The sequence below is a fragment of the Cibotium barometz genome, chromosome 21 (assembly GCF_041138505.1).
Source record: "Cibotium barometz isolate CiBa-2024 chromosome 21, ASM4113850v1, whole genome shotgun sequence".
In the NCBI taxonomy this organism is placed as follows: Eukaryota; Viridiplantae; Streptophyta; class Polypodiopsida; order Cyatheales; family Cibotiaceae; genus Cibotium; species Cibotium barometz.
Genome location: NC_141066.1, coordinates 29,838,114 through 29,910,202, shown reverse-complemented (window position 1 = coordinate 29,910,202; position 72,089 = coordinate 29,838,114). Strand labels below are relative to the sequence as shown.

The window sequence follows — 72,089 nt, the reverse complement described above, 5'->3', positions numbered from 1 at the left end:
TAAGGGCTGTTCCCTTCTTCTACATGCACTACATGCTTCTAGAAAGATGCCTGGCATCATTCTAGAGAGTTGCAAACCAAACACTCAGGACACCTGACATCATTCTTAGAGTACGGGCTGGCACTACTTCATGTGGAGGACAATGCACACTTGACCAAGACCATGGGACTTGTACACCTGACCACTTGACCAAGACCATGGGACTTGTACACCTGACCTTGGACGCTTAGAGTGGAACCTTGGTTAATTCGTCCCGGACTGGGGCTCACATGGCGCCACTTTCCACTCTAGGTCCTGTACCTACTGTAGAAATATGTCCATGTGGCATCCACGTGCAGGATGCATGTGACAATTACCTAGGTCATCTCCATTGAAGAAAAAGGTTCAAGCAAATTCAATAGATACTATAGGCTATAGCACATCATTATTTCATCACAAATCATTGTCCAACTCTAAGTCATTGGTCAATATCTCAAAAGCATGATATTCAATACACTTAGTTTGATATGATAGAGTGGGAATAAATAGATGGTGATAACACACTTCATTGATTTTGAAAGATTATTGTGTTTCAAGATATGCTTTCTTACAGGTGTGCAAAAACAATATGTAAAATATATACAAGGAAGATGCTTGAAAAAGGTACACAAAAAGTGCATAGAAAGTACATGGCTCACCAGAAGAATGGGTTCCGAGAAATAGCTATACAACTTTGGTTGTTGCACTGATGATCGTGGGGTCCTTTTGTGGAAACCCAATCTTCCCAAGAAGTAACCTTTGTTCTCATGTCTAGATCTCCCCAATCAAAGTTACTCCAACCTCGAAGACTGACTCGGTCCTTCGTTTCCCCTCGAGTGTTATAAAAGAGTCCAAGATCCTTTGTACCTTGCAAATACCACAAGATCCGTAAACTTGTGTTCCAATGAGTTTTTAAAGGTGTATGCATAAATGAGCTCAACAATCCCACTGGAAAACTCAAGTCCAATCTGGTGATCAGCAACCAAATCAATGAATCGACAAGTTTTTGATACAAGGAGGCATCAACTTGCTCACAAGGATCATGTACAATATGTTTGGTATTCAGGTCCATAGGAGATAAAGTAGGCTTGCAGTTCTCCAACCCAAAGGTCTCTAACAACTCATGAACATATCGTTGTTGAGAAACAAAGAACCCCCTCTGGGTCTGCCAAATCTCCAATCCCAAAAAGAAATGAAGTAAGCCTAAACCCGTCATCTCAAACTCCTATGACAAGGCAGCCTTTATCACAACGATGTGCTCCATATGACCGTTAGTGAGAATGAGATCATCCGCATAGAGAATAATCAAGGTGACCATACCATGTTTCCAAAAGAGATACAAGTTTGGATTTGCAACGGATCTTTGGAAACCCTTTCTAAGAAAGAAAGAATCAATCTTCTGGTTTCAAGCCCTGGGAACTTGTTTAAGACCATATAAGATCTTTCGTAACCTCTAAACCATACCTTTTGATCTTGAAACCTCAAAGCCTGGAAGTTTCTCAACATATACCTCCTCTTACAAGTCACCATTCAGGAACACAGATTTCACATCCATCTGATACACTGGCCACTACTGACAAGAGGAAACGGCAAGAATTGTCCGAATCATAGTCATCCTAGTTGTTGGGGCAAAAGTGTCCATATAGTCAATGCTAGGCCGCTGAGCATAGCCCTTAGCCACAAGTCTGATCACGTGCTTGTCTACAGACCCATCGGATGTATACTTGGTCTTGTAGACCCACTTGACACCAATGACTTACCGTTTTGATGGCCTTGGTACCAACTCCCAAGTTCTATTCTTCTCTATGGCTTCAAGTTCCACTTGCATGGCTTTCCTTCAAGTCTCCTAGGAAAGAGCTTCCTTAATTTAAGTAGACTCTTTGTCCCGAATGATACAAGACATCAATGCATCGTTCACTTGTAAAAGCTCCTCTAACTAACTTTTATCATGAACTCTATGTGATCTCCGAGAGGTCCATCCTCCGTGATGCACTCGGAGGGATACTCTGTAACACTTGACTCCCGAATGGTATCCAACAATCACTTTGGTACCCGAACAGAACGCGAAGCTTCCTGCATGTTGCTGTGGCCAACCTTAGGCTCAACCTCTACAACTGATTGAGAATGGCTAGCTGGAACAATAGCGTGGGAATTATTCTCATACTCATGTAGTTCTCCAAGAAGTGGTGGCTCCTCAACAGTGGAAGTTGGAACATGCTCAGCAAAGACATCTTTGCTGACAACAACCTCATTCTACTACGGGTTGTATAACTTGTAGCCTTTGGAGAGTTATATCTCACAAAAACAAGCTTCTGGGACTTTGAGTCAAGCTTTCCTCTTTGCTTCTTTGCTATGTGAATATAGGCATCACTTCCAAAAACACGAAAATGGGAGGCACTTGGTTTCCTACCAAAATAAGTCTCAAATGGATGCATCGTAGGCACTGAAGTCGTTGGAGATCGGTTGAGGATATGGACAACTGTAGCCACAGTCTCTCCTAAAGTGGACGAGGAAGATCATGATGCTCCAACATCGTTCTCACCATCTCCAGCATAGTCCTGTTCTTACGCTCAACCACTCCAGTCTTTGAAGAAGGCGACCCTGTATTGGCCAACTCCCACTTCATGCCATGCTCCGCACAAAAGCATTAGCAAAAAACCCCCCTCCTTTGTAAGCTCGAATAGTCTTCACTTGCAATCTAGATTCCTTTTCCACCAAAACATACCAATCCTTGAACTGAGCAAAGATTTGGTCCTTTTGTGAAAGAAAATACACCCATGTAAACTTGTTACAATCATCCACAAGCATTATGAAATATAAGGATCCTCCCAAATATGGGGTTTGCATAGGTTTACACAAGTCAGTGTTGTGTACCAACTCCACAAGTTTCAAAGCTAGCCTAGTAGCCTGTTTCGGAAAAGACTCCCTATACTGCTTCCCACGAATGCAAGAACTACAATGTCCCTGCTTGCTATCAACATCTGGCAAGACATCAACCATATGGTTATGGAAAGCCCACCACAGCGCAACCAACAAAAATACAAGTCGGCCACCAACAAAAAAAGTAACGGGCTCCACCTTACCAACCACACCTATAGGTTGACAAGGAAAAATAACACCCCCATAACTAGGAAAATGGACAATGGGAAAAATGGAGAAAACTTCTACATGGGCAGACAGACCCACAACAATGGCCCTCACTTCCTACTGAGTAATATGGTACAAACAAGCGATGACTGCTAACATAACATAGAGGGTAACATACAAAATCTAACATGTGCCAAGAGAATCTATGCATTCATAATATTTTAAAGAGACAGCACCATGTCCAACAATATAAAGCATGGGTTATTAATAGTAGTGTCAAAATTACCAAATAACAAAACTATCAAATATAATACATATGGGGTTTCTTAAGTGGATGATTCAGTCTCATGATAATTAATTCTCCTTGAAAAGATTTTCTAGGTGATATTATGACGACAATCTTTTAATTTTGATTGCTATAGCTCATGCCCTCTGTAGACCTTAGGGACTCCTTTTTTCCGGTTATTATTGAGATTCTGTGCATTGTCAGCAATGCAAGATAATCACGTTATGAATCGTGTCTGTCAAAAAATCACTTACTGCAGAAATCACATTCATAGCCCAACATCGACATCTTTTATAACTAGGAAAAATAGCACCCCCACAACTAGGAAAATGGACAATGGGAGAAATTGATAAAACTCATACAGAGGCGAATGGCCCTCACTCCCTACTGAGTAATATGGTACAGACTGCTAACATAACCATAGACTATATCATACATGGGAAAAATGGACAATGGGAAAAATAGAGAAAACTCATACACGGGTGGGCACACCCACAACAATGGCCTTCACTCCCTGCTGAGTAATATGGTACAGACAGGAGATGACTGCTAACATAACTAGATGGTAACATACAAAATCTAACATGTGCCAAGAGAATCTATGCATTGATATTATTTTAAAGAGACAGCACCATGTCCAGCTATATAAAGCATGTGTTATTAATAGTAGTGTCAAGATTACCAAATAACAAAACTATCAAATATAATACATATAACAAAACTATCAAATATAATACATATGGGGCTTCTTAAGTGGATGATTCAGTCTCATGATAATTAATTCTCCTCGAAAAGATTTTCTAGCTGATAGTATGACGACAATCTTTTAATTTTGATTGCTGTATAGCTCATGCCCTCTGGAGACCCTAGGTCCTTAGGGACTCCTTTTTCCGGTTATTATTGAGATTCTGTGCATGGTCAGCAATGCAAGTTAATCACGTTATGAATCGTGTCTGTCAAAAAATCACAGACTCCAGAAATCACATTCATAGCCCAGTGTCGACATCTTTAATATAAAAACTACTCACCTCCAATTCTTGACCGATGGCCTTTAGCTTTTCCGTGATGTAATTCCCTGCAAGGCAAAACCATATTGATCAAATATTCATCAAGTCCGGCGATATAAGGATGCAAGGTACTAGAATCAGTGGTAGCTATCCACCGTTGTTTCTGGTGATGTTATCTGCTAACTCTGCAACTTCATTTGCGCATCCGAAGGAGAAACTGAAACCTGGCAGCCAAATGTGAGTTAAAAAATGTGATGACCTTAGCATAGGAAATTATGAATCACGCTTTCTTCTTCAAATGCGTGGTTGGGATTTATCCATGGACGTAATTGCCTACAGACCACAGCTACACGGCGGGTTGAGATTGAAATGGCCACTGACTGACCTCGGATCAAATCAGAGAGCCGATTGAAATCGCGGAAGCAACAGACTGTCAGCTTGAATTTTAGGGGCTTTACATGACGAACGTTGAAGGGGCTCGAAATTACGGTATGAGTCACTAATATACACTATCTATTTGACTAATAAATATAATATACCTGAACCACCATGTCCGTAGTTGTGAATAATGCGAGTGCCACCCTCGTGCTCAAGCCGCACGCCACCGCGTCGAGCAGGCCGAAGTCCAACTGCGATTGGGTATAGGTTATCAGGAGGTGTCTTCTCCAGTTTAGGGTAAAACATGACGTTTCTTTCCCACATATCTTTCACAGGAGCATGATTTTTCTGACAATATATTGTAATTAGCTTTAGCGCTCTTCTTCTGCAGTGGTGATTAAATAAATGCACGGCAACACACGCAAACATGGAGTAAGGCAAACCAGTACACTATGACGTAGTACCTCATCTATGTCCAGTGACGTTTGATTTGGCTCCGTGATACCACCCACAATCACGATATTGTCGTTGCGAGGAACGATGAATACCATGTCGGTTGCATCTTTACGTCCAGCCAGGGAGATGCACATCGCCTGAGGAAGGTTGCCGTCCTCTTTCCCTTTGATCTTCTCGTCGAGGACGTCGGCCACACGCCGAAGAACGGCTCCGCGAAGTGCGTAGACACAATCATCCTTTGCCAATTCTCTCGACCCCAGGCCCGTGCAGTTAATTATCAGGTCCGCCTTGTACAGAGATAGCAAGCCTTTTTCCATTTCCCTCAGCTCTTTTCGCAAGGGCTTCAGCAGCTGGAAAAGACGGGCATTCTCATTGTTTGACACATCTTCGGTCAGCCAGCCCATGTACTGATCAGTGTCAATAACAGGCGCCTTGTATTGATACGCGTCCTTAATCCCATATTCTTCCTTGACGCCAAGCTCTTCCACAATATCGAGAGACTTCCTGTACTCCAGCGCGGCATGCTTCTTCATCCCTTCTCGCTTCCTGTTTTCGAGGTCGTTACCATCGATGCTCTCTTGGAAGAAGAAGTTGGCCATGCACATGCGGACGCCGGGAGTGGCGTCCTTCTCCATTTTCTCGAACTCGTGGAAAGATTTCATGCACCAACCTTGCGACCTTTCGAGACTTTGCTGGTCGGTGTTGTGCGAGCCTGCAACAGCGCCATGTAAAGCGTAAAGTTAGAATTGGATTTCTACCAGCGTGATTATTTCAAAACTGGAGGGAGCAGGGGCGTCCTCTGATCTACCGCAAACAGCTGGTGGCCACTCCCAAAGGGCACCTGCTATCTGGGAGGTAATTGGTTTCTTTATGGATGCATATTCATGGCCGATCACGGAGACCTTGTAGCCCTTCTCGAGCAAGACCTTGGCCGTGGTAAGACCACTCACCCCTCCTCCGATTACAAGTGCATGGGGCTTAAACCCCCGCGATATCCCAGACGCAGCTTGATTAGCCATGCCGGCAAATAATAACTGCTTGATGATATTATATAACTAGGCAATGTGCGATGTGTCATAATAACTAGGCAATGTGCGATGTTGAGGAGGCACTGCGCCTGGGGGAGTCGAAGCTAGGCTAGGTACTAGTTCTTATATAGAGAATCGAGATGCCAGTTTCGTTTATTGTGATGAGAGTTGCGCGTTAATGATGATCAAATTGACATCAGTGCAGGCGTTTATTGTGATGAGAGTTGCGAGTTAATTATCAAACTGACAGTGCAGGTGTCGAACCTGGGTCCTTGCCACGGAAGGCGAAGCATCTATCCACTGCACCGCGAGCACACACATGATATGCACACATGTCCATAATATCTTATGGACACATGTCTACAGATGGGCCCGTCATCAGCCACCACTGACCGGGTGATCGGGCCCGCAGGGTGCCACGTATCGTGGCTCCCCGAAATTTAACCTAACCCGTGGGTGTGTTGTGCTGTACTTTCTAATTCTAGCCAATTTAATATATATATATATATATATATATATATATATATTGATTATAACGACTACATGGCAAGGGACTCGTGACCACCAGTTTTCCGTCTCCTGAACTTGGCACGGAGTCCGGACCTCTCCTACACCACATCCACTTTAACTCCTCAACCTATAAAATACCTATATGAGGATAGGGCCTACAATGTTACATCAATCTCCTAGATTATGTAGTATGTCCATTGCCCACTTCAAATCCTTGACCCAAAAGAAAAGTGATCATCTTGTTTACAACTATTCGGTTGAGGAGTTGAAGCCTTGAAGAGACATTTTCAAGAGTCATGGACCATGGGAGTAGTTGATCCATAACCATGGATCAACTACTCCCATGGTCCATTCAACTCCTCAATTGGGAGTAGTTGATCCAATTGCTCCCATCGTCCATTCAACTCCTCAATAGAGTAGTTGTAAATGGTATGGGCGCAGTAGATCCATAACCATGGATCAACTACTCTCGTGGTCCGTGACTCTTGAAAATGTCTCTTCAAGGCTTCAACTCCTCAACCAAGTAGTTGTAAATGCTATGGTTACGGATCAACTAGTCCCATGGTGTGTGAGTCTTGAAAATGTCTCTTCAAGGCTTCAACTCCTCAACCGAGTAGTTGTAAATGCCCCTTGAAGGCTTTAAAGTTTAACTCCTCAACTGAGTCACCGACTACATGTAAATAAGTGCTAGTTGTGGAGTAGTTGTCCTTCGAGGCTTTCACTCCCCAACCGAGTCATCAACCACATGTTCATATTTTGTCCACAGTCCAAGAGGCAGTGGTTTCTCAACCTACCATATGTTATGAATATGGTGTACTCAATCCTCTAAATGCTCCCCCCATTCAATTTTCAATTTTGAACATTGCAGATCTCTTCCGAATAGAACTTGACCTACAATAGATGTGTGTTGACAAGTGGCATACTCCTAGAGAAGTGTTTCAAAGAAAATTTTCCCTTCACATAGAAGGGTGAAAAAAGATGAACCCTACATATGAAGGGCCCTTTTTTAAAAAATATTTTCAATTTATATTTAATAAAATAGATATTTTTTGGTGTACTCATAATTTAAAACAATCGTAATGTGCATTTAGTTAAATAGACAGAATTTGTGTAATTGGATGGTGTTAGACTTTTTTAACTTAAGAAAGCAACTTTGATGTTAGCCCATCTCTAAAAGCAAAAAGAAAAAGAAAAAAACCGTATTGAGTATACTATAAATCCCTTCCCCCACTCGCCAGCCCTAGCCCCACTCACCTCCCTTTTCTCCGTTTTTGAAGGCTTTAACATCTCAACCAAGTGACAAACCACTTTTTAATATGGTGTGCAAGACATTTACTCCTCAACTAACCACATGTTATGTAATTGTTAATGTGGTGCTCAAGAGTCAATATACTATGTCCATACGCATCCGTACAGTGGCACACGATACACCTAGAACTTGAAGGTTGATGGGGGCCCTACGGATACGTCCTTCACTTTTTTTAAAAGAATTACACTTAAAAAAAACATAGAGTTCAAAAAAACAGTAGTATACTTCACAATAAATGGAGTATTATTAAAATTTTGGGGTTGTCTTTCAAATTGTAGGCTCGTGCATGGCTGAAATTCGACGCAAAATGGGACCTCTATGTAGTGTGCGCAAGAAAAAACATTTCACCCTCTTCCAAAAGTTCCAATTCTAAAACCTTTGAATCTACGATGAGATATTTTTTGGATTTCACGTGGAAAATGCACTATACATCTATACTCTGGTTTTTCACACTCTTCCTCGATGTCTATTGTTTTTACTAGTGTTGGCACGGAACTGCTTCTATGATGTTGTATGTGCCGGCCTTCTTCATGATGTTGTACGTGCTTGCCCTATATATATATATATATATATATATATATATCTGAGCCAACAGCGCTGAGATGCAATAGATCACAAAACCATATTATAAGGCATCTGCTGCTCTGTACACACAGAGAAATGGGTGATGCAGAGGCTACTAAGGCGCACATACTCGTTATTGGGGGCGGGGTGAATGGTCTCACCACTGCCCTGCGGTTGCTTCAAGACGGGTTTTCAGTCACCATGATCGCCAAGGATTATTACGCCTCCGAGAACAAGCAGCGAATCTTCTCGCAGTTGGCAGTTCCTTTCTGGCACTACTGCCCAACAGCGGTCCTCTCTCGCGGGGGTGAGGCTTCCAACAAAATTTTTCCATCAATCGTCACCTTGATCCGAGCAGCTATGAATTTTTTTATTTTAAAAAAAGAGTTGTGCAGAGCCATACTTTGGAGTATTTCGACATCACTAATTTTTCATGTTTGGAGTATTTTGACATCACTAATTTTTCATGTTTGGATTCTGAACAAGGCTAGAATTTGAAGGTTACAGATACCCTTCCAAAGGGGTCAAAACCTTCCCAACAAGAAGGGTGAAAACAGGATTAGACTCAAGTTTTTGGATATTTTAGTTATATTATTCTCTTCCAATCTTTTCATAAAGAAAAAAGCAAGTTAAAACAAAGCCTTTCAAAAGGGAAAGAAAAAATATATAGGGGCGCCCTTCAAATTCTATTATAGAGGCTTGGGCTGTTGCCTGTTATGAGCATTCATTCTGTTGTCTTGTGTCATTGCCTACAATCTAGTTGATGTCTTTTTAACCTTGCCATCATGCATCTTTAATTTACATTTGAGCCATTTAATTTCGTTTTTAATGTGAGAGCCTAAGCTGTGTGGAGCTTTTGAAATGGGTACGGTATTCATAATTCATCTTCTACTACAAGTTGCCCATAGTAATTTACAATCATTTCACTTCTCCATTGGTGGATATATGGTTATGTTTAGTACTCACGCACTTAAGGACCCAATTTAATGATGGCATGATGGATGGAGTTGATCTTACATGACATTCGGTCAGAACACAGAATCAATGATTGCCATGCGGTGTAGTCATGGTCCCCCAGGGTCATCCGAGACCGTGACATATTGAGGATGAAGCTGCGCTAGTTATCAAGTAGTTGAGAAAATCCTAAGAGTTTGATTGGGAACAAGCTAAGTTAACCAACCTTGTGTTTTCATGGTGTACTGATAAATAGGCGATGACAAAGAAGAGAAGTGGCGGTTGGATGCTTACGATGAGTTCATGGAGCTGGCGAAAGACGGTTCCACACCAGGAGTGAGGATGTGCAAGGCCACATTTGTGGTAGAGGATAAGTACAGGGATCAGATCATTGAACTACAAAAGGAGTTCAAAAAGAAGAAGAACGAGGTAAAGAGAGTAACGATTGTGGATGATTGGTCGGAGGTAGCAGACGTAGAGATAAAGAAAGAGGAAATAATGAAGATGTGTAAATTCTCAGACCAAGAAAAGACAGTGGCGTATACCCTAAATGTCCCTGTGATCGACGCCGACCAATACCTATGCCATATAACAAACAGAGTGATTGACCATGCCAGGGCATCTGTTCTGCAGGTGCCCAAAGTGCCCACAGGTCCTCTTAAGGCGGACTGGTTATTAAGCAAATACCAAGCTGACGTTATCGTCGACTGTGATAGCGCAGACGCCCCCACAGATGACAAAGATGTCTCGCTAGTACGCCTTGCTCACTTAAGGTACATCAACCGCTTTCCTGCTCCCATTGGAATTGCTGCTCATCATCATCAGCCCCGGAAGTGGACCGAGATCCTCTGTGTTGTCAAGGAGAAGGAAACATTCTACGTAGCACCTCAGAACAGTAACATTCTGAGTGTGGGCATGATGATAAAAGAGATCATGACGCCCAGTGAAATTAAGGATGACATGGACGAGATCGACAAGGTGAGGCAGTAGAATAATAAGAACTTTCATGCCGACGTGCTTGTTAGATGGGTCGTTTGATTCATGCACCGGGTGATCTTATTTGGCGGCAGGACATGATATTAGAGAAACGATGCATCTGGGAGGAGTGTGTCCCATGCTTGCAGAAGGCCTACCTGTGGCGGTAGGGACTCGTCGACTGGAGAGGGCAGGACGTGGTGCTGAGGTGGTGAGCAAGGATCAACACAGACCGTTCATTATCCACAACTATATTGGACATGGCAGATCAGGTATATGCAGATGCATGCTTGAGTTGCTAGCTCTCCTCACGTATTGCCTCCACCTCATCTCTATAAATCTTTTTTTTTTGGTCACCTGCAATTTTTGATTTTCTTTTATACTACTGCTCTAGGCTTTTTTCTTGCTGCAAAAGAAGTTTCAAATCTTGTGAACGAGATTCTTAAAAGCGAAGGTACAAGAAGCTGACGACCTTTCTGAAAGATGATGGTATTACCCTAGCCTAGGGTGGAAGAGTTGTTGAGTGTACACACTTCCTCACTAGGACGAGTGTTTTTCCTTCAAGAACATGTTGTCTAGTCCTGCTAACAATTTTATTTATTTTTGGCCTTGCAGACTATTATACCAAGAAACTCAAGGGGCTAAAAGATTCTTTTGAGGAATTGAACGACACTTGGGCTGATATATGCAAAAGGGACAAAAACAACACTTTAAACAAATTGTTTAACAACGAACCTGACGATGAAGACCAAAAATCAAATGAACAGCAATCAACCGCAGCTCCGTAACATAACAATGCCCAAGAAAATTTATAACCTGGTTAAGTTATGGACAAGTCTTATATTAAAAATATATGTATGTAGCTCTTAATCCTTGCAGATACACATGTACATCTAGATGTACTAGATAGACCTTGTCTATGACCAATGCTTCACATGGGTCGTTTGCTAGTAATATTACATGGTTTTAAATCAGGGGGTTTAGATAGCATGTTTTCACTTGAATACATAATATAATCTATTAGTACACACATGAATACATAATATAATTTATTAGTACACACATCTTTTCTTTTAGTATCTTAGTACATAAGACTTAATTTTCTAAGTTTTGAAACTCATGCTTCATATGTATATATATATGAGGGAATTTAACAAATAGCTGTTTAATTTAATCATATTAGAGACGGTTTTAAATTTGAAATTCAAACATATATGTTACTAGATAAATAACCAATTGTAGGTGAATATAGAAGTTAACAAATATAAGTATATAGGCTTACATACAAAGTACATGGGTTCTTATAGGATGATCCTCTCTCCTATCTTGAGGAAAATGTGTAAAATCCCTGATGGAAAATTGAAAAAAAAATCATACACAAACGTTCTATTGATGTTGTGTATTCTTTCATGTTATGATTGCAAATGGTTATACATATATGTGTGTGTATATTATATATCTCTTAGCTTTTATATTTTGTATCTTGTGATATGTCTTTGTTTTATAGCTACACTATATGTATGTGAAACCTATAGATTGGTTGATTTGAGTACTTATTACACTCCCATATTTGACTTTGAATGAGAATCTATGAGAAAATGAGTCGTGCACAGTGTGAGTTTCTTCTTGTGGATCCTCTATTGCTTCTTCTCTCCCCTCTCTTGCTGCTTTTTGGTTGCATGCATGGATGACAAGCTCTCGTTTCTTCTTTTCTCCCTTTATTACGTCTTCTCTTTCCTCTTTGATTGAAATTATCTTTCTTCTTCTTGGTTGCATGCACGGATGCCAAGCTCCAGTTCTTATTGGTTTTTCTCTCAAGGATCATAGATATAGAATGGTGCGACTCAAGTATATTTAGGTTACGATGAATATGATGAGGGCCACACGTATTTACCAAACAATTGAAGGGTTTATTGACCATATGAGAGACCGATTTTTAAGCCTTCACCTATGATTGATGGTAGGAACCATGGGAAATAGGTTGCTACACATGAGTTGAGGTAAAAGAAGCTACCCACTAGATAATATTAAGTGCTAGGAGCCATGGGAAATAGGTTGCTACACATGAGTTGAGGTAAAAAAAGCTACCCACTAAGTATCTAGCCATATGAAAACATTATTGTGTATTATTGTGGAGAGAGAGAGAGAGAGAGAGAGTTTTATTAAATGAGAATGCTAACACAATTAAAAAAGTACTAGGCCATGAAAAGAATTAAAAATTTCATACAAAAAAAGATTAGATGTATGTCGATTTGATCATCCTCATGAAAAAAACCATTCGATTCTGACCTCAATCCTACGAACACCCTCGAGCTTTCACAATATTAATCTCAACCACACTCAGAATCACAATCAAAATCTATAATCTCTCCTCATACAAGGTTTGACCTAATTACAAGAGCTCCAAATTTGAAATCCCCAATTCAAATGCTACTAATCTTAATTATGAGATATTTCCTAAAAATCTCTATTTTTTTTATAAAGATTCATCATGAATTATGCTATTTTGAGTTCAACTGTGGAGCCCCTCGATCAAGATTTGTGTGCGCACTCTTCAATGCACAATGGCCATGGATGCCACCTGACAAGGGTCTCTAAGACCTCGTGGTCTATAGTACCCCTCCCCCCTCCCCTTTTTCAAGGCTTTAACATCTAATTATGAATGACATGTTAATATGGTATGCAAGGCATTTACTCCTAGCCGCTACATGTCATGTAATATGGTGTACTCAAGAGTAAATACTAACTCCATCTCTCTCTTCTTTTTTGTAAGTGTTAGTTTTTGCTTAAGTTTTCAATCATCATATCTCCATCTCTTTGTTCTCTGTAAGTGTCCCAACAACTTCTCAATATCTCTTCTCTTCACTAGCAGTTGCTCAAATAAAGCCTTGTACGAATTAAAACATATGGCCAAGCTGTTAGCGAGATTTGTGTCTTTGTTGGGAGGGGAGGAGAGCTTGGTTGGTACGTGACCCAATGACTTATTAAAGGGTAACCCATAGTTTGTCACAAAGGATGAGGCACAATTTTTCTTTGCTGTAAACTTGAATTTTTTTGGCTAATTTGAATCCATAGGATTATTCTTCACATTTAAGAAATAATAATAAAAAATTGTGAAAGAAAATTAAAGAAACTCTACCGTGATTTTTTAAGGTGTGCAGGGCCATTAATACAATACATTACTCTCAACCGTCGAGTAGTACTTTGGAAGTATTTTGACATCACTAATTTATCATGATCTCTTGAAAGCCTTCATGTTTGAAAGGGGGCTAAAAGCTTTTTTGTTGCTCTAGAAAATCTTGTGTCATTGCTACAATCTAGTTGATGTCTTTTTAACCTTGTCGTTAATGTTGATGCATCTCTTATTTGCATTCGAACCATTTAATTTTGTTTTTAATGTGAGAGCCTAAGCTGCGGTTTCAAGAATGTGTGGAGCTTTTGAAATGTCGTGTGCATGGGTACACGTCATAATGCATCTTTTACTATATAAGTTGCCCATAATAATTGAGTGCAGGACCTTCTTCACAATCATTTCACTTCTCTATTGGTGCAACTTGTAGTCAATCACATGTTTGGAGGTTGATTTTGGGTTGATGTTTTTGTCTTAAAAGTGTATTGGACCTTTTTCAGTACTTATATATAAATATATACTATTGATAAAAAAAAGAAAAAATTATTCTACTCAATAAATGCTACAAAAAACTCTCATGTACACTTTTGACTAATTCCCACTCTAAACGACTCAAAAGTAGCTCACAAAATGGACAAAATCAAGATAGCGCACAAACTTTTTCTAAAAACTTTTTCTGACAGTATCCCAAAATGTTTCCCTCAACCTCTACTTCCATTCTAGACACAAAATAAAAATACAAGTCTTCATTCAAAACAAAACAAAAAACATAAAAAGTGGAGCCTTGCACCCATCATCCCTTCTTTGAGATCTAATTACTTCTATGCTAGTGGGCCATCTTATGCTTTTGTGAAGACCTTTGACTGGTTGTCCGCAACTCACTAAAGTCCTTGACATATTAATCCATGCAAAGATCTCACCTTTGTGCAAAATATGGTTGTTGGTATCACCACCTTGCCATAAATAATCTCAAAAGTAACTTTTAATAGCCCGGAAGAATGTAGCATGTTATTGTATGAAAACTCCACTAATGGTAAGTAAAACTTCCACAAGGTCTCGTGATTAGGTTTCCATAATGTTTTTTGATCAAACACATAGCAACCATCTTATGTTGTTGTTGATACCTCTGAGTGATTGTCCATACCTTATAAAAAGGGCATCTTGCAAGTCCTTGACATATCCATGTAAATATCTCACCTTTGTGAAAAACATGGGTGGTATCATCACCTTGCTATACATAATCTTAAATAATACTTTTACTAGGGGATGAATTCATCATGTTATTGTATGAAAAATCCAATAATAGTAATTACTTTTTCCATAAGATTTTGTGATTGGTTTTCCACAAGGTTTTGTGATCAGACACATAGCAGCCCTCTTAAGCTTTTGTTGAGACCTTTAAGTGGTTGTTCACACCTTACAAAAGGCATCTTGCAAGTCCTTGACTTATTAACCGATGTAAAGACCTCACCTTTGTGCAAAATATGGTTGGTATCACCACCTTGCCATAAATAATCTCGATAGGTGCTTTTACGAGGGGAAGAATGCATTATGTTATTATATGAATTGTAAATACTTTTTCCACAAGGTTTTGTTATTATACACATGGCATCTAGGCAAGTCCAAAATGCTTGAATTTGTTGCTTTATTTTGCACATACATGAATGGGTGATAAGATGAAGAAAAATCTAGCTTTGTGTCCATATTGTAATACAAAGCTCTGCAAAACAAAGTCATAGGACTTCTTAAGATCTTGACCACCCACAATTGGCAATCCCCTACTAATTAAAAACCTGGGAAAAAACTTGGGAAAGAAAGATATTAACCGTATGATTTGGCTTTATGGTCTTCTTGTGACTAATAGAAAATGAGCATGTTCACCAAAGCTATCCATATTAATGATACTCCTTAAGAAACTCCTTAAAAATCTCATTCACTTATGACATGATCTCTTCCTATTATTTCAGCCAACTTGATACGTTATTGCCTTCTTGGGCTCACTCTCCTCTTTCCAATGGTGCCATTGGCTCGCGGTCAACTTAGTTTGACTTTTTGCTGTTTCTTGCTTTTTGACCAAAACTGGTGATTTTCCCTGTGCCAACTTCATGAACCCTGTTTGCATGCCCTTTGGGATTGCCCAAGTACATATATTGTAAAGATCAGGCAATGAGAAACCTTCATTGATTTATTAATTTTAATGTAAGATACAATAGGCATGTTGTCCCTACCATGGCCTAGTGCCTCCATCAATAACACAAATGACCAAATCTATCCATAATGATACTCCTCAAGAAGAACATCCACTTATAACATGATCTCTTTTTCTTATCTCAGCTACCTTGATAAGTTTTATCTTAGGTGGTGGTCTATGAAGAGGGATTAATTCTATGGTATGATCCTTGGGTCTCTTGTGACATGCTAGTAGGAAAACTACCCACAAAATAATTAGCTTATTCATAAAGAAATTTCAACCTATTAGCATCAAGTATATCCATTTGAACATTATCATGTTCAAGTATATCTTTTGCAAAGATTAGGTACACAAAAACATTATTGTTCATTGCTTTATTAATTTTAATGTAAGATACAGTAGGGATGTTGTCCCTACCATGGCCCAAAGCTTACATCAATAACATGCTCCTTACGTTTAATACATGAATACAATTTTCTTGCTTTGGTAATCCTTTTTAGAATTGAGGTGTATGTGCCATTACATCCTAATTAGTATAACACATCTATGCAATAGAGAAACCAAAATGTCATGATGATCACCTATTGGGAAACACATACCCTTTTAAATATTAAGTTGCATGTAAATAAAAACACACTATTGGGTCCAATTTGCCTAGCACACGCTTTCTCTTAATGTATTCTTATTATATTGCTTGAAATAACTTCTGGGGCTTAAAATAGCTTCTCTTTTACAAACATGTCAGCTTCAGTAAAAATGGTTTGCTTTATTGAACGTGCAAGCTAAACTACTCAAAATAGGTGTAAACCTCAAACCATATATATAATTGTGTATATCCTTTATAAAATCAAATATGCATAAGGGAACACAAATATGTCCAAATAAATATATGTGTTGTCAACGAATATGAACGCCACCTAAAAAGGAATAAATAGTGTGCATTGCACAAAACCAAATAATAATTTACCAATACCTAAAGTTGAGTGTCGCAAAATGTTCCTAACCATCACTAGGTCGCCTCTGTTATCCAATCCAAGGATCTACAATTACATTAACTATTGTAATTAATTAATCAAAAGTACAAATAACCATACGAAACTCAATAGACGATGTAACCCATACTCTTACGCATATATGGTGTCACTTGTGTGCATGCAAAGTAAGCTATGAATGCCCGGATTTAGAAAGGCATCCCAATCTAGTCATGTCTAGGAGAATTCATAAATAGTGAATAACATGGGAATATTAAATTTCATGAATTACTCCTCATGGCATGCCCTGGGAGGGTGAGAAGCAACTGTCCTTAGCTGTCACAAAATTTGAAATAATCATGAGCGACTATTAAAATAAGATACAGCCAAGGGTGGATAGGCATCGAGACTATGATTGTTATGGCTACCACACCTCCAAAGAGAGAACTCTAATATTCACCATTGGATGAAGCAATAGACAATAACCATCATTGGGGACTTACCAATGCTCCAAGCTCACGTTGCTTGAGGTCTCCAAGCTCGCTTTCGAAAGCTCCAATCCTCCACGCTCTCTCTCTCTCTCTCACTCTTCTATAGATACATGCATATAAAAGGTACATGCACTAGAGTACACTCTCACACTCTCTCTCTCTTTCACAAGACAAGGCAAGAGCTCCCATAGCACAAGGGGGATTGTGTCCTTCTATTATGATAAAATGCCTTATATACAATTGGCCCTTATTCACACTTGGGTGTCCAAAACTTACTAACTAAGACCTTGGGTGGCCAATATCTCATAATATATAACTTTTATAGTGCCTTTGCATAACACTTATTAATTATCTCAAATGGAGGAGCATATTTGTTAATCCAAAATGAGATTAATATCCCCCCTACTTGATGTAGGTTCTGTCTTCCGAACCTGTTACCTAGGTTGAAAGATCTAGTTGCCGAACTCATGCCTATAAAAGTTACGGCGTGATTGAAGATTTTTTAGGGTTCTTTTAAAAGCTGCATGTGATGTTCAGAACCTAGTGTCGAAAATATCTTCAAATGTAATGTCCATGTAACCTGGAAGACACCTTAGGCGATGATAGTATAACATCATGCCTCTTTCATCAGGACCTGTGCATGTCGAAGCAAAGTTGGTCAACTACAAATCCATCATAGCGTTCCTTAGATTAATCTATTAGGACTACTATCAGTTTCAGAAATTTGACTACTGCCACAATATGTGGATCTGGAATATGGTTCCAAACTCGTATCCAGGTGAGCATTTTCTACCTTTGACTTGCAATATCTGAAAATGTTGATGGTGCAAACTGCAGAGAATTATAGCAAACATGAGAATCCCGGCGTTTGGCATCATGGAATTGTAACCGTGTCAACCTCCATTTGATAGGCATGTATAGTGGATCAACCCTTTGGGTTGGCAGTAGGGAGCACTGATATTGTTGACTATATTCTGGAATTGTAAGATATTCCTTACGCCATTTTAGTTCTATACCAAAATCCTCCATGTGGGGATTGGTATTATTTGTGATGATGGCCGTGTAACCTCCCTTTGTGTGAAATTGATTTGCTTTGCGCCACCTGCAAAAATAATAACTAATCATGAATGTAACCATTTTGATCTCCAACAGGTCCGTTAAGTGAGAGTTTGCTAGCTTTGTATACTTTGCCACATTTTCCCATAATGTACCTTATGCTGCATTGATAACAACTCCTCCAAATTAGGCATTGGTGCATGCAGCAGATAGGGCACATAAGGTTACTGTCTTGATGTCATTCTAGCATAGGCGTCTAGCAAGATACTACGGGTTGGTTCAAACAGTGTTATTTGCATCAACACATTAGCTTTGGCTTCAATAAGGGGTTGTCTGCCCTGATAAACCCTTCATACTCTGCACAATATTATTATCAGCAAATGGCTCGAGGTCATCTCTTAATTGAATGGGACGTACCTCTTGAAGTGACCTTGGTGGAGATGGGTGGGGTGCCAGCAACTCTTCGAGGGCGAGTGTCAGTGTGGGAAAATCTGTAGGTATAGAAGGAAGACGAGAGAAAATGCACTCAGCCTCAGATTTGTTAGTTGGACTAACACTTGGATAAGGGTTTAGTATTTTGCTGACGACAGAAGAAAACACCGGATAAGTATATGGAGTTGAAGAACCTTGTGTTTCTTCCTGGCCCTCTCTTGAACTAGGGGGTGGGTGGGTGGACTTGTGTATTTTCATAAACTCTTGGAGATGTGATATCTTCTGAAGTTATGTTAGAATATTCAATATGTATTTTATCAAAGTTATATACCATAGTAGTGATCATGGCTTCTAAGTGTTTATGTATATAGCGATAGAGCTTCAAAATGCCATATGGGTGATAAAGGGTGGATTCGGTTAGATTTGCTGGTGTGTATTATAGACTTATACCTACCCATGACTAATGTTCTAGTGGTAGCTTTGTGCTACAACCTCGTAATTGGCCAGTCTATTAGGAATATCATCTGGTATAAACCGGTCAAGTTTGTCAACATTGTTATCTAAGATGTCAGATTGCTGCAACACCCGACACCAACTACGTAGGTATAACACAATTGGATGTGCAAGGGGTAGGGTAATATATCACTTGCATCTCTTAGTACTAAGTCTCCCCAAAAAATGCCCATGATGATAGTTGGGTCTGCATCTCTATCTATATTTTGTTTAATTAGTGTTAAGTCCCCTAGACTAAAGATAAGTTAATTTCATACTGAAGAAGTGAGAGGATTATTGTAATAAAAGAAAAAGTTAGAGTTTGAGGAGGGGCACGAGGAGTCACTGGGGCAAAACGAACCTATTTCTGAGGCTCATTCAATAAGTAGTTGCAATTTGTCTCTGTAGGTTCCTATCTTTCACTTCTTTCTCGGATGGAGCTAGTGCTCCAATTCCTGTATTCTTGAGTCTTTGGTTGATAGAAGATCTGATATGGCTGTTTCACGAACCATTCGAGCCGCATCTAAGTCCTCAAATTTGTGTGTGGTGGCTTCCTGTGCCCTTCTTGCTGAAGCTTCCAAAGCTTGAGCTTCTTCAATCTACTTGAGCCTTTCTACTGCTAATACTTGGCTGGCCTAGAGTTGTTGAGCGACCCGTTTCACTTCCTGTTTGTGGGTGGCCAATGGACATCTGTTCGATCTACAAGGATTTGGCAGTGATCATCTCATTCAATTCTTTAACTTTCTCTTCATGTGGCCAGTTGTTGCTTAATGCTTTTATATCTGTTCAAGTGTGTGATTAAAGGTTCACTTTCCTTCATGTCCAATTTGTAGAATTGCATTAACAGATTTATCTTTGAATTTTTAGCTTGTGTGCCAAATAATTTATTCAATTCATCCCATTCATCTTTTGCCCATTGTATCCCTGTGATGTGATGAATGATTTCATCATTTAAACTGAGTGCAATAAGTCCCAATGCTTTTTCATTCCTGCTCTTCCACTCATTTTCCCCTCTCTCTGGACATTCATCTCTTCCCTCAACTAGCCCCCACAGATTTTTCCTCATGAGCAAATACATGGTTTTTGTCTGCCATGTGTAAAATTGCTCCCCATTAAATTTGGCTATTTTTTGTGCGGCTGTACTCATGATGATGTGAAGGGGGTCTTACCTCTTAATCCGATTTCAAGATTCAAGGGCAGTGTCTACCCTTTTACAACTCAATTTGGTGTTTAAGAGATGATTACAATAAATTTATTTGCATAAAATCACCAGAAATTATATTAAGTCAAGGGTAACCAATTTGTACGGAATGGTTGGAGTATCAAACCAACTCCGAATTGTAATCTGAAGTTATAGGGATCTGTATCAGATACCTAATGGTTAATTTGAACCCTCAATTGTACCAAAATAATCACTAATTAGCAAATTAATCCACTATTTTGTGTGCAAAAAATAGAGTATGCGAGGAGTCCAGATCTGGTGCCTTAGAGTTCAAATGAGCTCAAATGCTTTCAAAGACATCAATAGCAATGAGTCTAGTAGAGGATTAAGCCAATAAACACAAGATTTGACCAAATATTGAAAGCTTAATCTCTGTTAAGTCACCTGCAAATTTGACGAAGAGCTTGGATCTCAATGTAGACTTGATGAAATTGAATTCTGTCTCTTCACCAGCTTGTAGAGCATGCTTGAAAACCCCCGGGGCTAAGAGGAATTAGACCCATTGTAGCTGAGCAAGACAACATCTCCATTCTTCTCCAGAAAAACGACGCTAGCAAATCAGCAAAAATCGGCAGCTATACTCGGCGTTTTGCACTTCTGTGTTGATGGGCTGAATCGTGGGGATCATGGCTATGTTGGGCTAGAGAGGTTTGGCCTAATGTTATGTGTGCAAGGAGCTAGAGCTCCTCCACAACTCGGGGTACAGAGGCTAGTTGAAAAAAGAGGAAAATTTATAATTTTCTACTAATCTTAATTAGCAAAATAATTAGCAAGATAATGAGCTCACAAAATGATGGATTCTAGGCATGGCTCTGATACCATGTTGAAATTAGAGCAATGTGATGAGCTATGGTGGATCAAACACTAGAATCAACATCATTAACAAAGTGATTAGCAAATAATTAAGATGTAATTAGTGAGTAGTTAGCAAATAGCTTAATGTAGGCATGGATAATCAAAAACCAGCAAATTCTCATTAGGCCAATGCCTCAATTTATAGAGTTTACATCCAAGCATCAAATCCCATTGATTTCTCCTTGATTCACTCCCAGAATATCTCCACCTCTTGCTTGATTCTCTCCACCTCTTCACTTTTCCCAGAATATCTCCACACTTCCTAAATCTTCTCATGCTACCCTTTATTCTCTCCCAGTAGATTCTTCTCACCTTTTCACAGGTTCTTTCACATTTACACATTCTCTTTTACAGCCTCTAACCAAGGGCTTGTTCCTGCACACACCCTATTCACTTGTATATTTCAACAGTCCTTCCCAAAATAGAGGGTCTACAATTGAGCCATGAATATTAAATAGATTATGAAAAACAATAATGCCTATATCAAGCAACCGTCGAGAAAAATACCTTCAATATCTTGTCCATCACCATAAACAAATGAAAATGATCTTCTTGCCACATGCATCCTAAGTAAGATACCTGTGATATCAAATATGACACTCACTACACTAATCATTTACATAAGACTTTAAAGTCTCTCTCTCTCTCTCTCTCTCTCTCTCTCTCTCTCTCTCTCTCTAGACGTTGAGTATTTTGAGCCAAGCAAGATAAATAAATAATGCCATTGTATATAAAAGCAAGTCAAAAGAAAAACATTTGCTTTTAACATTTGCTTATCCAAATGTTCAAAAAAAACAAACAGGAATTCACCGAGCCCCTTCAATAATTTAAATCACCCCTTGAGCAATGATGGGGCACTCCATATTATATTTGCATGGTGGCTTTACCTCAATGTCAACCATAAAATCCACACAATGTAAGTAGATTTATACATATCAATTCAATATTACCGGTAAGGGTAGCATCAATGTGAGAGATAAATAGAAAGAATTTTCCATCCAACTCCTATTTAGCTTCATGTCTTTGCATCACAATCACATAATTGTCATTCTAAAAGAAACATCAATCAACTTCAAAGCATGCACACTTACTGAAAGACAACATAGATTGCACATACCACATCTTTGCAAACATTCTCCTTTCAAATGCTTACTTCATTGATACAGAGATATCTATGAATGTAGTCTCTAGTATTTGTAGGCTGCTATATCAATAGCTCTTTCTCTACCTTTTTGGGCATAGATTACTTTACATTCTTCTGTGTGCTATTTGCAATACCTCTTTGTACACAACATTGGTTTTGTGAAGACTGATGTATTAATAACTCGTTCTCTACCTTTTAGGCATAGATTACATTTACATTCTTATGTATGCCATTTGCAATACCTCTTTGTAGACAACATTGGTTGTAAACACTTTGTTTGGACCTTCTATGTTGCTTTCGTGTTCCACAATATGCTTTACATACACTTTTAATGCATCAGATGATCTAACATGTGACATAGCAACGTACAATTATCCATGTGTGAATACTTGTGTGGCCAAATAAAGTCTCAACACACTCAATGTTTATCCTTGGGACTTATTTAGAGCTTATTTATTGACATACCAAAAGTGAGACTCACAGGAAATTGTCTCCTTCTCATGTCAAAAGGCAATTGAAGCATAGTTTGTATGGATGTTATCCTAGGAATAAAGACCATGTCTCCAATGTTTGTACCTGTAGTGATTTCTACTTCTAGCACCTTTGAGTGAAATTTCTTGCATATCAATCTAGTACCATTACAAAGTCCCTGTCTCGAGGATCTAAATTGCGGAGTAGCATGATAAGAGTGTTAATATTTAGAAGCAAGCAGTGAGGAGGGTGGCCACCACCTAAGTTCAAACAGTTCAAGTACTCAATTGGATACAATATTATATCATTCTCAGAAGAAACAACCAAATCTGCACTGAGGTATTCTCTTTCAAGACCGGGTAATGCACTCAAGGCCAGTTTATTGGTCTTATCAACCTCTAGATATAGTGGTGCAAGAATAGCACGGTCTTTAAAGAAGCATGCATAATCCTCCACTCTTTGAAGATCTTGATTGTATGATGGCCTATAGAGCCCTCTCCAATTTGTAAAGTCCATTTGACAAATTCCAGTTCTGTACAATCATAAGCACTTTGTCTAACCCATATGTTTTGGGTGAGCTTTAAAACATTCACACATCTCCAAATATGCGATTGGCAGAATGTTGCATCAATAATATCCTCACGCGATCCCTTTGCCACAACAGGTAAGATTTGCCTGAAGTCACCACTAAAGAGCATAACTTTCTCACCAAACACTATATCACTTTGTATAATGTCTTTCAATGTCATGTCCAATGCTTCATATGTGTACTGATGCATCATTGGAGCCTCATCCCAAATGATTAACCTTGCAAGCTTCAACACCTCAGCCAATGGGCTATTAGCTTTGATACCACATGTGCTAGAAGCATTGATAACCAATGGGATTTTGAAATGTGAGTGTTGTATGACCATTTCAAAGTAACAATGGACTATTCCAGTTGATAAACATGCATGCCAATGTAGCTTGATTCTCTCCATATAATCAAGATAGCAAGGCATTATAAAGATATGTTTTACCTGATCCACATGTTCCTTCAAGAAAAAATACAACATCCTGGTTCTAAGAAACGGCCTCAAGGAGGATAGTATCAAATACGCTTGATTGATAGCTATTTAGACTCCTTTCCATGGAAATAGCTGGACTGATGGATCCCTAAAATGAGACTAAATTTCTGTTGGTACGATAGATGAAGTAAATCCGGGATAAAAATTGTTCTATGGAAAAGAATCAACGGCTGTGCCTCAATGAGGAAAAAAGCGTTGGTCTCTATGATCCAAGTGCAATCTTTCCCTTGATCTGATTATGGGACTTACGGGTTTGTTCAGTTAGTTAAGGCTTTTGACTACGTTAGAGAAAAGTTATCCTAGAGGAATCGCACGTGCTTTCCAGGCAAGGGAAGTTTTTCCAAGTTTAGTTTTGGAAGAACCGATGGATTAGTCTCTTGTCATCTGTTGGGCGAGGCCCCGAGTGTGGGACCCTGCCCCGCGCAAGAAGTGCTACTTTCTCTACTAGCACCCCAAAACTCATTGCACACTCGGGTCAGGGATCCTCTAGATGGTATCAGAGCAGTTTGGCCAAAGTGGATCAACTGAGAAGCCAAGAATGTCATAAATTTATGAAGTAGTAGTAAAAGGTTGGAATTATGTGATGAAACTCATACAAATTGATATCCAGAATTAAATTCCTAATTTGATAATTGGGTCTTCAGATAGAAGTACTACAATTGTATGGAATCCCTGACTTGCTTGAGGCCTAGACATGATGGTATTTACCTTATAATTCCAAGGACCGTGACTACCCGTATTATATACCGAGGGTATAACAGCTCTTTACTGGCAGTATATACGAGTAAATCTAAGATCTTGAAATTATAAGCTAAAATACTATCCAGATGATGAATTCGAATGTGGTTGATATGATTTTAAAATTCTGGTTGAGAACTAATGAGTTGAATTGGATTCTGATTGAAAAAAATGATGATTCCCGAATTTTAGGTTGAAAAGTGATAAAACTGAGCAAAACCACAATGAGGATGAATGGGACGAGTCCCTGTGTTGATATTCGTAACTGGAATAACGATAATGATAACTGGAATGACGATAATGACTTCAGGAAATCACTATGAGATTAGTGGATTGTGCTGGCAGATTGCCGCTGTTAATTCTTGACCCAGTGGAACAAGTTAAGGGATGGCAAATCAAAAATCTATAAAATTGAAATCTCCCATGGAGTACTGTTCAGATGGAAATTTTGGTCTAATAGACCATTATTGTGTTAAAAATATGAATGATATGTTCTGAATGAACTGTTATCTGATAATGCGAGTATCTTTATCCCACGATTCTGTGGGGAGCCGACCTATCTAAAGAACCCCAGAATCAGATGAATCAAAAATCGGATTTGAATCATAAATAAAGGGAACTTAACAAGATTTTTCGTATTGATAGGAACATGGATCGAGGTCGTCGTGATAGAAATGATAACTCCCAACTCGATGAGGAAGAGCTTGACCTGGATGTTCATAAAACTCTGCTTAGCTTGCAGCCTAGACCTTTCAAGGGTGAAGGTAAAAACTTGGGAGAGGCTGTGGAGACGTGGATCGAAGCAATGGAAGAATACTTCGATGTCACCGGGTACAATGAGAAGAGCAAAATGTCTCTTGCAAGGCTGAAGATTGTAAAAATAGCCAAAGTGGCCTGGAGAAACCACTGCGAGACAAACCGTCTGGATCAGAATACCCAGACATGGAATGATCTCAAAATTTACCTAAGGACGAGGTTATGTCCTCTCGGCTTTTTTGGAAACAAAGATGAACGAATTCTTAGAGTTAACCCAGGGGACCAGAACTATTGAAGTATATCACCAAGCGGTCGCTCTCCTCCTCAAATACTCGTCACCGCTGAATGAAGAACAGCCGATGGCCAGGTTCATTCAAGAACTGAACGAACCTTTGAATATTTTGGTGAAGAACGCCAAGTCAGTTTCCATGGCCGAAGCAGTGCGGATGGCAAAGGATTTCTCGAAGGCCTTTGATGTCAAGGTCCCACCAAAGCCAGCACCATCACCTTTCAAAAGATTATTAGTTCTAGAAGGTGATTCCAACCTTCCACCGCCTAAGAGATATCAATGTCAATCCCAGGATAAGGGAAGTTCCAGAATGGAAGAAATGTCCTTTTCCCGAAACTCAATCCCCTGGAATTTAACTTCAAAAGTTCTACCCTTGAACAAGGGAGAGTGAAATACTATAACGGTCAAGGATTTGGACATCGCAGTATGGATTTCCCAACTCCTTTTGGATCAAGGTTTTCAAGGCAGGGAAATCAGGGATCAAGATTCCAGACTTCAGCTTCTTCCTTCCAAAGTAATCAGGTTTCTATCCGCCAAATTCAAGGAAATCCCAGAGGTAGACCCTCTAACCATCCCGCAGTCTCAAACCAAAGTAATGCAAGACCTCTACCTCAGAATAGGGGAAGTCAAAGAGAGTTGTTTCCAAATCGGCTGTCCACTTCCAAGGCAGTAACGCAGGAAGTGATTGAAGAAGAAGGAGAAGATGAAAGAGATCATACTCCACCTGCGAGATGAGGACATCTCGCATTTTTTAAGTGGGGTAAGATGTAAGATTCCTCCCCCAGCCCCTCAAGATATCCAATCTCTCCCCCTGTAATCATTTCCCTTATTGTCAGAATATTAACAGATCTTGTTTCTACCTATTTTACTTAGAGAGAGAAAATGTTCTAGAGAGAGGTTATTCAATTTTTAGATATTTTTGGATGGAAAAATATCTCTTCTTATTAAAATAAATTCCCCCAAAATAGAAGTTCAAAAAGAAATTTAGAATGTGCATTAGAAATAAATTATAATCTGTTCAAAAGGCCTTAGCCTAAGAGTCCAGATTTTCTAAAAATTTTAGATTAGGGTTCTGAGGGGCCAATTAGATTAATCCAAATGTAGGGAGGAGATAAATTAAAGAAATAAAGAAAATCCCCTGAACAATGAGTAAATACTCACATAAGATGAAGAGTTGACTAAGGACAAGGTTATTAGTTAAAAAAGAAGAGATATTTAGAGGAAATGATGCATTTTTGACACCTCGGTGTGGGCAAATTCCTCTCATGAAGGAGGTGCCTATTTCACATGTGTGGTGGAGTTTTAAACTCTCAAATAATGAGATATTACATCTCTCCTCTCTCCTGTTTCAACTAAAACAAAAAGTAAGCTAAACTGACCTAAAAATGGTCAAAAGTAACCAAACTGATCTGGAAAATTTTAGAATCAGTTTGCTTGGTTAGAGGCTCACTTTTTCCTATAAATAGAAGCCTTCCCCTTTGTAAAAGCTTAATAGTGTTTTATGCACTGTTACTCTACTCCTCCCCAGAGCCAAAAACATTGAATTCTTTGATAATTCACTTGTTTTTTGACTATTTCCTCTACAAAGAATTGGTGGCTACTCTTGATCCAAGCAAGAGAGTAGAACCCTCAATCCATCAAGCCAAAGGATAGCTCACAAAACTCCATGTAAGTTAGAAATTCTATTTTTTTCTAATTCTATTCTATGGTTTTATGATTTCTTGCTTCTTTTAAATTAAAATTGGATGTTATGCCTTGATGGAAAGGCTTCCCCCTTCTCTTCATTGAATTCAGCCCTTCTTTATCTAAGATGTGTAATCAATTAAATAGAGTTAAACTTTTCGTATTGTTTTCTCTTTTAAAAAATGAGAATTGATTAGATTAGAGTGCTAATTTCATCTTGAGTTTCTCTTACGCCAGAATGCTGAGCATTTGGCATATATGTTTATCTAAGGGAAGTTCGGTTGCAACAGCTGGCGGGGAGTGTTCGAGGGACAGCTCACGCGGCAAAAACCTGCCCAGGTCTTGACCAGCCTGGGTATGGTGAAAAATGATATGCTTCCGGTACGATGGGCGAGGTTGACAAAGCGGTCCCTGAGTGAAGTACTAGGACACCTAAGGAGGATCCTGGAGGGTTCTGACCAGGCGATGCATGGGCTCACGGTGCTTAGGACACCCATACATATGTCGAGGAAGATATATATATGTATGTTGATGAAGTGATTATTATAATCTATTACTGGCCCTCTCCTTGCTGACCAGCTAGTCCCAACGGAGAGTCTAGAGTGGTACTGTTTTTGTGAAACAAGGGATTGAATGGAAATTTTGAATTATAAAATCTATGATCATATCTATTTTGTCAATGGATTATTTTTATATTAAAGTTTTAAAGAGGAGTGTGTGCGTATCTGTTTTCTAAAGCTAAAGTTAAGAAAGGCATTTCAATTATGGGTGGGTGAGTACTTGTTTGGTTCCACCGATTCCAGTGGTAGGGTAGTGGCTAACCCATGGGCCGGATGGGGTTAGGCTGGAATCAGTGGAGCTTTAATAATCAAACTGAAAAATTTTAGAATTACGCTAGGATTCGAGTAGCTAGTTAATTCCCTGATAAATTTCTCAATTGAGTGGATCAACGACTGTGCCTGATCTTGATTAGGAAAAAAGCGTTGAAATTACTCAGATGATCAAATTATATCAGTGATAGTTTCCTTCTATCTGGTTTATTCACGTGAAGGATAGTTTAGAATTGATCTCGTTAGGAAAATTCATTAAGAAAATTCAAAATGGTGGAATCGTCCCCGCTTTTCGAGCATGGAAAATTTTCTCGGTTTCGGTTTTCGGAGTGACCACCAGCCGTCTCGTGCCCGGACATTCGTGGGTGAGGCCCCAAGTGAGAAACCCTGCCCCACGCTTGAGGGGGCTGCTTCCGTTGTCAGCTACCGGGAGTCCGGTGCATGGAGGGGGCAGAGGGATCTCACAGTTGGTATCAGAGCGAAGTTGAAAGCTAATAAGGATAAACAAATTCTTATCAGAAATTGATAATAAAAACTCAGAAAAAGCATTTTTCATAATGTATTTTCATTCCGTAAGCTTCTTTAATGAAGAATTTTTAATCAAAGAAATTGTTTTTATAGATGGAAGTTCCCTATTTATCTTGTATTCCTGACCTCACCCAGTCTCAAGATATGATTGCGTTCACCTTCGAGCATCTCATTTCTTCCGCTTCAACTCAAACAAGCCGAGCTAGACTCGCACGCCATTTCGAGGATTTATATTTTCCTAACCCAGTGGAGAAACTATAGCATTAGTGGTTTGCAGGGCAGTATGTCCACGCCTCTTGCTATCGCCGTGCAATGCTGTGGCAGAACCTCTCATTGGCTATGATTCTGTTAAAACTGAAAATGGTGCGTGACGTCATTCTATATCATTCGACGCCTCGGAATTTCACACTTTCATGCCAAGTCTATAGACTCCTTAGTTGTTTTATTCCTAAGGAGAAAATAATAGCTCCCTTGTTAGTAAGTGAAAGCTTGTATCAGGGCATGGCTATGGCCCAGTACCGTCGTCTTATATGACTCCCAAGGAGATTTTGAATTTTGGAGCCGAGCTGCTCTATGTACATATTGCAACTTTTATATAAATAAAGAAATATTTTTCGGAGAAAAATTCCCTGTTGTATAAGTGATTGTTTATGGACGATCTGATAAAGAAAAATCTGTTACATATGTCATAGATCTCTAATAAGATCATTGTCTTGTTTAAGAAATTGTTTTCCAAACTTCTTAAGTCTTAGGATCTCGTGAATGATATCAAAATAAAAATTCAATAATATATAAATTTTTGGCAGAATCATGAGACGAGGAAATTGTGGCCGTTAGTCAGGCCCTCTCTCTAAAGATGACGAGCTTGACCCTGATGTTCGCAAGGCTCTTCATAGGACTCAGCCAGGACTCAGCCAGGACCCTTCAAAGGAGAAGGGGAGAACCTGGGGGCGAGGCTATGGAGAAATGGGTGAAAGCCATGGAAGAATATTTTGATGTCACAGGCTACAATGAGCGAAGCAAAATGGCTCTTGCTCGGCTGAAAATAGTGGAAACAGCCAGGGTAGCATGGAGGAACCACTGTGACACCAACCATCTGGACAGAAATACTCAATCCTAGAATGACCTAAAAACCTATCTAAGAAAGAGATTTTGTCCCCCTGGATTTTCGGAAATCAAAATGAACGAATTCTTAGAGATAAAGCAAGAGAGCAAAACCATCGAGGAATATCACGAGGCCTTTGCTCTTCTACTCAAATATTCACCATCTCTAGATGAAGAACAACTCATGGCCAGGTTCATTTGGGGAATGAACGAACCCTTGGACACACTGGTCAAAAATGCCAAGCCAGTGTCCATGGCTGAAGCAGTAAGAATGGCAAAGGATTTTGCCAAAGCCTTTGTAGTAAAGGTCCCACCAAAGCATGCACCCTTTAACTTTAAAAGATTCCAAGCCCAGGGAAGTACTTCAAACTTTCCACCCCGAAGAGGCAGCAAGGCCCGAATTAGAATCAGGATGCAGAAAGATTCTGAAGTAAAGGAAGACCCTTCTCCCAGAATACTTTCTCAGGAGCCCCCCTCTTTCAAGAAATGAGAAGGATGAACTCAAAAGTGAAAACCGATGTTTTGGATGCCAAGGTTTTGGTCACCAACTGAAAGACTGCCCAACTTCTGCCATGTTAAGGGGACATGGAAGTCAAGGATCCCAAATTCAGAGACCAACCCCTTCATACCAGTCCAATCAAGGTCCGTCTCGCCCAAGCCAGGGTAACCCCAGAAGAACTCCAGCTCTGCCATTTACCTCTGTCCAGAGTAACCTCAGAACTCCTTCCCAGAACTAGGGCAACCAAAGAGAAAGAGTTCCACCTCAGACACCGTCAGTTCTCAGTCATCCATACTCCAGTAGAATATCAGGGTAAGCCTTTTAAGCTTTTGATTGATTCGGGCAGTTCTCATTCATTCATTTCCCCTGGATGCTTGCGTAAGCTAGTCTTAGAACAGAAATCAGGGAAACCTATGCAAGTTGAATTGGCCAGTGGGAAGACTCTTTTCACTCACCATGAGACAGATCTTATCCAGTTCAATCTAGATGGTAATGTAACCGGCTGCTACTGTCAGTTCAAAGTCTTACCTCTGGGAGTTTTTGAAACAGGATCCTTGGAATGGATTGGCTCTACAAAAATCTAGTTGACATACACTGTCACAATGGAACCATTTCCTTCCATGACCTTCATGGGAACAAAGTTCAAGAAACTAGAGTTTTCGGATCCCCAGACCTTCAATTAGTAAAAGCTTCTAGGTTGCTGAAAGGACTTAGAAAGAAGCAGCAAATTTATGTTGTCAAAATGAACCCAGTAGACTCAAAGCTTAAGGCTAAAGAACCAGAATGATTAAATGAATTTGATGCTTTATTCCCAGCAGAATTAACAGAGATGCCTCCAATTCGGGAAGTAGATCATGCGATAGAATTAACCCCCGGAGCTCAGCCAATAGCCCTACACACGTACAAAATGCCAGTTCCTGAAGCCATCGAACTCAAGGATTAGCTTAGATAGCTGTTAGAACAAGGGTTTGTAAGACCTAGTGTTTCACCTTGGGGTGCGCCAGTTCTCTTTCAGAAAAAGAAAGATGGAACGCTTAGACTCTGTGTGGACTACAGAGGTCTAAATCAGCTGACAGTTAAGAATAAGTATCCTATCCCAAGGATTGATGAGCTTCTGGATAGGCTAAATGGAGCCCAGATCTTCACAAAGATAGATCTCAAATCCGGGTATTACCAGATCAGGATCAATGATCAAGATATACCGAAAACAACCATCAATACTCGCTATGGGCATTATGAATTTACTGTCATGCCGTTCGGATTAACTAATGCCCCAGCTACATTCAATCGCCTAATGTAGGACATCCTCAGAGAATACTTGGATGATTTTGTTCTAGTTTTCTTTGATGACATTCTGATTTACTCAAAGAATGCAGCTGACCATGAGACTCATGTCAGAAAAGTTCTTGAGATTCTAAGGAAGCACCAACTCTTTGCAAAAAAGAGCAAATGCACTTTCTCTGCCGACCATGTTGAATACTTGGGCTTTCTAGTATCCAAAGATGGAATTTCTCCAAATTCTGCAAAAGTCCAAGCAGTCATAGATTGGCCTGAACCAAAGACAGTGAAAGAAGTCAGAGGATTCTTGGGATTGACTGGTTGGTATAAGATTTTTATACCAAAGTATGCTCTCATAGCTTCCCCCCTGACTAACCTTCTCAAAAAGAATACCCCATTTCAATGGTCTGCCAGGTGCCAGAGTGCTTTTGATAAGCTGAAGACCGCCTTGGTAACCTGTCCCATTCTGAAGCTACCAGATTTCTCTCCACCCTTTGAGGTAGTAATAACTGATGCAAGTGGTTTTGCCCTGGGAGGTGCACTCATGCAGGAAGGTCATGCAGTGGCCTATGAATCCCGAAAGCTCAGAACGCATGAGAGGAATTATGCTGTCCAACCACGACCTGGAATTACTTTCAGTAGTCTATGCCTTAAAGTTGTGGAGACATTACCTACTGGGAAAAAGATTCACTCTGATGACAAATCATCAGAGCTTAAAGTGGATCTTTACTTAGAAGGACCTCAACATGCGCCAAAGAAGGTGGATGCAGACCTTACAGGAGTTTGATTTTGAAATCAAGTACCGCCCAAGCAAAGAAAATGTGGTAGCAAATGCCCTCAGCAAAAAACCCTCCTTGCTTGCAATTATTGTAGTATCAAATCCTTTGATTATTGAAGCAAGAGAGAAGATCATGCAGGATAGATTCTTTGGCCCTATTGCTACCCTACTTATGCAGGAAAGCAAAACTCCATAGGAGTTGAACAGAGTTCAAGGGTACAGCCAGGATGATGGCATTATGTATTATAATCGCAGGCTATGCATTCCCAACAATGATGAGGGAACCAAGGATCAAACGATGTGCTCTATGTTGTCAAGATTACCAACACGGTGTCAAGATTGCCAACAAGATGAGGGCTAGACTCTCTTACTTTTCTTGCATCATGACTAGAAAATCCTCATGTGTGGAGGTTGGGGACCCTTCAACGTTAACCCAAAGCGATAGTAGAGAGTGAAGAAGGTGTTGGCGTCTGCTTGATCTTGCTAAAGCATGTATCCAAATAAGCACCCAAAGCATTTTTTTGAATGGTTATTAATTAAATAAACTTCGAAATCCTTAGAATAATTCTTTTAAGCTTATAAAGTTTAAGGTTCAGAAATAGTATGTTTTAATTATAGTATATTTCTAGAAAAGAAAAATACCACAATTAAACAGCTACTAAATTAAAAACATACTATAATTAGGTAACTCTTGTTTCTTATAAATTCAAGGGGAGAGGGGAGATCTTCGATGGTAGGCACGTGGGGGGGGAGGGGGGTTCCTAGTGACTTGGGAGAGGTGCCCATGTTTGCAGGCGAGTGTGGGGAGTGCAGGGAGGGGGGTTCTTGGTGACTCGGGAGAGGTGCCCGTGTTTGCAGGCGAGTGTGGGGAGTGCAGGGAGGGACTCAGCCACAGGGTCTCAGCTACACTGAGGGAGGTGGGCGAGATCAAGCAGAGTAGGAGGGCGGGGGGTAAGGTTCATACATGTATTAATTAATGCGCATGCATAAAACACTTGAATATACAATACCAATCAGCAATGGTATGGCTTTTGGTACCCAAACCATCTCATTTTGGCATTCATGGGAGATTTTGTTTGGGTTGTTATAGTTTTTTATGAGGGTGGGATCCCAAATGTGAGGGTTTCTCTCATAGAAGCCTTGGGCGTCAAGCACTTTGACAAGGAATCTAGTAGAGCATGGGTTTTGGAATGAGCTTGGAGGTCCATGGCATTTACAAGGCTCACCTTTCTAGGTGTGGCTCTACCCACTTGGATTTGAGAACCCAAATGGGCAAGTTCCCTATGTAAAATCCTTGTGTGTCGAGGAGCTTAGTGGAGATTGAGTAGGGTTCACCATGTGAATGGGACTTTATAGCCGTATGCTCCCACTCTAAGGGATTTGATTTGCTTGTGGATGCCTGATGGAAGGGTGGATGCCAAGTCTTTGTTTGTGCATCATAGGTCACTTCGGCTTGCCAAGCTACTCTTTGGTACCCATTCTTATTAATAAATCTCCGTGTGGGATTATTGGGCTTGGTGCTTGGACCTTGGCCTTCTTCTTTGCCCTGACAAGGTGTTATTACTTCGATTTGGCTTGAGGAGGTGGTCAACACCAAGGATCAAAGTATGTTGGATTTTTTGAGATTCTAAATCAAGAGCCCTTGCTTTAAGCATGAGGCCTAGCCCCTAAAGTCAATTGGAAACTCTTCATTTATCAACCAAAGACAACTATGCTGCCTGTGGGGAATTCTAACATTGTGGACCACTTTTGGCAATTGACTTTATAATTAGTGTCCCTAAGCCAAAGACAACTATGGTGCGTGTGGGGGATTCTAACATTGTGGACCACTTTTGGCAATTGACTTTATAACTAGTGTCCCTAATCCATCTACATCTGAGGTTGATGTTTTCTTACATTACTTGCCGAGGTTACAAAGAACTTGCATAGGGTTACAGGCAATGAAGCATTCCATATCAAAGTATCCCATTGTTAAGGTTTGATATTTGTCCACGACGGTAAGGATGACAATTGATGAGATCAAGGATGGGTGGACTAATGAGGTCCATGTTTCCCAGGACATGAGATTATGGCTAGTCCCAATGTCAACCAATGAAGGCCATACAAATAGGGGAAACTCAAGCTTGAGGCTAGTTGATTTTGCAATTATTCTTGTTTTTGCCACACCACAAGGGTTGATGGTGCTTAGTATGTATAGGAAGGTGATTTCAATCCTATCCAATCTTGTAAATCATGTTTCATGCTTCTGTGGAAGAGTGTCCATGGTGACTAGGACATGAATCTAGTTCTCAGAGTTGTCAGGCTCTGGAAGTTTTTCATATTATTGGTTCTCACCTTCACTATCTAAACACTTCCAAAAAGTTGTTACAACATTTATATATATTGATTGAAGCAGTCCTCCGAATAGTACCAGACTCATCGATAAGAATACATTGGCTTAATAGACGAGTCTTCCCTATTTTCCAAGTTTATCTTCAAGGTTTTGTCCTTTTTGCAAATGCAAATGTGATTGGTTTCCCAATTGTGTACCTTTCTTGCATCACACATGTATGGTCTTTTGAGGATCATCATGTAGGACCTTCTTCTCTAGAAATCCATCACCATGAAGGAACGATGGAAGCTCAGCCCAAAGGTCTTGGTCTTTACGTCTTGCAAGACTCCTAAGGGTTTGGGAGTATTACCATTGGCAAGCTTCACCACAAAGATTGGTATCTACAAGTGGCAAGATCCCCAGGCCTCCGAACAATCCTTGGTGATTATGTTGACACCATCTAAGATTGTAGTTCCCTTCTTTCCTTTGTACACGATTGGCATTATGGTGTTCTCACTTGTGCCGGTTGGGGTGAGGTTGGTAGAGCTGATAAGACCAAAAGTTGCCTTGGTGCTAGGAGTAATGGTCATGGTGCTTGGGATTCCCATGAGGGTATTTCCCTAGTAATAGCAATAAGATGTGTCTGGTTCCCATAGTGCTGGCAATGAGCACAGAGTTGATGTGATCTTAGTCTAAGCTATGGATACTCTGTGCTTGCATAGTTTTGGTGGTAGATTGTGCACTAAACCATATCTCTATAGAAATAGGTGAGGTTGTCCATCTTTAGGAACAAGATGAGGTTGTCCATCTTTAGGAACAAGATGGGGTTGGCCTTGAGCCTAGGTTGCCTTTGAGGTTGAATCTGCCAATGTTGGCCTAATCAATTAAGCATATTCTTTGCCAACTTATCCATGCTTATGTCCTTGATTAAAGCCTTCTTATGTGGTTTTGAGGACCCCTATAATGTAGAGTGGTGGATGATGTTCCCTTTATCGCGCTTGGTTTGAGTGGACAACTTCTACATCTTGGTCTTGCAGGTTATTAACTAAGTTGATGGCCTCTCTGCAACACTCATTGAATGTATAGTTCTTAGAGTACGGGCTGGAACTGCTTCATGTGGAGGACAATGCACACCTAACCAAGACCATGGGACTTGTACACCTGACCTTGTGGCCTAAGGCCTACCCTTGCCTACTCAAGGAATACACATCCCTTCGTAGGGTACCCTTAAGGGCTGTTCCCTTCTTCTACATGCACTACATGCTTCTAGAAAGATGCCTGGCATCATTCTAGAGAGTTGCAAACCAAACACTCAGGACACCTGACATCATTCTTAGAGTACGGGCTGGCACTACTTCATGTGGAGGACAATGCACACTTGACCAAGACCATGGGACTTGTACACCTGACCACTTGACCAAGACCATGGGACTTGTACACCTGACCTTGGACGCTTAGAGTGGAACCTTGGTTAATTCGTCCCCCCGGACTGGGGCTCACATGGCACCACTTTCCACTCTAGGTCCTGTACCTACTACTGGAGAAATATGTCCACGTGGCATCCAAGTGCAGGATGCATGTGACAATTACCTAGGTCATCTCCATTGAAGAAAAAGGTTCAAGCAAATTCAATAGATACTATAGGCTATAGCACATCATTATTCCATCACAAATCATTGTCCAACTCTAAGTCATTGGTCAATATCTCAAAAGCATGATATTCAATACACTTAGTTTGATATGATAGAGTGGGAATAAATAGATGGTGATAACACACTTCATTGATTTTGAAAGATTGTTGTGTTTCAAGATATGCTTTCTTACAGGTGTGCAAAAACAATATGTAAAATATATACAAGGAAGATGCTTGAAAAAGGTACATAAAAAGTGCATAGAAAGTACATGGCTCACCAAAGATCGAACAAAAATACAATAAGAGGAAGAGACTTGAAGCATGAGAAACTAACTCACACACTATCAAACACAAAAAATATAAATAAATAAATAAATAAATAAATAAAGAATACCTATAAATTTTCTTTCTAGAAATAAGATTGATTGTTAGAATAGCATAAGTAATAGTGAATTGAAACATACTAATCATAAATAATGCATATGACCTTTCAAAGCGTATCTATGGAGGCTACAAGCCTTAAATGTTATTTCTTAATCTCCTTTGCTAAGAACTCGTTCGCCTTCAACTTTATGAATACGTTTTTACCTATTAATAATGTAATGTAGATTCTTCTCTTAGAGAAAAACAAGTAGATAATATAAATCACATCTTCAAAGCCGAACAATGCTGGAGAAGGAATAACATGTCAAAATGAGTAGAGGAAATGAGACAAAATATTGAGAGTAGAAAGTACAGAAATGCAAGAGAGGAGAAGGCTGTATAAACTCTGTTATACACACCTGAATTTGGTACAAAAACAAGTGGAGGAACAAGGCCCACATATATATGGGTTGGGGTTGTTGGTCGGCCAATACAAAAACAGGTCGAAAGTCCTTGAAGAGTCCACGATTGGAGAATATCTAGTCTACTAGCAAAAATAAAAGTCGGCTAATAGAAAATACAAGTCAGCCAACAAAAAAAGTAATTGGCTCGACCTGACTAGCCACACCTACAGACTGAGAGGGAAAAATAGCACCCTAACAACTAGGAAAATGGACACTGAAAAAAATGGAGAAAACTCATACACAGGCGGGCACACCCACAACAATGGCCCACTCCCTACATAGTAATATGGTACAGACAAGAGATGAATGCTAACATCCCCTCTCAGCTCTTGGATGTGGAGCCAACCCCAGTGAGTTGGAGTGCTGACGGAGCATCTGCTAAGGTAAAGGCTTTGTGAAGAGGTCCGTTGCATTGACTAGCAAGATGTCACCAGCCAAAATCTTCGTATGAACAAAGTGATATTGTATCTCTATGTGCTTGTTTTGGGCATGGAAGAACGGGTTCCGAGAAATAGCTATACAACTCTGGTTGTTGCACTGGATGATCGTGGGGTCCTTTTGTGGAAACCCAATCTTCCCAAGAAGTAACCTTTGTTCTCATGTCTAGATCTCCCCAATCAGAGTTACTCCAACCTCGAAGACTGACTCGGTCCTTCGTTTCCCCTCGAGTGTTATAAAAGAGTCCAAGATCCTTTGTACCTTGCAAATACCGCAAGATCCGTAAACTTGTGTTCCAATGAGTCTTTAAAGGTGTATGCATAAATGAGCTCAACAATCCCACTGGAAAACTCAAGTCCAATCTGGTGATCAGCAACCAAATCAATGAATCGACAAGTTTTTGATACAAGGAGGCATCAACTTGCTCACAAGGATCATGTACAATATGTTTGGTATTCAGGTCCATAGGAGATAAAGTAGGCTTGCAGTTCTCCAACCCAAAGGTCTCTAACAACTCATGAACATATCGTTGTTGAGAAACAAAGAACCCCCTCTGGGTCTGCCAAATCTCCAATCCCAAAAAGAAATGAAGTAAGCCTAAACCCGTCATCTCAAACTCCTATGACAAGGCAGCCTTTATCACAACGATGTGCTCCATATGATCGTTAGTGAGAATGAGATCATCCGCATAGAGAATAATCAAGGTGACCATACCACGTTTCCAAAAGAGATACAAGTTTGGATTTGCAACGGATCTTTGGAAACCCTTTCTAAGAAAGAAAGAATCAATCTTCTGGTTTCAAGCCCTGGGAACTTGTTTAAGACCATATAAGATCTTTCGTAACCTCTAAACCATACCTTTTGATCTTGAAACCTCAAAGCCTGGAAGTTTCTCAACATATACCTCCTCTTACAAGTCACCATTCAGGAACACAAATTTCACATCCATCTGATACACCGGCCACTACTGACAAGAGGAAACGACAAGAATTGTCCGAATCATAGTCATCCTAGTTGTTGGGACAAAAGTGTCCATATAGTCAATGCTAGGCCGCTGAGCATAGCCCTTAGCCACAAGTCTGATCATGTGCTTGTCTACGGACCCATCGGATGTATACTTGGTCTTGTAGACCCACTTGACACCAATGACTTACCGTTTTGATGGCCTTGGTACCAACTCCCAAGTTCTATTCTTCTCTATGGCTTCAAGTTCCACTTGCATGGCTTTCCTTCAAGTCTCCTAGGAAAGAGCTTCCTTAATTTAAGTAGACTCTTTGTCCCGAATGATACAAGACATCAATGCATCGTTCACTTGTAAAAGCTCCTCTAACTAACTTTTATCATGAACTCTATGTGATCTCCGAGGTCCATCCTCCATGATGCTCTCGGAGGGATACTCTGTAACACTTGACTCCCGAATGGTATCCAACAATCACTTTGGTACCCGAACAGAACGCGAAGCTTCCTGCATGTTGCTGTGGCCAACCTTAGGCTCAACCTCTACAACTGATTGAGAATGGCTAGCTGGAACAATAGCGTGGGAATTATTCTCATACTCATCTAGTTCTCCAAGAAGTGGTGGCTCCTCAACAGTGGAAGTTGGAACATGCTCATCAAAGACATCTTTGCTGACAATGGGAAAAATGGAGAAAACTTCTACATGGGCGGACAGACCCACAACAATGGCCCTCACTTCCTACTGAGTAATATGGTACAAACAAGCGATGACTGCTAACATAACATAGAGGGTAACATACAAAATCTAACATGTGCCAAGAGAATCTATGCATTCATAATATTTTAAAGAGATAGCACCATGTCCAACAATATAAAGCATGGGTTATTAATAGTAGTGTCAAAATTACCAAATAACAAAACTATCAAATATAATACATATGGGGTTTCTTAAGTGGATGATTCATTCTCATGATAATTAATTCTCCTTGAAAAGATTTTCTAGCTGATATTATGACGACAATCTTTTAATTTTGATTGCTATAGCTCATGCCCTCTGTAGACCTTAGGGACTCCTTTTTTCCGGTTATTATTGAGATTCTGTGCATTGTCAGCAATGCAAGATAATCACGTTATCAATCGTGTCTGTCAAAAAATCACTTACTGCAGAAATCACATTCATAGCCCAACATCGACATCTTTTATAACTAGGAATAATAGCACCCCCACAACTAGGAAAATGGACAATGGGAGAAATTGATAAAACTCATACACTGGCGAATGGCCCTCACTCCCTACTGAGTAATATGGTACAGACTGCTAACATAACCATAGACTATATCATACATGGGAAAAATGGACAATGGGAAAAATAGAGAAAACTCATACACGGGTGGGCACACCCACAACAATGGCCTTCACTCCCTGCTGAGTAATATGGTACAGACAGGAGATGACAGGAGATGACTGCTAACATAACTAGATGGTAACATACAAAATCTAACATGTGCCAAGAGAATCTATGCATTGATATTATTTTAAAGAGACAGCACCATGTCCAGCTATATAAAGCATGTGTTATTAATAGTAGTGTCAAGATTACCAAATAACAAAACTATCAAATATAATACATATAACAAAACTATCAAATATAATACATATGGGGCTTCTTAAGTGGATGATTCAGTCTCAGGATAATTAATTCTCCTCGAAAAGATTTTCTAGCTGATAGTATGACGACAATCTTTTAATTTTGATTGCTGTATAGCTCATGCCCTCTGGAGACCCTAGGTCCTTAGGGACTCCTTTTTCCGGTTATTATTGAGATTCTGTGCATGGTCAGCAATGCAAGTTAATCACGTTATGAATCGTGTCTGTCAAAAAATCACAGACTCCAGAAATCACATTCATAGCCCAGTGTCGACATCTTTAATATAAAAACTACTCACCTCCAATTCTTGACCGATGGCCTTTAGCTTTTCCGTGATGTAATTCCCTGCAAGGCAAAACCATATTGATCAAATATTCATCAAGTCCGGCGATATAAGGATGCAAGGTACTAGAATGAATGGTAGCTATCCACCGTTGTTGCTGGTGATGTTATCTGCTAACTCTGCAACTTCATTTGCACATCCGAAGGAGAAACTGAAACCTGGCAGCCAAATGTGAGTTAAAAAATGTGATGACCTTAGCATAGGAAATTATGAATCACGCTTTCTTCTTCAAATGCATCCGAAAATATGGTTGGGATTTATCCATGGACGTAATTGCCTACAGACCACAGCTACACGGCGGGTTGAGATTGAAATGGCCACTGACTGACCTCGGAAATCAGAGAACCGATTGAAATCGCGGAAGCAACAGACTGTCAGCTTGAATCTTAGGGGCTTTACATGACGAACGTTGAAGGGGCTCGAAATTACGGTATGAATCACTAATATACACTATATTTGACTAATAAATATAATATACCTGAACCACCATGTCCGTAGTTGTGAATAATGCGAGTGCCACCCTCGTGCTCAAGCCGCACGCCACCGCGTCGAGCAGGCCGAAGTCCAACTGCGATTGGGTATAGGTTATCAGGAGGTGTCTTCTCCAGTTTAGGGTAAAACATGACGTTTCTTTCCCACATATCTTTCACAGGAGCATGATTTTTCTGACAATATATTGTAATTAGCGCTCGTCTTCTGCAGTAGTGATTATATAAATGCACGGCTGCAACACACGCAAACATGGAGCTTATAAGGCAAACCATTACACTATGACGTAGTACCTCATCTATGTCCAGTGACGTTTGATTTGGCTCCGTGATACCACCCACAATCACGATATTGTCGTTGCGAGGAACGATGAATACCATGTCGGTTGCATCTTTACGTCCAGCCAGGGAGATGCACATCGCCTGAGGAAGGTTGCCGTCCTCTTTCCCTTTGATCTTCTCGTCGAGGACGTCGGCCACACGCCGAAGAACGGCTCCGCGAAGTGCGTAGACACAATCATCCTTTGCCAATTCTCTCGACCCCAGGCCCGTGCAGTTAATTATCAGGTCCGCCTTGTACAGAGATAGCAAGCCTTTTTCCATTTCCCTCAGCTCTTTTCGCAAGGGCTTCAGCAGCTGGAAAAGACGGGCATTCTCATTGTTTGACACATCTTCGGTCAGCCAGCCCATGTACTGATCAGTGTCAATAACAGGCGCCTTGTATTGATACGCGTCCTTAATCCCATATTCTTCCTTGACGCCAAGCTCTTCCACAATATCGAGAGACTTCCTGTACTCCAGCACGGCATGCTTCTTCATCCCTTCTCGCTTCCTGTTTTCGAGGTCGTTACCATCGATGCTCTCTTGGAAGAAGAAGTTGGCCATGCACATGCGGACGCCGGGAGTGGCGTCCTTCTCCATTTTCTCGAACTCGTGGAAAGATTTCATGCACCAACCTTGCGACCTTTCGAGACTTTGCTGGTCGGTGTTGTGCGAGCCTGCAACAGCGCCATGTAAAGCGTAAAGTTAGAATTGGATTTCTACCAGCGTGATTATTTCAAAACTGGAGGGAGCAGGGGCGTCCTCTGATCTACCGCAAACAGCTGGTGGCCACTCCCAAAGGGCACCTGCTATCTGGGAGGTAATTGGTTTCTTTATGGATGCATATTCATGGCCGATCACGGAGACCTTGTAGCCCTTCTCGAGCAAGACCTTGGCCGTGGTAAGACCACTCACCCCTCCTCCGATTACAAGTGCATGGGGCTTAAACCCCCGCGATATCCCAGACGCAGCTTGATTAGCCATGCCGGCAAATAATAACTGCTTGATGATATTATATAACTAGGCAATGTGCGATGTGTCATAATAACTAGGCAATGTGCGATGTTGAGGAGGCACTGCGCCTGGGGGAGTCGAAGCTAGGCTAGGTACTAGTTCTTATATAGAGAATCGAGATGCCAGTTTCGTTTATTGTGATGAGAGTTGCGCGTTAATGATGATCAAATTGACATCAGTGCAGGCGTTTATTGTGATGAGAGTTGCGAGTTAATTATCAAACTGACAGTGCAGGTGTCGTGCGGGATCGGATCTCCTCGGACGAAACAGTGAGGCACCGAGTTGTTGTTCAATTCAAGTTATCTCAAACAAAAAAAAACAAAGAATCGTACTGATTGATTAAGGACCGGAGGTAGTCCTGACCTCGGACGAAACCGTGAGGCAGCGAGTTGTTGTTCAATTCAAGTTATCTCAAACAAAAAACAAACAAAGAATCGTACTGATTGATTAAGGACCGGAGGTTGTGGGTTCAAGCCCTCCCTCTCCAAGGGGTGGCACGCATGGGTGTGGGTGGGTTTATGTTAAATTCGTGGCCCCAGCACGGGTGGTCACCTACCCGGTGACCGCCTTGGTCTAGACGATGGTGCAAAAGAGGTATAGACACATGTCCGTATATTTTTTGGATTCGAACCTGGGTCCTTGCCACGGAAGGCGAAGCATCTATCCACTGCACTGCGAGCACACACATGATATGCACACATGTCCATAATATCTTATGGACACATGTCTACAGATGGGCCCGTCATCAGCCACCACTGACCGGGTGATCGGGCCCGCAGGGTGCCACGTATCGTGGCTCCCCGAAATTTAACCTAACCCGTGGGTGTGTTGTGCTGTACTTTCTAATTCTAGCCAATTTAATATATATATATATATATATATATTGATTATAACGACTACATGGCAAGGGACTCGTGACCACCAGTTTTCCGTCTCCTGAACTTGGCACGGAGTCCGGACCTCTCCTACACCACATCCACTTTAACTCCTCAACCTATAAAATACCTATATGAGGATAGGGCCTACAATGTTACATCAACCTATAAAATACCTATATGAGGATAGGGCCTACAATGTTACATCAATCTCCTAGATTATGTAGTATGTCCATTGCCCACTTCAAATCCTTGACCCAAAAGAAAAGTGATCATCTTGTTTACAACTATTCGGTTGAGGAGTTGAAGCCTTGAAGAGACATTTTCAAGAGTCATGGACCATGGGAGTAGTTGATCCATAACCATGGATCAACTACTCCCATGGTCCATTCAACTCCTCAATTGGGAGTAGTTGATCCAATTGCTCCCATCGTCCATTCAACTCCTCAATAGAGTAGTTGTAAATGGTATGGGCGCAGTAGATCCATAACCATGGATCAACTACTCCCGTGGTCCGTGACTCTTGAAAATGTCTCTTCAAGGCTTCAACTCCTCAACCAAGTAGTTGTAAATGCTATGGTTACGGATCAACTAGTCCCATGGTGTGTGAGTCTTGAAAATGTCTCTTCAAGGCTTCAACTCCTCAACCGAGTAGTTGTAAATGCCCCTTCAAGGCTTTAAAGTTTAACTCCTCAACTGAGTCACCGATTACATGTAAATATGTGCTAGTTGTGGAGTAGTTGTCCTTCAAGGCTTTCACTCCCCAACCGAGTCATCAACCACATGTTCATATTTTGTCCACAGTCCAAGAGGCAGTGGTTTCTCAACCTACCATATGTTATGAATATGGTGTACTCAATCCTCTAAATGCTCCCCCCATTCAATTTTCAATTTTGAACATTGCAGATCTCTTCCGAATAGAACTTGACCTACAATAGATGTGTGTTGACAAGTGGCATACTCCTAGAGAAGTGTTTCAAAGAAAATTTTCCCTTCACATAGAAGGGTGAAAAAAGATGAACCCTACATATGAAGGGCCCTTTTTTAAAAAATATTTTCAATTTATATTTAATAAAATAGATATTTTTGGTGTACTCATAATTTAAAACAATCGTAATGTGCATTTAGTTAAATAGACAGAATTTGTGTAATTGGATGGTGTTAGACTTTTTTAACTTAAGAAAGCAACTTTGATGTTAGCCCATCTCTAAAAGCAAAAAGAAAAAGAAAAAAACCGGTATTGAGTATACTATAAATCCCTTCCCCCACTCGCCAGCCCTAGCCCCACTCACCTCCCTTTTCTCCGTTTTTGAAGGCTTTAACATCTCAACCAAGTGACAAACCACTTTTTAATATGGTGTGCAAGACATTTACTCCTCAACTAACCACATGTTATGTAATTGTTAATGTGGTGCTCAAGAGTCAATATACTATGTCCATACGCATCCGTACAGTGGCACACGATACACCTAGAACTTGAAGGTTGATGGGGGCCCTACGGATACGTCCTTCACTTTTTTTAAAAGAATTACACTTAAAAAAAACATAGAGTTCAAAAAAACAGTAGTATACTTCACAATAAATGGAGTATTATTAAAATTTTGGGGTTGTCTTTCAAATTGTAGGCTCGTGCATGGCTGAAATTCGACGCAAAATGGGACCTCTATGTAGTGTGCGCAAGAAAAAACATTTCACCCTCTTCCAAAAGTTCCAATTCTAAAACCTTTGAATCTACGATGAGATATTTTTTGGATTTCACGTGGAAAATGCACTATACATCTATACTCTGGTTTTTCACACTCTTCCTCGATGTCTATTGTTTTTACTAGTGTTGGCACGGAACTGCTTCTATGATGTTGTATGTGCCGGCCTTCTTCATGATGTTGTACGTGCTTGCCCTATATATATATATATATATATATATATATATATCTGAGCCAACAGCGCTGAGATGCAATAGATCACAAAACCATATTATAAGGCATCTGCTGCTCTGTACACACAGAGAAATGGGTGATGCAGAGGCTACTAAGGCGCACATACTCGTTATTGGGGGCGGGGTGAATGGTCTCACCACTGCCCTGCGGTTGCTTCAAGACGGGTTTTCAGTCACCATGATCGCCAAGGATTATTACGCCTCCGAGAACAAGCAGCGAATCTTCTCGCAGTTGGCAGTTCCTTTCTGGCACTACTGCCCAACAGCGGTCCTCTCTCGCGGGGGTGAGGCTTCCAACAAAATTTTTCCATCAATCGTCACCTTGATCCGAGCAGCTATGAATTTTTTTATTTTAAAAAAAGAGTTGTGCAGAGCCATACTTTGGAGTATTTCGACATCACTAATTTTTCATGTTTGGAGTATTTTGACATCACTAATTTTTCATGTTTGGATTCTGAACAAGGCTAGAATTTGAAGGTTACAGATACCCTTCCAAAGGGGTCAAAACCTTCCCAACAAGAAGGGTGAAAACAGGATTAGACTCAAGTTTTTGGATATTTTAGTTATATTATTCTCTTCCAATCTTTTCATAAAGAAAAAAGCAAGTTAAAACAAAGCCTTTCAAAAGGGAAAGAAAAAATATATAGGGGCGCCCTTCAAATTCTATTATAGAGGCTTGGGCTGTTGCCTGTTATGAGCATTCATTCTGTTGTCTTGTGTCATTGCCTACAATCTAGTTGATGTCTTTTTAACCTTGCCATCATGCATCTTTAATTTACATTTGAGCCATTTAATTTCGTTTTTAATGTGAGAGCCTAAGCTGTGTGGAGCTTTTGAAATGGGTACGGTATTCATAATTCATCTTCTACTACAAGTTGCCCATAGTAATTTACAATCATTTCACTTCTCCATTGGTGGATATATGGTTATGTTTAGTACTCACGCACTTAAGGACCCAATTTAATGATGGCATGATGGATGGAGTTGATCTTACATGACATTCGGTCAGAACACAGAATCAATGATTGCCATGCGGTGTAGTCATGGTCCCCCAGGGTCATCCGAGACCGTGACATATTGAGGATGAAGCTGCGCTAGTTATCAAGTAGTTGAGAAAATCCTAAGAGTTTGATTGGGAACAAGCTAAGTTAACCAACCTTGTGTTTTCATGGTGTACTGATAAATAGGCGATGACAAAGAAGAGAAGTGGCGGTTGGATGCTTACGATGAGTTCATGGAGCTGGCGAAAGACGGTTCCACACCAGGAGTGAGGATGTGCAAGGCCACATTTGTGGTAGAGGATAAGTACAGGGATCAGATCATTGAACTACAAAAGGAGTTCAAAAAGAAGAAGAACGAGGTAAAGAGAGTAACGATTGTGGATGATTGGTCGGAGGTAGCAGACGTAGAGATAAAGAAAGAGGAAATAATGAAGATGTGTAAATTCTCAGACCAAGAAAAGACAGTGGCGTATACCCTAAATGTCCCTGTGATCGACGCCGACCAATACCTATGCCATATAACAAACAGAGTGATTGACCATGCCAGGGCATCTGTTCTGCAGGTGCCCAAAGTGCCCACAGGTCCTCTTAAGGCGGACTGGTTATTAAGCAAATACCAAGCTGACGTTATCGTCGACTGTGATAGCGCAGACGCCCCCACAGATGACAAAGATGTCTCGCTAGTACGCCTTGCTCACTTAAGGTACATCAACCGCTTTCCTGCTCCCATTGGAATTGCTGCTCATCATCATCAGCCCCGGAAGTGGACCGAGATCCTCTGTGTTGTCAAGGAGAAGGAAACATTCTACGTAGCACCTCAGAACAGTAACATTCTGAGTGTGGGCATGATGATAAAAGAGATCATGACGCCCAGTGAAATTAAGGATGACATGGACGAGATCGACAAGGTGAGGCAGTAGAATAATAAGAACTTTCATGCCGACGTGCTTGTTAGATGGGTCGTTTGATTCATGCAGCAGGACATGATAGAGAAACGATGCATCTGGGAGGAGTGTGTCCCATGCTTGCAGAAGGCCTGCCTAGATTCTCTTTATCCTGTGGCGGTAGGGACTCGTCGACTGGAGAGGGCAGGACGTGGTGCTGAGCTGGTGAGCAAGGATCAACACAGACCGTTCATTATCCACAACAACTATATTGGTGCAGATGCATGCTTGAGTTGCTCTCCTCACGTATTGCCTCCAGCTGATCTATAAATCTTTCTTTTGTGTCACCTGCAATTTTTGATTTTCTTTTATACTACTGCTCTAGGCTTTTTTCTTGCTGCTGGTGCTGCAAAAGAAGTTTCAAATCTTGTGAACGAGATTCTTAAAAGCGAAGGTAGAAGAAGCTGACGACCTTTCTGAAAGATGATGGTATTACCCTAGGGCGGAAGAGTTGAGTGTACACACTTCCTCACTCTAGGACGAGTGTTTTTCCTTAAGAACATGTTGTCTAGTCTTGCTAACATTCATTTTTATTTTTTTTTTATTTTTTTTTGGCCTTGCAGACTATTATACCAAGAAACTCAAGGGGCTAAAAGATTCTTTTGAGGAATTGAACAACACTTGGGCTGATATATGCAAAAGGGACAAAAAGAACACTTTAAACAAATTGTTTAACAACGAACCTGACGATGAAGACCAAAAATCAAATGAACAGCAATCAACCGCAGCTCCGTAACATAACAATGCCCAAGAAAATTTATAACCTGGTTAAGTTATGGACAAGTCTTATATTAAAAATATATGTATGTAGCTCTTAATCCTTGCAGATACACATGTACATCTAGATGTATTAGATAGACCTTGTCTATGACCAATTTTTCACATAAGACTTAATTTTCTAAGTTTTGAAACTCATGCTTCATATGTATATATATATATATATATATGAGGGAATTTAACAAATAGCTGTTTAATCTAATCATATTAGAGACGGTTTTAAATTTGAAATTCAAACATATATGTTACTAGATAAATAACCAATTGTAGGTGAATATAGAAGTCAACAAATATAAGTATATAGGCTTACATGGGTTCTTATAGGATGATCCTCTCTCCTATCTTGAGGAAAATGTGTAAAATCCCTGATGGAAAATTGAAAAAAAAATCATACACAAACATTCTATTGATGTTGTGTATTCTTTCATGTTATGATTGCAAATGGTTATACATATATGTGTGTTTTATTGAAAATGAGTCCTGCATAGTGTGAGTTTCTTCTTGTGGATCCTCTATTGCTTCTTATCTCCCCTCTCTTGCTGCTTTCTGGTTGCATGCATGGATGACAAGCTCTCGTTTCTTCTTTTCTACCTTTATTACTTCTTCTCTTTCCTCTTTGATTGAAATTATCTTTCTTCTTCTTGGTTGCATGCACGGATGCCAAGCTCCAGTTCTTACTCGTTTTTCTCTCAAGGATCATGATATAGAATGGTGCAACTCAAGTATATTTAGGTTACGATGAATATGATGAGGGCCACACGTATTTACCAAACAATTGAAGGGTTTATTGATCATATGAGAGATCGATTTTTAAGCCTTCACCTATGATTGATGGTAGGAACCATGGAAAATAGGTTGCTACACATGAGTTGAGGTAAAAGAAGCTACCCACTAGATAATATTAAGTGGTAGGAGCCATGGGAAATAGGTTGCTACACATGAGTTGAGGTAAAAAAAGCTACCCACTAAGTATCTAGCCATATGAAAACATTATTGTGTATTATTGTGGAGAGAGAGAGAGAGAGAGAGAGAGAGAGAGAGAGAGAGAGAGAGAGTGTTTTATTAAATGAGAATGCTAACACAATTAAAAAAATACTAGGCCATGAAAAGAATTAAAAATTTAATACAAAAAAATATTAGATGTATGTCGATTTGCTCATCCTCATGAAAAAAAGCATTCGATTCTGACCTCAATCCTATGAACACCCTCGAGCTTTCACAATATTAATCTCAACCACACTTAGAATCACAATCAAAATCTATAATCTCTCCTCATACAGGATTTGACCTAATTACAAGCTCCAAATTTGAAATCCCCAATTCAAATGCTACTAATCTTAATTATGAGATATTTCCTAAAAATCTCTATTTTTTTATAAAGATTCATCATGAATTATGCTATTTTGAGTTCAACTGTGGAGCCCCTCGATCAAGATTTGTGTGCGCACTCTTCAATGCACGATGGCTATGGATGCCACCTGACAAGGGTCTCTAAGACCTCGTGGTCTATAGTACCTCTCCCCCCTCCCCTTTTTCAAGAACACTATATTCGTGAGTTTGGGAATTTCCCAACTCCCATTTTTTGAATACTAAAAAGGTGGGACCTGGATAACATGCCTATAAGTTTTTCAAAATGAAACCGGAATCTTATTCTAGGAATTGATTGTGGAAAAGTAGAGAATTAATTCAATCATAAAAACCATTGCTTGTAAGCTTCAACTAAATCAAATCAATTGAAAAATTAAACACTTAAACAAAAATACTTAGCTCCAAAAAGACCATATTGGGTGCAGTCTTTCCCCCTCTTGTACGTGGCCTCTCCCCACACAAGAGTATTTCTTTATTAGCTTTCTTTTTCACCAAAATTAGGCCATAGCTCCCAAAATATACAAGATGTGCTTTTTAGAGAGCACGGCACTCTTCTTTAACAAAAATAGAGTGTCAAATTGGGACTAGGGTAAAGCCATAGGCTTTAATAAATTCCACATAAATAAATGTATCTTTCCTAAAGTTCAAAATGGAAAAATCATTTGATAAAGTTACAAGCTACTATGCTTGCCAAAATGAAATGTGATGAACCAAGACATTTCTTCCAAAGTAAACTCTTCAATTCCCATAGTCTTCATCACCTGAAAATATAAGCCCAATTAATTATTAAATTAATCTCACAAATATTAAACAGGCACAAATCATCACCAACTCATGACTACCAGGCGTAAGTACCCTAGGAATCACACTGCCATACAAACCTAGCTGAAATAATCATAGGTGGCCTCAAACATACGTCATATACCGCACGTATTAATATTTATAGTGGTATCACCCACGATATTAACCTAGCCGGCATGACGCAAGAGTAATCTAGGCGTCCCCAAATTACTCAAGAGGGGATAAATAGTATTTTTCTAGAGGACTTAAAATATATTCTCATGATATCCCTCTTGCTTGAGTTTGCAATTGTCCTCAATTGCGGATTTGCTGGGTTTGAAAAGAATGAAGAATTTTAGGGTAAACTCGGAAAAATTTCTCAGGCATCCATTTAGCATCTTCTTATGGATGATTCTTAAAAGTCAAAAGATAGTTGAAGTATTGATTACCTGTCCTTGTTGTTGTTATCTCTTGGTCAATGATAGCATCAGAAACTAGTACTTCTTCCTCTCCTTCAATAAGAGGTGGTTCCTCATATGTTGGATGAGTAGGAAGTGTTCCTCGAAAAGGTTTCAAGAGATGGATATGAAAAGAATTGTGGATATTCCGATTAGATGGAAGCTCTAGTCTATAGGCCACATTATTAATCTTTTGAAGGATTTTAAATGGCCCATAATATCTAGGCGCTAGCTTCACTGCAGGGAATTTTTTCACACTCTTTAATCGACGTTTTTCAATTCTCAAAAGTACATAATCACCTTCTTGAAATGAAAAATCTTTACGTTTCCTATTTGCTTAAGATGTATACTTCTCTTGAGCTCTTGCAATACAATCACGCACTTCAGATAGAATGCGATCAAAGTCTCTAACATATTGGTCGGCTGCTTCAATCTTATGAGAGAGTCTAGTAGCCGGAATAGGCAATGCTCTTCCATAGATAATCTCAAATGGTGCTCGACCAGTAGCAGTATGAGGAGTATTATTATAAGAAAATTGGAGTAGGTGTATGTACTTATCCCATGCACTAGGTTGCTGGGAAACATAGGCTCTAAGCATATCTAAGATAGTGCCATTTGTAACTTCGGTCCAATCAGCCTATCACTTGGAATAACGATTTGGATATGGCCTTCAGACTTTTGAAAGATAAAGTCAAGGAAGCATCTATCTTAGCATTGCCTGATCCTAGTCGGCCTTATGTTCTTGAAACTGATGCCAGTGACTATGCTATCGGGGCTGCTTTATTTCAAGATGGTAGACCGGTTGCTTTTGAAAGTAAAAAGCTAGACGACACTCAATCTCGTTGGCCAACCCTTGAGAAGGAGCTTTATGCTGTGATTCATGCTCTCAAGGTTTGGAGACATTATTTATATGGCTCCAAGTTTGTGGTATTGACTGATCATCAGTCAATCAAGTATGTGTGTGATGCGGATGATTTGAGAGGCAGGAAAGCTCGTTGGGCAGAGTTAATGCAAGATTTTGATTTTGAGATCCGTTATCGGAAAGGGTCCATGAATAATATTGCAGATGCGCTTAGTCGGATTAGAGAGGTGAATACTTTGTCGTTCACCGGGATTTCTACTGACTTATTTCAGTCATTGAGAGGGCTTTGCAGGACTGATAGTTATTTTGGTCCATTTTGGCAAAAGATCCAGGACGGGAGCTCATTGATTGACCAAGACTCGGTGACTGAGCAGTCTACTATTCAGGCTGCAGGAGGTCAGTGGATGATTCGGAATGGTTTGCTATTCCGTAATGACAAAATTTGTGTACCACAGATCCCGGACATTAGGTCCAAGATTCTGAGGGAGTGTCACGACGCCCCTTCTGCTGGACACCCTGGGGTACACAGGACGCTATCTTTAGTGAAACACACTTTTTATTGGCCGAAAATGAAAGGGTATGTAGAAGATTATGTTCTCAAGTGTCAGATTTGTCAGGCAAATAAAGCTGAACGCTTTAGACAGGCTGGATTGTTGCATCCTTTGCAAATCCCAGGTAATAAATGGGAAAGTATTTCCATGGATTTTATTACCGGATTGCCAAGAACACATCAAGGCCACGATTCTATTTGGGTTGTGGTAGATCGCTTGACAAAAATGGCTAGATTTTTACCGACCCGGAAGACTATTACAGCTACGCAATTAGCTCGACAGTTTATCGAGCAATTGTTTAGACTGTACGGGTTACCGCAGGACATAGTCAGTGATATGGACTCTAAGTTTACGAGTGATTTTTGGAAACTTGTTTTTGAGAAGTTGGAAACAACTTTGAATTTGAGTTCCTCAGATCATCCTCAATCTGATGGCCAGACTGAAAGAGTGAATTAGATTTTGGAGAATATTCTTCGAGCATATGTATCCAAAAGACAGAGTTCATGGGAGGATTATCTTCCTATGTTAGAATTTGCATATAACAGTACTAAGCATACGAGTACAGGGTTTAGTCCTTTCTTGCTTATGTACGGTTTTCAACCAAGATCACCTGTTACAGTAGGATTCTCAGGACTTCAGTATGATGCAGCACGTAATTTTTTGCAAGATATGCAGGAAATGTTACAAGTTGCGAAGGAATCTATTAGAAGTGCTCAAGACCGAGACAGGTTTTATTCTAATAGACATCGTTCACCCAGAGAGTTCTTTGAAGGAACGATGGTGCCCCTAGATACTGTGGACCATTTCGTGTTACACGACGGATTGGTTCAGTTGCATATGAATTGGATTTGCCTTCTCATGTGAAAGTTCATCCTGTATTTCATGTCAGTAGACTTAAGGAAGTACTGGGTGGAGCAGATCAGTTAGTTACTCCTCAAGAAATCATAGATGTCTAGGACTTATCACGGAATACAAGATCAAGTGGAAGGATCGTGTTGAGAAGGACGCTACATGGGAGACATTGACTTCTCTTCAGAGAGATTACCCTGGCTTTTTAGTGAGCTCAGGAGTGAGCTCTGAGAGGAAGGGGAGTATGTCATGTGCACAGTGGGTATCTACCGTGTGCTATACGCATGCAAGACTAGTTTCGAGGCTTGGGGAAGCTTGGAACTAGGCAGGCTGATTGACGAGTTGAGTTAGGAATATACTAACGGGCGGGCACCCAAGTATGGACGAGCGGGCGGCCAAGTGTGGACGCCCGATGACTGGCCAAGAGCCTATAAAAAGGGTGGCCAAGGTTAGTTATTGTATATAGAGAGTCTCGTGAGTTTGTGAGAGCTCTATGGTCTTGGAGCCTGGATCTAGTGCAGACGTGCACCTGCTTTATGCAGCCGAGGTCGACAGCAGTCTCGAGGCCCGCGAGGGCAGCTTCGTGGCGGTATGGGACGTCGCGAGGAGGAGATTGGTCGGTACGTCAACCTAGTTAGCTCAGCTCGTGGCTCGGTGGGGACAGCCAAGACTGTGGGCTCGCCCACAGCTGTCATGGTTGGGAGGTGAGTCAGGCCTGCACCCCCTTGCTTGTTTGTTGTTCGTTTGTTGCAGGATTCGAGTTTCAAACCAAGATTGATCACGAGGGGATCCGTGGGGATTTGACAACCTGGGAGAGAGAGTGCTGAAAGCTTGTAAACTCCATTCTCCACTCCGCCTTCCCAAACCACTTGGCCTATTGCTTTGTCCCGGAGAGCAACAAAATGCTCATCAAACTCCACCCGTATGCCAGTCTTGCAAACCTGATGCACTGACAACAGATGAAAACCAAGTGATGGAACACACAACACCTGGGAGGAATGCTTCCCCCCTTTGCCATCGGGAACTATCTCCATCCTGCCCTCACTGTGAACTGGGATAGTGGATGTATCCCCAGTAAGAATGTGACCAGAATACTTGCAGAGATCCTGGAAACCAGAGCGGGAAGGAGTCGTGTGCCTGGAAGCACCACTATCTAGAATCCACTCCCGAGTATCCGTTGTTGCGGAGAGTCCTCCAATCTCCTCCCTGCCTGAAGAAAATGAAACATCGGTGTCCACCACCTCCAGGTGCACAAAAGCCGGAGTCTTCATGATTGCTGTTGAGGAATCTTCACCCTTCTCGGTCTTCCGCTTGGGACACTGCCTCCAATAGTGGCCTTTCTCGCCACAATCATTACAGGTCCTCTCTGCCTTTAGTTTCTCGCGGTCAGTAAAACGGACTTCTTCTCAGAAGACTTCGCCGACGAAGCCTTCCCTTTGCCCGTGTTACGGCCTTTCAACCGTTGGCCAGTTAAGGCCTCCGAACCTCCACCGTGAGGAGGGTTCGTGAATTGTTCCTCCTGGTCCAGGACCATGGGCACAAGCTCCTCCCACGTAATGGTGCTGAGCCTGCCACTGGTAATCAAAGATGAGTAAAATGCTGAGTACTGAGAGGGCAAGTGCGACAGCAACATTATGGCCATGTCCTCTGATGATATCTCCTTCCCAGCGTGAAGAACTTCCTGCTGAAGAGCCTGCAGCTTGTTAATAGTGAAGGGTGATCGTTAGGGTAGGTAAAGGTTATGGCGGTTAAGGGTGGATCACATGGAGTGCACGCACATGGGCTAACACCTAGCACACCCAGTGGGTCGGATTCCCAATCCAACGACTCGTGCCCACAAGTATAGGGCCATGCCAGTGTCATGCACATAACATGTATCTAGTGCAAGTATAGTGCAACCATTTTATGGCAACATGCTAGGGCTGGGAACCCATCGAATACAATGCCATCCACCCATGATAATATAAAATGAAAACATAAAACATGTCTTCACAAGTATGTCAACACTCCACTAGCACAAAGTAGACGCGGGGTAGAACACTGCCCATCAAAAAGATATGTCGATGAAGCTCTAACATCTGCTACATGCTGATGTACCCTTAAAAGCATGACACCTTGAGCTCAAATCCATGAACATGGCACATCATCTCTGAAGAACTCTGCTAAATAGAATAAGAGTGTGTGCATAAGCATCAAAGTAAGCATAAATGCCGATCCTCCCGCCGGCACGCAGGGGGGAGGGGGAGGGGGAGCGGGGGAGCGGACCACCCTTGCGGCACCTCGCCACGCGGTACCATCGATGCATTTCAGCCGATCGCGACACGGTCGCCCCGCCGTCGCCCCGTGGGACGGGAGGGGGACGTGCGTACGGATGGCTAGCTCCGCCGTGGGCCCCCCGCTCCCAGGAGGAGGCAGGGGGCGGGGGCGTGGGGGTCGTGAGGACGCTCAGGCAAGCATGCCCTTGGACGAGCCGCGGGCGCAAGTTGCGTTCAAAGACTCGATGATTCGCGGAATTCTGCAATTCACACGACATATCGCATTTCGTTGCATTCTTCATCGTTGCAAGAGCCAAGATATCCGTTGCTGAGAGTCGTTGCTACATAAGTTGATCCTCCCGTAGGGAGGGGTCTCAGTGATGCCCCCACTGAGGATCAAAAGGCTCATGTTAAAGGCTTTGTTTAGCAAGTTAGAATTTACTTGTTGACTGACTCAGGACCTATGGCTGGTTTTGGATATGATGTGTTCAAAGGTGAGAAGAATGAGAATGTTGCTTAGTTTCTTAGAAGGATTGAATTGGTGGCTTTGGGCAATGGCAGAGATGATGATGCCTATAAGTTGAGGATGGTAGACTTGTTGTTAGAAGATGAAGCTAGGGAATGGTTTGAATTTGAGGCCATGGATGTTGACAGGGAAAGCTAGGACAGGTTGAAGAGAGCTTTGAAGAGGAAGTATGGGAGAACTGACAGCCCAGAAGAGTTATGGAGAGAGCTTCATAAGCCGAATCAGGGAGGGGATGAAGACATGTTTGATTTGGTTGGCAGGTTTGAGGCTGTTTGGAGAAATCTTCTGAAAGCTTTGGGTGAGAATTAGGTGCCACCTGATTTTCTAAAAAAAGACAGGTTCATTGGTGTGTTGCATGAGAGCATTAGGGTGAAAGTGGAGCTGAAAGATCCTGACAAATATGATAGGGCAGTCAGGATCACCAACTGAGCAGTGGAGAAAGAGAGTGAGGAAGGAGTAGCTGGCAAGAAAGGAGAGGAAAGCAAGCAGGTCTGAGGTGAAAGCCTTGCCCATGGTTATGCATGTACAGAGTGAAAGTTGTGTGGAAACTCCCAGGTTTGTCGAGTCATGTAGAAGGCAGGAGGGTCTGCATCAAGAGGTACAAAGGCTGACTGATCAGGTAGGGAATTTGAATATGATTGTGCTGGGGATTCTAGGAGTTGATTGGAATTAAGAGCAACCCCTGAGTCGGTTTGAAGATGTGAATATGGCTGGAGCTATTATGGAAGTGATAGAGTCTTTGAATGGATTAGATGAGGAGATAGATTTGGATCAAAGTCTATTTGAGTTAGTAACGGAGGATGCATGTGTTGATGCTCCTGGAGTCTTTGGGGTGACTATTGATGTTCATATGCGGGAAGCAGGCATAGGTTTGAAGGATTCTGACTTTGTGTTTTCAGAGAAGGAGCTAGAGGAAGATGGTGATATGAAGTAGGCATCTGAATGTATTTTAGAAGTGGCAAGGGGTTCTGTGGATATTGTGGGTGCTGAATGTGATCAAGGTGAGCTGCAAGATGCTCCTTTGTGCTTTGTTGATACTTTTGTAGATGATATTGATGCTACTTATTTTAAAGTGGATTGATGGGGATGATGCTGCAGATGCTACTAAGACCATGCATGTGTCCTATGTGAATGACCAGTCAAGCGACTGTGATGAGGTGGATGAGAGTGATTGCATAGAGGCAGCTGTGGGTCACTCAACTACTGTGAGTAGAGGGCTTGTAGTGTGATAACCTTTCTGCAGATTTTGTGTCAAATTTTTGAGGCAGAAATCAGTCTACTTCATCTAGTAAGAGGTCATAAGGTGGTCAACATAGTGTTCAGGAAGGCCCTGGGGTTGGGATATAAGGTCAGCTCTGCTAATATTGGAGGACACTCTGGAGGTTTGGAGGATAGACTTTTGAATAGGATCTAGAGGTGGATTTCGGAGGTAGAATCATACTGTTCTTTGTCAGCTGAGAGTGAATTTGGTTAGTAGATGGGGTTAGGAGAGGATTTTAGGTGGACGGTGAGAGGTGTTGGAGGTGAGGACTAACCTGAGAGAATAGTTGGAGGAGGCAACTGGACTTGATAGGGAGGTTGGGAGGGTGTTGAAGTGTCCGGAGTTGTTAGCTAGAGGGTTGAGGACAGTTGCCAGGTTGGTTGGTGCCCTTGGAGTTGGGATTCTGGTGTCCCCCATTTCTGATCCCACTATGTCTTCTTCTTGTTTGCCTACTAGTGGTGTAGTAGAGGCCATCACTCAGTCACCACACGTCTTCAGAAGTGGCCAGGTAAAGAAGGCTGGTATCCTAAGCTTTCAAACAAGTATTATGGGACATTACAGATCTTGCAGAAGATAAATGAAGTGGCTTATAGATTAGTATTACCTGATCACTGGAAAATACGTAATGTATTTCATGTTAGCTTGCGGAGGCCTTATGTGGGGCCACCTCCTATGGAACTAGTTTTGGAAGATCGACCAGAGGTGGATGAGCTTGAGGAGGTATTGCAACCTGAGCAGATAGTTTTTCATAAGGAGCGTAAGCATGTAGGTGGCAAGCTAGTACGCATGTATTTTGTGAAGTTTAAAACTATTCGGCTATGGATGCAAAATGGATGGACAAGGATTATTTTCAAGATTATCCAAAACTTCTGAAGGCCTATCTAGAAGCTTTTCGGTTGCGATCAATTGCTTAGAATTCGAGGGGAATGTCAAAAAATTACTCATTGCTTCTTATTGCTAGTATTTATGTGGCATATGGCGCCTCACATGACATACATGTATGGATTGTGGAGCCTCACATGGTGTGTTTGTATGGCATATGGATCCTGACATGACAGTACATATATGGTTCATGGAGCCTGACATGATAGTACATGCATGGCTTGTGAGGTCTGACATGGTGTACATGTGTGGCTCATGGAGCCTGACATGATATGATTTCCCGAGACTAGCTATCCTGGTAATCTTCTATATTTATGTTCTCGGAAGATTCTGGAAGGATCATGAAACCCTCAACATTTTACTTGATACAATTGAGTAGATGGGTGTTTCTTCTAGTCTAACTATACTCATGTGTATGCATGACTTTGATTTTATATTTGGATGACTTGTCTTGTTTGTCTGGACAATGCTTGAGATTACTGCATGTGTTCTCCATGAGGCCGGGGACACCTGGGCACCCTATGGACATGTATATGCACACCTGTTTGGGGGACTGACAAGTGGTCTACATATGTTTTGTAGGTGGTAAGTGTCCCTAAAAACCCAATTTATAGCTTTATGATTTCACATACTAATAATTATGGGTGCAGGTCCACACTCACTTATAGCTTTATGATTTCACATACTAATAATTATGGGTGCAGGTCCACACTCACTTATAAGTGACCGGACAACTTATAAGATATTCACACTGCAGGACTATTTTAATACATGTGGTACCCAAAAGGCGAGCACCGGACTTGTTTTGAGCCAACTAATAGTAGGTGCCTCCTTCTGGACCAAAAAAGCACACGATTGGGTTATTTTTGGCAGAGGAGCTCTATTATTGAAGGAACTCCAGTTTTGGCTCATGCGCATGCTTTCTGGGTGCATGGGAGAGCTGGTCGACCAGTTTTACGGCCATCCAGTGTGACAAAAACCAACTAGGTGTATGGGGGAATTTGGTCTACTTCTTCTGGAAGCTTCTCTGTTGGCTAGATGTTTAAAAAGTTGCTGGTCAAGGCATTGGAAAGAGAAGAAGAGTTGGCCAATTTGTGTGAAAGGGAATTCCTACTGATCGGAGACCTTCTAGCTTGTGAACTGCTACTGGTCGACTTCTCTTGTGGCTTTTGAGAGCTGGTCGACTGTTGTAAATAGCCCTTCAAGGTTGGTCGACTTGCTCTGTGAGCTAGATAGGAAGATGAAGATGCAGGGTTGTCTCGCGGGATGATGTGGGAGTGCTCTGGGTTGTCCATGGTTGTCCTACATGTGCTTTATGCCGGGAATGCTCTCTTGTGCTGAGGAGTGACACCAAATTTAGCATATGCTTTATTTTGTTTTCATATTGTACTAGAAGAAATAGGTGCTAACTAGTGGAGAATCCTTGGGCACCCGCAAAGTTGTATTTGAAGCAGACTCCTTTTTGGTAATCTAACCATAGGGGGGGGGGGTTCAGCCCATCTTCTGGCCCCTAGTGTGGTGTACTGTGCAAAACTGTTATCTTTTTTCTTATCTAGCATTCTTATGTGTTTAATTAGTTTTCATGATTGATAAGATTGCCGTGTAGCTACCCTTTCATTATATTCGCTCCTCTCGATATAAAATAATGAAATCAAAATTTTCAAAGTTAAGACCTTGTTACTATGGTTCTTTTCGGATTATTAAGAAGAATTCTCCTTTGACTTATCACCTTCATGGGGAAAAATTCATCCAACTTTTCACACATCATGGATCAAGAACTTTGTATAAGGAGATTTTACTATTCTGGAGGTTTCAAATTATCTTATTTCTCAAAGAAGATTCTTGATGTTCAACAGAAGAAACTCAATAAAAGATTATTATAGAATTCTTGGTATAATGGAAATATTTGGATGATTTAGATTTAACTCGGAAAAGTGATAAAGATCTGCAATAGTACCTAGAATTACTTCAAGAGTTCTTTAGTCAACAATAATTACTTATATAACCCTGGATCTTTTTTCAACTAGGAGGGAATGTCACGATTGTGACTTAATCTCTCTCATTATTATTAATTACTCTTAATCATTAAAAGGACACCAGTGAAGGGTCACAACTTGTCATATGGGAAATCATCGAATGACATGTCTATTTAAAGAGACACATCTATTGATCCAAGGACACATCTTTACGTCACACCCTGTCACATGGGTCATCACCAAAGGACACATCTATTCAATTAGACACATCTATTGATCAAAGGACACATCTTTTTTTTTTTTTTGGAGAAAAGATCCTTTCATTAGTTATGTAAAAAATGCCCGTAGGGCTACAAAAGATATCTCCTGCTCATAAGAGAAACAGAGCAGTGAATACATCAGGCAGTCCGGGAGACTCTCCCTAGGTGCTGCAAAATACAAGCATCAGTACAAAGGACTGAGAGGCTAAATCATACAATAGGAGGGGGGAAAAGCCAGACAGGTGGCCTGTAGTGCCAACGGGGGGATCCCGTGTGTAAGGTGTAGAAGGGGCCACGGCGCCAAGTGGTGTGAAAGGCCTGGCGCCGCAAGATCGCCTCATCCGCCGAGTCTCCCCGGATGCAGTCATACCGTCCTCGCAGGGTGTGGATCAGCTCCTGCCAAATCCCCCGTACAGTCTCTGCTGGTGGCTCCAATCTCCCCTCAAAGGCCGTGAAGCACCGGGCTCTCCAGGTGAACCAGATGGTGAGGTTGCTGAGGAGCTCCCATCGTAAATCCCTCTCCTGTGTCTAGCTGGCGGATGAGAAATCCAGTGCCGGAACCAGGCGAGGCTGGCCCCTAATGAATCTGATGGCCTGACTGCCATGCTCCATCTCATAGCCCATAGCAGGCCCTGACGAAGTCGACCAAGCAGCGGCACCCCACGTAAACATACCCTCTGGAGAGAGGGAGCCAGAATACGCAGCATCCGCAACCAAATCTGCTGTGCCTGAGGGCAATCCCAAAGGCAATGTCTCTGTGTCTCCATAGGGTGGCCGCATCGGACGCAGGCCGCCGGAAGACCGCTGTAAACAAGCCAAGTGCCAACTGCTGAGCCCCTGTGGTGGTGGGCGACCAGCCACAGTGGAAAGTCGAGATCCTGCGGGCCTGTCGACTAGCCCACCAGAGCCGAGCCCAAAAATCCTCCAGGAACTCCTGTGAGAGTCCCTGTAGCCGCCAATGCCCCGCTGCCGCTGGAGAGACCGTCCTCCTCGCCGTCAAAATATGCCACCCCAGCCGAACAGTAGATTGGAAAAAGGTAATCTCTGTGGCCTCAAGGGATGCATAAGGATCATGCCACTCGTGCTCCCCGGGGTCCCACTGTAGTCGGGCCAAGGGGCGCGCTGCATATGCCCATATGCGCCAATCTGGGAGCACATCAGTAGGGTCGGGGTCAATATGCCACTTCCGAGAAGCGGCGGCCACTACCCGTATCCTCTGAAAGGTGCACTCTGCAACCAAAGGCGACTCCACCTCCACTCTCTGAAGTCGGCCCTCATCCTGAATCTCATAGTAGAGACATCTGCCATCCTCAGTGCAAGCTCTGACAGCAATCAGGCTCTCCAACTGTGTAAAGGCTCCCAACCACCGTGGGGCCACTGACTCGAGAGGTGTGAATCACTCCTCTGTGAGTTCCTCCTGAATATCATCCCTCATAATCAACCCCCCTCTGAAGTGACTCAGCCTCTCCACCTGGATCTCCTCTGGGAGACTGCAGAAGGCCTGCCAGTCTCCAAAACTACGTGCTGGGCCTGCCGCCGCTAAAGGCCCCTAGGCTAGACGAGGCCGAGAACCCAGCATATGACCCTGCTCTGTGCGAACCGTTGGGCTCCAGATGAGCGGCTGTCTGGCCCGCTCCTAAACACAAGAAGGAGGTCGCTGAGAGAGCCCCGGTCTCAGCACCTCCCAAGCTCTCAGGATACTCAAAGCAGATCTGTCCTCCCATCCTCTACTGAGGCCTGTCCTCCTCATCTCTATGAAGATCCAGCGAATCTCTGGTGCCCAAGTGCCCCCTGCTGGGGGCGCCTGAGCCTGCAGACCGCTGCAAGAGGAGCTCTTTCCAAGGCTCAGCGCCTAGAAGTAGCCCCCGAACAATAACCTTCCCCAATAAGGCTCTACTCTGATCGACTAGATCTATAATGCCCAAACCTCCCTGAGCCAACGGAAGTGTAATAACTGCCCATGCAACCTTTGCACGGGCTGGCTGACCGTCCCGCCCAGACCACAGAAAGTTCCTGATCAACCTCTGTACCTGGCTGATGCAAGAGCTCGAGAAGATCCAGCAAGACGTAATGTACCACATGGTCGCTAACAGCACCTGATTTGCCACCACCACCCTCCCAGCCAAGGATAGTCGAGCTGTACTCCAATACAAAAGCTTCTTCCGAATGCTCAGACGAAGCGGGGCAATCTGCTGCTCAGGTGACAAATCTAGTCCAATCTGGCATCCCAAATACCGCACTGCTGTGCCTGGAGGAATCCATCTAAAACCGGGGCCCGGGCTCCATGCCGGAGTGGGAGCACTACTGATCCAAAAGGCCACTGTCTTGCGCCAATTGATCAATGCTCTCGAAGCTTTACTAAAAACCTGGAGCGACTGCTCTGCTCGAAGAAGATTGGCCTCTTGGCCATGCAAAAATAAGCCTGTGTCGTCTGCAAACTCAGCATCGAGCAGGTCCTCCCCCCAGACTGGGAGCTGGAGTCCTCTCAAACCAACCTCCTCTGCCGTCAAATACATGCTCATAGCCTCCGCAAAAAGAAGAGAAAAAGAAAAGGGGCGAGAGGACACCCCTGTGAGACGGACTGATCTGGTCAGCTCAAAACTCGGCCCCTGTCCTCCTGCAATCAACACCTGGCTGCGAGCTGTGGAATACAGAGCCACCACCCCTCTGATCCATCCTGGCTCAAAACCCAGGCAAAGCATAGTGCCCTCTAAGAAACCCCAATCAACTCTATCGTATGCCTTCTCAAAATCGAGAAGCATCACGACCAAGTCCTCGCCAAGAAATCTAGCTCGGGCCGTCGCCTCCCAGAAAGTAAAGATGTTGTCAAGGATACTGCGCTCCTTGACAAATCCTGTCTGAGTAGCATGAATCAACTCCCCCAGGAAGGGCTGGATCCTCAAACTCAAGGCCTTTGCTAAGACCTTGTAGATAGTATTGAGGATCGTAATAGGCCTCCAATGCTGAATATCATCTGATACTCCCTCCCCCTTGGGGATAAGATAGATCAAGCCCTCTGAAAAGCTCTGTGGCATCACCCCAGTGTCCAAAACATACTGAAAGCCCCTGCGGAGGCCTGGCCCCAAAAGGTCCCAATAGCACATAAAAAAGGCCGGCGTCAGTCCGTCCTCCCCTGGGCAACTATGTCGCGGCAGGACCCTCAAGGCCTCGGCAAGCTCAATCTCTGACAGAGGCACTCCTAGAACTGTACGCATACGGTCTGTGACCCTCCTCTGCACATGGGCCCACACAGTCTGTCTGCAAGCATCTCGATCCTCAGTGGCTGGCTCCGCTGAAAGCAGGTCTCTATAGAATGCAGTGGCAATGGCTCTGATCTCCCCGAGCTCAGTAGCTACCGATCCATCCGGTCTACCAAGTTGACGGACTCCTGCTCGCGCATGGCGGGGTCCAGTGATCTCAAAAAACTCTCCAGTCACTCTATCACCAAGCTGCGTCCACTGAGAGGCCTGACGACGATAGTAAAACTCATGTCTCTGCTCCTCTGCCTCTCTAACCTCCTGGTGTGCCTGGCTCACCACCCACTCACATGCAGGTTGCTGCTCCTGAAGGCGCTGTAGCGAAGCAAGGCTGCGTCTCAGCTGATGCTCCCGCTCGCGAATCTCTCCCAGCCGTGTCAAAGCTGTAGCGTGCAGAAAAGAGCTAATCTCGATGAGTCCCTGGGCACACTGGCCCGCTGCATCCTGGTCAGAACACTGACTATCCTGCCAGATCCTCTCAATGTCCTCAACGAGACTGGGATCTGTAAGTACCCTCTCTGGGATCCTCAACTGCAAGCTAGGCTCCTGTGTCCTCTCCTCCAATGTCAAGATAACTGGCGCATGATCTGAAAATGAGGTGCCAGCAAGAATGCCGACGGAGCCCCCTCGCTCCCCTAACCAGTCGCCCACATAGAAGCGATCAATCCGTGATAGATTAGTCCCTCCTTGTGCCGCCGGCGATCCGACCGAGAGAAACTAAAACTGTCTTGAGACCGGGAGAAAGTCCCATGCTGCCATGCATCAGTGATCCTTAGTGACATGCAAAACCGGTCCCAAGCTGCAAGCTCCGTGCCGTGCACTGTAACATGACTGCCTCCCACCCTATCGGCTGGGTCCTCAAGCATGTTGAAGTCTCCCCCGACACACCAATGTGCGGCCTCTGGCAATGCATCCGTAACCTAGGTCCAGAACTCTGCTCTGGCACTAGCATGATTGGGTGCATAGACGTTGAGCACGCCCAATAGCTCATCATGCATTCTCAGAATGACATACTGTGCTCTACCAGGCACAATGATCCCTCGATCCACAATGGCCTGCCGCCATACATCTGCAATGACCATGCATACTCCTCCCTGTCCACCCAAAGGACCAAACCCTGCAGACCAAAAAGTGTCCCATCTACCAGGCATCACCGAACCATATCTCCGGATCCTCCTCTCACCCAAGTGGTGCTCCTGCATCATCAAAATATCAATGCTGCCACCAACCAGGCATCTCTGAAGCTCTTGCCTCAAGCAACCACGATAGCGTATAAAATGTGCTCCGCCAAGGCCCTGTACATTCCATGAGATGATCCTCATGGATGCCCTGCTGAGGTGGATGCTGTCTCAGCCGTACGGCGGGTCTTCGCAAGCGGCTTGGATGGAGAGTAGTCCCCATCCGAGCGGCTGCGAATCTGCCCACCCGGTGTACTGCAAGAATCACGGATCAGGCGCCAGTGGCTGTGGCCCATGGCGACTGCCTCCCGCTCTGACAGAGCAACCTCGTGTATACACACATATCCAGGGTCGCGTGCTAAGTCTGCCACTATGCGAACGACCAAATGACGAATCCCTGAGGTATCCACACTCCCGAGATCCAAGAAAAAATGAGCCAACTCCCATAGTCGGCCTATCACATCTGTCACCTCTAGATCGCTCATATGATGAGAAAACTCAACTGCCTGAGTCTTCAAAGTGCTGAGAGCGAGCTCTAGAGTCCACTTCCGGTCGCAAGGGCCACATAGAGGGAACGAGAAGGCCACCGCTGAATCTAGTGCCTCCTCCCCGCGGGCCAGAGGTATCACTACATGAACTCGGATGGGTGCTGGCTCATGGGGGCCCTCTGCTCCAAAAAGCCGTGTGAAGGCATAATCAAAAGCCTCCGAGCGCTGTCTAATGCCGAGGCGACTCAGCCGACTGCGGATAGATGAAATCCGTGAAGCCCGAATCGGCATGGTAGGTCTCCTCTGTGATGCTCGAGCGAGGTCGGTACTCAGCGCCCTCGGGATTGCAGGTGAACGCTAGGGGACTGCGAGGGCCTCCCGGGAAGGTGAGGCAGGCGGAGGGGGAGAGGGGGGGCGAGGGGGGTGGAGAGGGAGCTGCTGCCGAAACCGGAGTGGGGATGGGAGGAGGCGATGGTGGAAGCGAGGCGGAGGGAGGGGGCGGGGGTGGGGGGGTGAAGGAGGGGGTGCTGGCATCTCCTGGTCCTCAATCGTCGCCCGTGGGGGTCTCCTCCTGGAGGGGAGAAAAACTGTTCCTCACGGGAACCCAGTGAGGCTGAGACTGTGGCTGCTGCTGTCTGCAGCGGTCTCTGGGCGTGCTGCTGTGGCTGTCTCCCTCGACGGTGCCCCTGTCGAGGCTGCCACTCCGAGGTCTCTATGGCCTGAGCAGGTGTCCCGGAGGCAGTCTGCCGAGCCGCATCTGTGGGTGGGCCATCAGTGTCCTGCTGCTGTGGTGAGGGTCGAGGTCTCCTGCGAGGGTAGGCCTTGGCCAGATGGCCGACCTGCCTGCAAATGAAGCACTGATTCGGGAGCCCCGAGAACTCCATTCTCTGATCTATCCATCCCCCCCTATCCTAGGTAGCTGAATGACCTTAGGAAGGGAGGAGATGTCAGACACCAACACTCTGACCGAAAGTAGCCCAGCTGCTCTGGCCACCACTGAAGCTGCTGAGGGGCCAGTCTCTAGTACCGAGCCCACCAATGCTCCTAGCCTAGAGAGGAGCGGAAGATACTCCCGACGGAGTCCAGGGAAGCAAACTGTAACATGGAAAAGGCGCTCTCCCTGCTCCGCCATCGCTGCTGGGTCAAATCCATGCTGCCAAGGTCTGAAGAAAGCCCGAGCACCCTTGATGTCAAGGGGACTCATGGCAAGGACCTTGGCAACGCTCTGGGCGGCCTCGAACTCGATCTGGTAATGTCCACGGCCTAGTAGCTGTACGTCCAGGATCTTGCCCACATCTGCAAGAAGGCGGGCCTGAAGAAGATCCCGGATCTCCCCTCTGCTGCTGGGGTGAGTGCCGACTATACGGCAGATGGTGGAATGAGCCTGGAGGCGTTCCACCTCTGCGGTGAGGCTCGCTTCCTCTTCTGGCGAAAGAGAAAGCCTGATGGGGGTGTCCTCAGGAGCAGGCGAGGGGGCTGCGGATGAGTCCCTCTGAGGCGGGGTGGGAGGAGCCTCCATCAGAGTCTAAAGCTGCGAGCGACGAAGGCGGAGATCCTGCTAGAAATGAGCTGCACACAGAGAGGCGGAAGACGGAGAAAAAAAAGAAAACCAAACCCCCTAGGGGCGGAAGCAAGAAAAAGGAGGGGGGGGGGGAAGACGAAGGAGAAACCCAAGGGGGGGGAGCGGGAGCTACGCGCAAGAGGGAGGGGAGGAGAGCGAGCTGGCGGAGGGGGGGGACGGGACGCTGCAGAGGGGAGGAAGGTGCGAAGGAAGGGGGGGGCGCGAAGGTGAGGAAGGCGGCGGGCAGAGCAGCTGGGGAGGGGGCACAGCAGTGAAGGTAGGCGGGGGGGGCTAATGGAGGCGGCGGGCAATGCAGCGAGGGAGGGGGCGCAGCAGCGAAGGCAGGCGGGGGGGGAAAGGGAAGGCGCGAGGAGCGAGGGGAGGCGAGGGGGCGAGCAGGCAGGGAGGCGAGGGGGCGAGCAGGCAGGGAGGCGAAGGGCGCAGATGTGCAGGCAACGCGAGCAGGGAGGGGGCGGGAGCTTCAGCGAGCACCGTGAGTCGCTTTCGGAAGTATCCTCCAAAGGACACATCTTTATGTCGAAAGGACACAACTATTCATTCAAAAGTCACACCCTTTCATCAAGGATGTGCCTCTTCATTTGTACCTCTTCAGGTGCTATTTAACAAGGCCTCATGTCCCAATGCAATAACACATAGCTTTCTGTTCTAAGCATCTTACTTTCAGTGTTATATCTTTAATCATGTCTTATAAATCACTAATAGGCTCAGAAGTCCTCACACCCAATGTGTAGATCCGAGCCATGCACAAGTATTGACTTGTTCATGCATCCATAGGTTTAATGCATAGTAGGATGTAGCCAGATCTCTTGCAAAACTGCTTATTTCCTTGTATATATTCATTTATAAAAAAATATAGTAGATTATTTCATTATGCCTTGTTGTTTGTGTATTTTCAATTAAGTAATTAAGTCATGTGATTAGTGAGATTTAGTAGCTTAATCAAAATTTTGATGAAGAATACAAAGCTCGATATAGGCAGGATGAGGAATAACACGACGCTACTTACCTGAAGGCATGGGGGGGACTTGTTGGCAGCTTTTTAATGGTTGAAACTAAGTAGAGGAGGGAGCTATCACAATCAAAATCTATAATCTCTCCTCATATAGGGTTTGACCCTCGTTTGACCTAATTACAAGCTCCAAATTTGAAATCCTCAATTCAAATGCTACTAATCTTAATTATGAGATATTTCCTAAAAATCTCTATTTTTTTATAAAGATTCATCATGAATTATGCTATTTTGAGTTCAACTGTGGAGCCCCTTGATCAAGATTTGTGTGCGCACTCTTCAATGCACGATGGCCATGGATGCCACCTGACAAGGGTCTCTAAGACCTCGTGGTCTATAGTACCCCTCCCCCCCTCCCCTTTTTCAAGGCTTTAACATCTAATTATGAATGACATGTTAATATGGTATGCAAGGCATTTACTCCTAGCCGCTACAAGTCATGTAATATGGTGTACTCAAGAGTAAATACTAACTCCATCTCTCTGTTCTTTTTTGTAAGTGTTAGTTTTTGCTTAAGTTTTCAATCGTCATATCTCCATCTCTTTGTTCTCTGTAAGTGTCCTAACAACTTCTCAATATCCTAGCAGTTGCTCAAATAAAGCCTTGTATGAATTAAAACATATGGCCAAGCAGTTAGCGAGATTTGTGTCTTTGTTGGGAGGGGAGGAGAGCTTGGTTGGTACGTGACCCAACGACTTATTAAAGGGTAACCCATAGTTTGTCACAAAGGATGAGGCACAATTTTTCTTTGCTGTAAACTTGATTTTTTTTTTGGCTAATTTGAATCCATAGGATTATTCTTCACATTTAAGAAATAATAATAAAAATTTGTGAAAGAAAATTAAAGAAACTCTACCGTGATTTTTTAAGGTGTGCAGGGCCATTAATACAATACATTACTCTCAACCGTCGGGTAGTACTTTGGAAGTATTTTGACATCGCTAATTTATCATGATCTCCTGAAAGCCTTCATGTTTGAAAGGGGCTAAAAGCTTTTTTGTTGCTCTAGAAAATCTTGTGTCATTGCTACAATCTAGTTGATGTCTTTTTAACCTTGTCGTTAATGTTGATGCATCTCTAATTTGCATTTGAACCATTTAATTTTGTTTTTAAAGTGAGAGCCTAAGCTGCGGCTTCAAGAATGTATGGAGCTTTTGAAATGTCGTGTGCATGGGTACACTAGTCATAATGCGTCTTTTACTATATAAGTTGCCCATAATAATTGAGTGTAGGACCTTCTTCACAATCATTTCACTTCTCTATTGGTGAAACTTGTAGTCAATCACATGTTTGGAGGTTGATTTTGGGTTGATGTTTTTGTCTTAAAAGTGTATTGGACCTTTTTCAGTACTTATATATAAATATATACTATTGATAAAAAAAAGAAAAAATTATTCTACTCAATAAATGCTACAAATAAACTCTCATGTACACTTTTGACTAATTCCCACTCTAAATGACTCAAAAGTAGCTCACAAAATGGACAAAATCAAGATAGCGCACAAACTTTTTGTAAAAACTTATTCTGACAGTATCCCAAAATGTTTCCCTCAACCTCTACTTCCATTCTAGACACAAAATAAAAATACAAGTCTTCATTCAAAACAAAAAAAAAACATAAAAAGTGGAGCCTTGCACCCATCATCCCTTCTTTGAGATCTAATTACTTCTATGCTAGTGGGCCATCTTATGCTTTTGTGAAGACCTTTGACTGGTTGTCCTTGACATATTAATCCATGCAAAGATCTCACCTTTGTGCAAAATGTGGTTGTTGGTATCACCACCTTGCCATAAATAATCTCAAAAGTAACTTTTAATAGCCCAGAAGAATGTAGCATGTTATTGTATGAAAACTCCACTAATGGTAAGTAAAACTTCCACAAGGTCTCGTGATTAGGTTTCCATAATGTTTTTTGATCAAACACATAGCAACCATTTTATGTTGTTGTTGATACCTCTGAGTGATTGTCCATACCTTATAAAAAGGGCATCTTGCAAGTCCTTGACATATCCATGTAAATATCTCACCTTTGTGAAAAACATGGGTGGTATCATCACCTTGCTATACATAATCTTAAATAGTACTTTTACTAGGGGATGAATTCATCATGTTATTGTATGAAAAATCCAATAATAGTAAATACTTTTTCCATAAGATTTTGTGATTGGTTTTCCACAAGGTTTTGTGATCAGACACATAGCAGCCCTCTTAAGCTTTTGTTGAGACCTTTAAGTGGTTGTTCACACCTTACAAAAGGCATCTTGCAAGTCCTTGACTTATTAATCGATGTAAAGATCTTACCTTTGTGCAAAATATGGTTGGTATCACCACCTTGCCATAAATAATCTCGATAGGTGCTTATGTTATTATATGAATTGTAAATACTTTTTCCATAAGGTTTTGTTATTATACACATGGCATCTAGGCAAGTCCAAAATGCCTGAATTTGTTGCTTTATTTTGCACATACATGAATGGGTGATAAGATGAAGAAAAATCTAGCTTTGTGTCCATATTGTAAAACAAAGCTCTGCAAAACAAAAACATAGGACTTCTTAAGATCTTGACCACCCACAATTGGCAATCCCCTACTAATTAAAAACCTGGGAAAAAACCTGGGAAAGAAAGATATTAACCGTATGATTTGGCTTTATGGTCTTCTTGTGACCAATAGAAAATGAGCATGTTCACCAAAGCTATCCATATTAATGATACTCCTTAAGAAACTCCTTAAAAATCTCATTCACTTATGACATGATCTCTTCCTATTATTTCAGCCAACTTGATACGTTATTGCTTAGGTGGTGGGCTATGAGGAATTAATCTATGGTACGATCCTCAGGCCACTCGTAGCATGCTAACAAGCAAACTACCAACAAAACAATTACTTTATTCATAAAGAAATTCTAGACTCTTAGCATCGAGTGTATCTACATGCATATTATCATGTTCAAGTACATATATTGCAAAGATCAAGCAATGAGAAACCTTCATTGATTTATTAATTTTAATGTAAGATACAATAGGCATGTTGTCCCTACCATGGCCTAGTGCCTCCATCAATAACACAAATGACCAAATCTATCCATAATGATACTCCTCAAGAAGAACATCCACTTATAACATGATCTCTTTTTCTTAGCTCAGCTACCTTGATAAGTTTTATCTTAGGTTGTGGTCTATGAAGAGGGATTAATTCTATGGCATGATCCTTGGGTCTCTGGTGACATGCTAGTAGGAAAACTACCCACAAAATAATTAGCTTATTCATAAAGAAATTTCAACCTATTAGCATCAAGTATATCCATTTGAACATTATCATGTTCAAGTATATCTATTGCAAAGATTAGGTACACAAAAACATTATTGTTCATTGCTTTATTAATTTTAATGTAAGATACAGTAGGGATGTTGTCCCTACCATGGCCCAAAGCTTACATAAATAACATGCTCCTTACGTTTAATAAATGAATACAATTTTCTTGCTTTGGTAATCCTTTTTAGAATTACATCCTAATTAGTATAACACATTTATGCAATAGAGAAACCAAAATGTCACGATGATCACCTATTGGGAAACACATACCCTTTTAAATATTAAGTTGCATGTAAATAAAAGCATAGAGATAAAAACACACTATTGGGTCCAATTTGCCTAGCACACGCTTTCTCTTAATGTATTCTTATTATATTGCTTGAAATAACTTCTGGGGCTTAAAATAGCTTCTCTTTTACAAACATGTCAACTTCAGTAAAAATGGTTTGCTTTATTGAACGTGCAAGCTAAACTACTCAAAATAGGTGTAAACCTCAAACCATATATATAATTGTGTATATCCTTTATAAAATCAAATATGCATAAGGGAACACAAATATGTCCAAATAAATATATGTGTTGTCAATGAATATGGACGCCACCTAAAAAGGAATAAATAGTGTGCATTGCACAAAACCAAATAATAATTTACCAATACCTAAAGTTGAGTGTCGCAAAATGTTCCTAACCAGGATCTACAACTACATTAACTAAGGTAATTAATTAATCAAAAGTACAAATAACCATACGAAACTCAATAGACGATGTAACCCATACTCTTACGCATATATGGTGTCACTTGTGTACATGCAAAGTAAGCTATGAATGCCCGGATTTAGAAAGGCATCCCAATCTAGACATGTCTAGGAGAATTCATAAATAGTGAATAACATGGGAATATTAAATTTCATGAATTACTCCTCATGGCATGCCTTGGGGGTGAGAAGCAACTGTCCTTAGCTGTCACAAAATTTGAAATAATCATGAGCGACTATTAAAATAAGATACAACCAAGGGTGGATAGGCATCGAGACTATGATTGTTATGGCTACCACACCTCCAAAGAGAGAACTCTAACATTCACCATTGGATGAAGCAATAGACAATAACCATCATTGGGGACTTACCAATGCTCCAAGCT

The 72,089-nt window shown here is 42.0% G+C and overlaps 2 protein-coding genes and 1 non-coding gene across 3 annotated transcripts; 2 read left to right on the top strand and 1 right to left on the bottom strand.

Moving 5' to 3' along the window:
- The first annotated feature begins 8,726 nt into the window (after positions 1-8,726).
- LOC147627045 (uncharacterized) lies at positions 8,727-10,587 on the top strand. The gene is made up of 2 exons (XM_086815229.1): positions 8,727-8,950; positions 9,854-10,587. The coding sequence occupies exons 1-2, from the start codon at positions 8,740-8,742 to the stop codon at positions 10,585-10,587; spliced, it is 945 nt and encodes a 314-aa protein (XP_086671355.1). The 5' UTR covers positions 8,727-8,739.
- A 34,841-nt stretch (positions 10,588-45,428) lies between these two features.
- Positions 45,429-48,049, top strand: LOC147627044 (uncharacterized). The gene is made up of 5 exons (XM_086815227.1): positions 45,429-45,652; positions 46,556-47,277; positions 47,350-47,527; positions 47,639-47,707; positions 47,877-48,049. Exons 1-5 carry the CDS (start codon positions 45,442-45,444, stop codon positions 48,047-48,049), a joined length of 1,353 nt encoding a protein of 450 aa, XP_086671353.1. The 5' UTR covers positions 45,429-45,441.
- A 7,348-nt stretch (positions 48,050-55,397) lies between these two features.
- Positions 55,398-55,550, bottom strand: LOC147627043 (5.8S ribosomal RNA). The gene has a single exon (XR_015268554.1). It is a non-coding gene; the product is annotated as a 5.8S ribosomal RNA (ribosomal RNA).
- Positions 55,551-72,089: the final 16,539 nt, after the last annotated feature.

Bases quoted from the DNA above. Each gene is read 5' to 3' on its own strand.
- LOC147627045 (XM_086815229.1), top strand. From the start codon at position 8,740: ATGGGTGATGCAGAGGCTACTAAGGCGCACATACTCGTTATTGGGGGC. The intron at 8,951-9,853 runs GTGAGGCTTCCA...ACTGATAAATAG, and splicing joins AGCGGTCCTCTCTCGCGGGG to GCGATGACAAAGAAGAGAAG.
- LOC147627044 (XM_086815227.1), top strand. From the start codon at position 45,442: ATGGGTGATGCAGAGGCTACTAAGGCGCACATACTCGTTATTGGGGGC. The intron at 47,528-47,638 runs GTGCAGATGCAT...CTACTGCTCTAG, and splicing joins TATCCACAACAACTATATTG to GCTTTTTTCTTGCTGCTGGT. The intron at 47,708-47,876 runs GTAGAAGAAGCT...TTGGCCTTGCAG, and splicing joins CGAGATTCTTAAAAGCGAAG to ACTATTATACCAAGAAACTC.